Raw genomic sequence first — 72089 nt, 5'->3', positions numbered from 1 at the left:
GAACCATGACTCATAAACTAGTTTTGAATGAAAAGTTAGGTCATCTTCAATAACGTCCCATACGTCTAGATCAGTTGATTGTAAAAACCAAGTCATTTTAGTTTTCTAAAAAAAATGGAGGTCTATTGGTTGCAAAACTTTCAATGTGAGATGAGCTTGATGGATTAGTCATTTCCTTTTAGACAATTAAGTCTTAAACAAGAGGCCTAACTTTTATACCAATTGAGAAAATAAAGGTTAATCTTAAAAGAGAAAACACCTAAGAGGAGGGGGGGGGGGGGGGGGGGGGGGGGGGTGAATTGGGATTTAAAAAATCTTTTTAAAGACAAAAAATTTAAGCACAAGATGATCAAATATAAAGAGATAAGGTTAGAGAAATCAAACTCAGATTTTATAGTGGTTCGACACTTCCTTGCTTATGTCCACTCTCCTTAAGCTCCTAACCGAGTAAGAGTTCCACTAACTTGAAGCTTCAACCAAGCTTTTAATCACCTTTACACTTGGATTCTGGCTCCAATGGGCTCTTACATAATCTCTTCAAGTCTCAATTGACTTGAAGGTCTTGTCACTCAAATAATAAGTTTTAAGTCTCTCAACCTAACTCAACAATGGCTTAAATACAATTCAAGGCTAGAATGAATCACAAAGGTGCACTAAAGAATATGCAAATGGAGATTTAATGCACCAAGAAAAGAATGAGAGTTTTTAAGGTAAGAACAAGTAGGTACACAAATAAATGCAGGTGTTCTCTTACTCATAAATGAAGTGAAGCCCTCTATTAATAGGTTTCTAACCTTGTGAGCTAAAAAACCAAAAAGCAACCTCGACCAGTCAAGTTGGGGGTCGACTGATTCACTAGTCGTTGGAGCATTTAATGCTAGGCAGGTAACCATTACCCTCAACCAAACCTCGACCGAGAAAGAAAGGCTACTGGAAAAGAGAGAGTGTTTTTTGCATCTCTCGATCAGACCTTGACCGGGAAGGGGTAACTGGTCGACCAGTACCCTAGCCTGTTGAGCCAGTTTGGACAATGCCTCAACCGGTTGAGCCGGTTTGGCCAATTCCTCGACCGATTCACCATTATTTTACCCAAAAACCTATCTTTTTTTTTTTTTTTGTCTTTTTGCTTCTAGCACTTAGGCAAGGTCTTTTGGTAAAATTATATGCCAATTTTGAAACGTTTTGCCTAAGGTTCATTTGATAGATCTTGGATTTTAATGGAAATGTAACTTTAAAGCATAAACCGAGTTTTTCATAGATGCATGAAATGATATGTAAATCCTAAGTGCACCCATGCATTCATCTTACATATGTTTCCTATTATTAAAGGTCTTTCAAAAGTCTTGATCTTACATCCATTAGGTCCTTTGATGAATTTCCAAACTAACACTTGAAAATCTTTATAATTTAAACAAATTAGTAACTTAACATGGTTTGTTATCATCAAAACATGATTAGGAGAACCCTTGGGCTAACAAATAGTAAATAATCTAAAAGTACATATGTTTTTTTACTAATTTTAATTATATTTGATTTTTTCATTGTTTTCCACCGTAAAATTGAATATGAAAAAAATCATATTTCTTAACTTTTTTTTTTCCTTTCTTAATACTTTTTTGAAAACAAGCTTCTATTCTTTACATATTTTCCTAAATTTCCAAAACACTTTCCAATATTTTCATACTTTTCTTAGGAAAAATGATATCTTTTGGTGAAGAGAAAAATTTAATCTTTTATTAGCTATCACATACTCAAATTAAATTAATTATGAATCAATCGAAAACTCAAATATTCATAATAAATTTAAATTACAAACTAATTAAAAGCGATCCTATGAAATAAATTTTCTATCAATAAAATAATGTCCTATATAACATAGTTTCCACAAAAAAATAAAATAAAGATGAATAAGAAGCTATCTAGGTATGATGCTTTCAATTCTTATAAATAGAGTTAATTCCAACGCTTTCAAGATAAACCAGTAGACAAAAGTTAGAGGGGATCTCCTTAAGGAAGATGTAAATGTTCTTCAAATCTTAAAAATTGATTTTGAATTTCTTTAAAATGTCTTTGAATTATCAAAATCTCTAACACCTTGAGTTTTAATGTTAAGTATCGAAATCTGTAAATACCGCTTCAATATGAAATGAAATTGCTCAACATTGTTCAAGTCAAATGATCAAGGCCTAAATCCAACTAAGGCAAGATCCAAGTTAAGCCATAGTCTAAGGGGGTGTTTGGTAAAACTTAATATTTATTACTTAATAACTTAAGTTGACTTTAAATTAAATTATAGTTAAACTATTGATTTAAAACTTATCACTTGATTCTTACTTCAAGTTTAAGATTGTTTGATAAAAATAACTTAAAATTTATTCTAAATAATTAAATTGACATATTTATCCTCATAAATTATAATGAGAGTAAAGAATGAATAATAATAGAGGTCATAAAATAGCAAAAGAGATTGTGGAGATAATTAAGACAATAATGGTAAAAAAGTAAAATGAACATGTAGATTTAAAAATAAATTAATTGTTTTTACTTGTTACTTAAGGTTATTTTTTACTTTAAGTCGTACCATTAAGTTATTTTACTAAACACACTCAATTTACTTAATGACTTAAATTAAGTTGTTAAGTCACTTTAAGCTATTAAGTTTGTTTACCAAACACCCACTAAATCACACCAAGGCTCAAGTTAAAATAAGAACCAAGTCAAGTCAGGACTTAAAACTAAATAAAATTAACAATCAAATTTATCTCAAATTGTTCAAGATCAAGTTTCTTCAATCCTTTGATTAATAACTAGGGAATAAAGAATTGGAGGATAAAATAAATATTATGTACATATTATTTTTAAAATCAATAAAAATCTAATTCATTATACATAATTTTTTAAGAGAAATTTATGTACAAATTTCTAACACACATGTTGGGACATCTTTGCCTATCATGTCTCTTCATCAAACAAAAAATCTCTACACAAAGTCTAAGAAAAGTTTTGACCCTATGACTCAAAGCATGGTACTTCCCTTAATTAAGTTACAAATCATGAAGTGACTTGTAAATCCAATCATCTCATTAGCTTTGCCTAGGGCAAAGAAAAAGGCATGGTTGAGTAAATGGATCATTAGATTACGATTTCACATATATCTTCACAATGAACTTTTCCAACATTGAACAATACTGTCATATTAGTCATAATAGTTTAAGCACATTCTATTTAAGAGCATAGTTGAAGCACATTCCATTGACGAGCATGTTATGAGATTGATTACAACCATTTAAGAACTTGCAAAAAAAAAAAACATTTAAGAATAGGATGTTAACATTACTGCATTTTTCACATGCTTGGACTCACAATAAGACAGGCAAATGACACCACACGTTGATGTCAAGATACATCTCAAGACAACTTTAGAAATTACTTTAAATAGAAAGATGTTACAAAAAAATTCAAGTTCTTTCAAATAAGTTTGTCCTTATAAATCAACTAAAAAACCTCACCTTAGAGACATCAAATGGTGGATGTCATGATTTTCTCAATCATATGATAAACAAAGATTTGAGTTAATGCACATTTTAATAGGTTACAGACTACCAAAATTTTAATATTTTGATGGAAAAAAGAAATCCAAAATAACATATAACTTACTTTGTGGAAATATGAAATATTGCTAAGGTAAAGGGAAACCTTTTAGTTAAGCAATTGTTCACCTTATTAAAAGAATGTGCATTGGATTGATATACAAATATTGAAGAATTAACTATTCAAGCAAATGGTATAAAACTTGGTGTAAAAATAAATTCAAGTGACAATGTATCCATGGAAGAACTAGAAAACGTGAGTCAAGGCAAAAGAATCACTAATGAGGATAAAGGGAATATATATAACAAAATTGGCTACAATTGTTTTTGAACTCTACACTACACCATATTATAAAATAAGGGGAAAAAAGAGTTTCTTCCAAATAAGTCAAGGCCATCAATTGACGTTGTTCAAGTTAAGTTAAGGTTTGAAATCATTTGGCGAAAACATGACACCTTGCATGAAGACGTGCAAGAGATAGAGTGGGTATCAAGTCAAAACTCGAGTCATGCATACCAAGATTCAAGTCATTTCAAGACCTATGTCATTCCAAGATCTTGATCAAAGCAACATCCAAGTAAAAACTAACTTAAAACTAAATCAAGCGAATATTCAAGTTAAACATAAACTATTCAAGATCAAATTGCTTCAAATCCTTGATTATCAACTAAGAAAGTAAGATTTAAATGACAAAATAAAATATTATACCCATATCATTCTTTAAATCAATAAAAATCTAATTTGACTACAAATAATTCTTCTTAAAGAGAAATCTAAGTAAGCATTAGGATAAAACTTAAAAATAATACCACAAAGACTATGTAAATGTAAATGTAAAAAGCTTGATGAAAATCCAACATGATATTAAAAGTGTTAAAAATTTGAGGTTAATCCAAACTATGGTAATCACCCTAGAGAGGGGGGGGAGGGGGGTAAATAGGGTGATGGTCTCTTTTTCACAAATTTAAACTATGCAAAAATAAGAGACAATTATATGCAAATATATAATAAACAAAATAAACACAATTGCATATAATTTAAAAGAGTTGGAGAAGAGAGAGTGCAAACACGAGAGTTTATAGTGGTTCGACACTTCCTTGCCTATGTCCACTCTTCTCAACCTCCTAACCGAGTGAGGGTTCCACTATCTTGAAGCTTCAACCAAGCTTCCAATCTCTTTACAATTGGATTATGGTTCCAATTCACCCTCTTGGACTTTTGGCTCCAAGCACCCTTTACACTTCTTCAAGAGATATCCCTCTATTGAACAACCTCTCAAGTGATACCCCTTACTTGAGAAAATTCCTCACAAAGATATACAAATAATGATCTCATAAAAATCCTAGAACAAGAACTTTAAGCTCAAATGATATAAGAGAAACTAGGATTGGATGATGCACTAAAGATATGTAAGTTTTGGAATAATGGTGCACTCAAAAATAATCTTCCAAGGCTCAAATATAATCAGGAATGATTTGGGAAGGTTTTTCTTATGAAACAATGAAGTTTGGAGCCTTTTTATAGAAGAAAAAAAAGTCATACTAGCCGTTGGGGGTTCAACCGGTCGAGCTAGGGGTCGACCGGTTGACTAGCCGTTAGGAAAAGTGACCGTTGGGCCTCAACCGGACCTCAACCGGCCGTCGACCAGTCCTTGACCGGTTGAGGTTCAACCTTGACTAGGAAGAGAAGGCCACTAGGAGAGAGAGAAACTTTTTGGCCTCCTTCAACCGGTCCTCGACCGGACGAGCACAACCGGTCAACCGGTTGAGCCATTCTTTTGGCTCAACACTCAACCTTTTTCAACTTAAAACCTTTTAACCAAGTTTGAAAATCATTTAACACAAGGTTTTAGTTGAAAACATGAAATCATCCAATTTTTAAGATATTTAAAACAATATTACTCTTGGATGATTTTGGTGCATAAATGAAGAATAAAATGCATGAAAGTCCTAGTGCACCAACAACCTTACAAAGAGATCTTAAGAAGCTTTGGTCTTGAAAAACTCTTCTCTTTGAGGTGGTCTTCTTCTTCATGATTTCTCCTTGGCTTGATTTGTCTTTGGATTGCCACTTTGGAAGTCGTCTTGCCTAATCACACTTGAAATATGATCATTAGTTCTAAACCTTGTTTTGTTATCATCAAAATCAAGATTAACCAAACCTTGGTTTCACAAAAACGTCTAAACTAATCTCCCAATTCATGCTTTATAGTCAAAATTATGAAGCTTGTAGAAGCCTCTATTTTGCTTGGACATCAATTGGACACATTTCACTTACTTTCAACATCATGTATGAATTTTGGCCCACTTGCCAACCTGAGATAGTCCTGCAACTCTTTATTTTTAGTGACCATGTTCCATGATAAAATCTGGGCCTTGAGCATGGAGTGAAAGAGTCTTGTATATTGATTGCATATATGTGAGGGTATCATTGGCATTTTCAATTTGATCCCACATTTTCTTATTTTCTTAAAAACTACACATAATATAATTATTTCAGAGTAAGATTTTAATACTAATACAATTTATAAATTTATACTAAAATTATTTTTCCAAAAATGATGTTAAAAAATCATATACTTTTAGCAATACATTCATAACTATCTCCTCCCACCATGTAAAAAATGTTTGTCTAGGAGAAGACATTCAATAATTGATGTAATATACCCACATAGCTACCATGGTATATACATGAAAATTTATATTAGAAAAATTTTTGAAATATGACTAATGTAAAATTTGGATTAATTTCATTCACCTTTTCTTAAGATTTGATTGAATATACTTCACTCTTGATGGTTTAAAATATTATCAAATATCTTTCTTATTTTGAGTACGAAAGGAAGTAAGTGAAAATAACCCTTATTCTTGGATGAATGCTTTTTTGCTATTCCCCTTATTATACAACTGAGTTGATCCATCACTCTGCTTTGAATGTCTTGAAATAGGCGCTTTCTTCGCTGCCATAGGGCATAAGACAAAGGCACGAGAAGAGATGACTAAACTCTAACTCCAAAGGAAGCAAATCAAATTGAGAGGGAGGAAGATTGCAAGCAATGTATACAATACGTCTTAGTGTAGTGCAAAAAGACGATACACGCATAAAAAAACTATATATAAGAAAATGAAATGAAAGTAGTCTACATTAGGCTTCAAAGGGGTCATGACACATTTATTTACCCTTTAACAAATGAAAATGGGAGGGGGGGTATTTGATGAGGTTTCAAATCATCATAGATAATGTGTATTGAGGCAAAATGTTAGAGAAGACACCCAAATTAAACTTCTAATTTTTTTTTTATAATAATAATAAAAATTATTTTATAATTGATGCAGAGGATTGCCCAATTTAATTATTTACAAGTTTAATAAATCAGATAAAAATCCTTAAGAAAGAGGGAATCATTTTTATAGTGGAAACTTGAGAGGGAGATCCATCATCCATATGAGTGTGGAGTGTGAAGGATAATGGACATTTCCCACTTGCCAGTAATAAATATTTGTGAAAACAGTGTGTGATGCGATCTCAAAAGCTTTCCACTCGGATCAAAAACCCCCAACACATCTCACATAATTTTACAGTCCCCGAATTCTCATTTTCCAAGAAAATCAATTCCCATCGCTGCTCGGGGATTCCACTTTCCCTACAAATCCTCACATCCAATCCCCCATTTTCCTAGCCCCGCCATCGAATCCCCCAGATCTCCTCTTTTTCCCAGAGTTTCCCATCTCTATCTAAACCCTAACTTTTTCAGGGAGATCACTTTCCAATTTTCCCTCCAATGTCCAAGGAGTTCAATGTTCCGCCGGTGGTCTTCCCCGCAGGCGGCAATCCCGGACCCGCTGCTGTGGCGCAACGCCGCCTTCCCACCGCCCCGTTCCAGCCGCCGCGCCCTGCAAATCCTAGCATCCCGTTCATGTCCTTCGACGTGGGCTCCGCGGCCGCTGCGACGTCGTTTCCAGCCCCCCAGTTCGGCGGCAACACCATCGGCATCGGCTCCAACTTCGACGACGAGCCGCCGCTTCTCGAAGAGCTTGGTATCAATACCAAGCAAATCTGGAACAAGACGGTATCGATCCTCAATCCTTTTCGTGTGAACCCGAATCTTCACGAGGACGCCGATTTATCGGGACCATTTCTGTTCTTGATGAGTTTCGGATTGTTTCAATTGCTCGCCGGGAAGATACATTTCGGTATAATCTTGGGTTGGGTTATCGTAGCTGCTTTGTTCTTGTATGTTGTCTTCAACATGTTGGCTGGGAGGAATGGGAATTTGGATCTTTACAGGTGTTTGAGTTTGATTGGGTATTGTATGCTGCCACTGGTGATTTTATCGGCGTTTTCCTTGTTTGTTCCCCAAGGTGGGCTGGTGATTTTCGGGATGGCGGCGGTTTTTGTGCTATGGTCCACGAGGGTTTGCACCAGGCTCCTGGTGGAGCTGGCATCCTGTGGAGATGAGCATCGGGGGTTGATAACGTATGCCTGTTTCTTGATTTACATGTTGTTCTCTCTGTTAGTTATATTTTGAGTCGAAATTGTGGATTGTTGGTGGGATTAGTTTTACTTGTTGGAAATGCAAATGGTTGGCATGGAAATGCAACTCTTTTGTGTTTAGGATTTTTTGGGTGGTTTACAAATTGCTTACTGAATCATCCTTTGTCGAATTTACGTATTCTCTTATCAATTGAAATACCATTTAGTTTCAGACAGTTAAATGAACTGAAATCTAGGGTTTTTATGTTTATGTTGTTTGAGCTATTGCATTTTATTTTTTAGATCGGAAAATTATGTGGTGGAATATGAGAGTACCAGAGGAAAGGTATATATGGCTGGATTCTGCTGTTTCTGGCTTGGGTTTTCTGTATTTGTTGATTGTGTTGAGCAAATGAAATGCTACAAAAATTTGAGCATTTAGCAAAGATTATAATTTTTCATTCAGTGCATGCAATCTTTTAGTTGGATTGCATTGTTCCTGTCATTTATACTATTTTCAAACTGAAGGCATGAGGGATAAACGGATCTTGTAGCAAATTTCGAGTTGATTAAATTGGAGATGTTGAACCAAATGTGCAATCATTCAAATTTTAAGGCTTTATTCATGTTGTCCCACATCTTATCTGGTTGACTCAATTATGTTATTAATACTTTCGATTTGATATCTTGTTAGTAGTTGGTTGTGGTAAGAATGTTCCAAAAGGGGTTTAGAACAGAGAGTGGTTATTATGAATACTTTAGGAAGATTATAGAGTAGAAAGGGATTATTATGAATAACTTTAGGCAGCTGCCTAAGGCACACACCCAAAAAATGGGAACCTTGATGTGGGTGTTCCCGGAATCAGTGAGAAATCTGTTTCTTGGATGGAAAATTAAGGGCCTAGGGAAGAAAAGGAGCGTAGTTTGGAGAATGGCACCTATTTGTCTGTTTTGGTGTATTTGGGGAGAGTGAAATCGAAGATTGTTCAAAGGGGAAGAGATGTCAGATATGAGCCTGAGGAACCTCTTTCTTCGGTCTCTTCTTGAGTGGTCTCAACAGCTTATGGACTTGGACTATCTCTCTTTTCTGAACTTGTTGGGTGACTAGGGTGTTGGTTAACTTTGTCCTTTCTAGGTTTTTTCTCTCCTTTGTTGTCTAGGGTTTGGCTTTCTTTGTATACTGCCTGTGTACATAGGGAGCGCCCTCTGTTTTGGCGTTTTTTATTTTAATTTTGTCTCTTTGTCTATCAAAAAAAATGTAAAAGAGAAGAATCAAAATATGATAAGAGTGAGTTTGGTTTCAAAAAAAAGAAAATTTTCATTGTAGGACTTAGGATAATATGGTTTCTGATTGAACTCCTAACTTTCAGGGAACTGGTTAGATGTGGTAAGAAGTCTTTTCCAGTGTGTGAGATGCAGTCTGCTGCATCAATGCACAAATATTTTTGCTTGTAAGCATCTCTATAATGATATAGATCTATGGTTGACAAGTTTTGCAAAAATATAGATTAATAGTTGACAAAGTTTGCCTAGTTCTTTCAATTGAAGCCAAAGTCTTGTCTAGTATGTGAGATGCAGTTTGCTTCATCAGTGTACAAATATTTTATTATAAGCCTCACTGGAACAATATGGATTCAGTTGTAGATGGAGTTGCCTAGTTCTGTAAATTGAATCCACAATAATTCACATGTAATATGCACCATAACCATGATTAGATCCTTGCATTTTGTTGTGCAACTGTTGCTTGTTTCTTATGATTTTGATGCCACTAGATTTCCACCAGTTGGAGTATGGTGGTTCTAAACAAAATTCATTATTGAATTGCATGAATCCGTACTTTTACTCCCATATAAGGGTTTTGAGAAGTTGTAATAGTGAAGGAATGCAAAGGCAACCTACAAGAACCAATGTAGAGTTAAAGGGTGAGTATTGGGATGTGTGGTAGAGGAACACTGTCTTGGGTTCACTCCTGCCATTGGAAATCCTTGGATTACCCAGTGTTGGTGGTGACAGGTGCAGTCAAGCTCCCAGGGAAGCGATGGGTGGGTACAAAGGGCCCTGCCATGGTGGGGTTTCCCAGTTATCAAGGAAAAAAAAGGCCAATTTAGTATGCTTAATATTTAAGGAGATCGGTAGAGAACTCTGTAGATCTAAACTCCCTCTTTTTCTGATGGAGTTATTGGTCAACTATAGCCTCTGTTTGTTGAGCAGGTATATATCTGAAATGGTTAAATTGAAATGGTTAATTTAACTGTTGATGTTCTGAAATCATGGCCTTAAAGAAGTGAAGGAAAAGCATAGAGAGGAATGAAGGCCCCCAATGAAAGAAATTAAAAAAAAACATAGAAAGGAGTGAAGGGACTGCCTCTAAAAGAAGCAAAATATGAATCTGCACAATGTCCTGCTGTCCAAAACAATAGGCAAAACGAAGCATCTCTCATCTACCTTGGTCCTCAAGTGGCATGTCATCTTTTCTGGCTAAAACATTGGCCTCAAAAGATTTGATGGTATAGGGGCCATAGCCATCATTGGGAGAGCAAAATCTGCATGTTTTTACTGCAGATCTGTTCTTATACAACCCTTTTTTTTACTACTGGGGTTGGCACTTGCATGGGATTCTGTAGAAGTGAAGTTGTCTCTGGTCCTAAGTTATCATGTCACTTGGATTAATGTTTTAGTGGCTTTGAGGAGGATGTAGCTTACTTTCTGTTTCTGGGACTCGCCCTTTTAGGAGTACTTCCATTTGCATGGTTTTACATATTTAGCTTGGTATGTGGTTTTTGTTTCATGGCTTTTCATGATAGAGATATTAAGTTGGTTTTGCCTTTTGATTTGGGATTGTCTTCATCCTTTGCTTGACTGTCACATGCCTGGTGCATGACAACTTATTGTTTTTGATAGGCGATTCAACTACTTGCTGGGAATCTTGACACCTGTCTTATCAAAACTGTTTCTCACACCTATGCTAAAAAATGGGGTTGCTCACAAGCCAATGAGAAGAGAAATGATGATTATAACCAATAAGAGTGTTTTCTTGTTTTTTCTTTGGAGCGTGCATGTGTACTTCCTGTGCATTTGATGTACTTTTTTTTTTTTGGCTCTTTAATCTATATTGCTCTTTTGCCTATCACAAAAAAAAAAAAATAAAAAATAAAAATTGATGGATATAAGATGTAGTGACAACTTGAATAGAATACAGTTTGTGTTGCTCCATGGATATAGACAGGTTAAGGCTATGGTTGTTCCTCTGCTTTGGAAATCAGAAGGCTCAACCCTAGTTACATAGGCTTCTGATATCACTGTAGAAGATTATGGCTGGCCACCCATCTCCCTCTATCTTATTATCTACTGTTTCTCAATTCTTCCCCTCTTCTTCTTCTTCTTCTTCTTTCCTTTTTTTCCTTATCCTTGCTCTTCTCCGCTGTCTTCACATATCATAAAATGTGGAATCAATAATCAAAATCTTGTAGAGTGTACTTAGGGGTCAGGGAGACTTTGATTCTCTGCTTACTGAATGCCAGCCCCAACTTATCAGGAATTGTTGTGGTTCCAATCAAGTCTTTGCCTCCTTTTCTATGACTTGGTACTCAGTAGAAACAGATACTGTCGTTCTCTATCAAGGAAATTCTCCTTTTCGTAGAAGTGACAGGTGCAGAACAAACTACAGCCAACGTAACACCCTCTCACATGAGAAGATTTTCTTTTGCACATTGTTGCTGTCATATGGCTGAGGCCAATTATGAAATATAATCTTTTAGTTTCAAAATAGAATGTAGTTTGGATTAAAGGACAGTTTTCACATCCATCTATTACTAGATTTCTCAGAAGAAGATAATGCTCAAGATCGTTGTCATTTGTAGCATGGAGATGTACTTGGCACATTAAGGTAAAAAAAATTACTTCCTAAAAAACACACATCAAGATTGACCTGCAGTTCCTCAGACCCCATGTCCAATTTGTTTGAACTGGTTGGAGAGAAAGCTGAAGAAATATTGGGAGAATGGGATCATGATGCACAATTCATTTGAAATACTAAATCCAGCGAGGTTGGGTGGTTGTGGGATTTTTGTTTTTGTTGAACCAGTAACAGTGAGAGTTCTGAAGGCATAGGCAAAAGGTATTTACCATGAAGTTACTCCTTTGGAACTAAGGTAGGAATCAGTTTATGATTTTGGCTGTTACATGGTCTGTGTGTTGGTGATGCCCTTTTTTTTTTTTTTTTCTAGTGAAGGACTAGAGCTTTCTGTAAACGTCCTTCACCAGCAACCTAAGGTTCAGTTCACCGTATATGCACTTCTCAATAAGTAGCTTTCTGGATATGACAAATGCAGAGTGTATTCATTTACAAGTATTTTAGTAAGTCTTTTTAAGTAGGTGATGTACAAGATATTTGAAGTGAGAAGGTTGGTACAGTGAACAATTTTTCTCTCCTTTTCTCTCTAGTGTAACTGGAGTATCCAACAAATTTGGACCAATAGCAATAGGTCACATAGGAAGGTTAGGTGAATAAAAAAATTAAAAAAACTTATGCTATTGGTTATTAATGGATCAACAGCCCATGCTAACGTGTGGACCCACATTTTTCATGCGTGTTCACTAAAACGGAGCGACATTGAATTCGTTAAAAAAGAAAACTCTGTGTGACTCATTTTTTAAGAAAAAACATGTTTGTGAAAACCAAGTCCAGATCTAGGAATTAGGTTACCACCGAGAAGGTATAGTGTGATAAGTTGTAATACCCCTCTAAATCCATATATCTGTAGTTTTTAACACTCCTCTAAATTCACATATCTATAGTTTTTACTAAACAAATTGAGGGAATTATGACAATTAATTAATTAATCATAGATACTAAGAATATAATGATATAAATAAATATATACAAGTAAAGGTAAAAAAAAAAAAAAAAAAATCATGTTACAAGAATGTATAAGATAATAACAAAAGAAATATGCAAATTAATTTATTAAGTAAATTGGAAAAAAGGTTTAATGATTTAAGAGATCAAACATATTTTCAAGAAATTTCAATAGAGTTTATCCACATTAAAAAGAATTTTGAATGAATTATTTAAACTTGTTTATTTGCAAAAAAAAATTCTAATTTATTTTTAATAAGTGATTTGATTCAATCTTATTTGGTATTCAATTTTCAAGAAATTATTTACACTTATTTTATTAAAAAAAATTATTTACAAGAAAATGATTTTTATTAATCTTTGTTAGGAAAATAATGAATTTTTATAACTTTATTTGTAAAAGTATTTTAATTTAAGTTTTATATGAGAAAAAAATATTTTTACCAATTATTTTTAAAAAATAATTTCTTTTTTTACAAATTTATCTACAAAAGATGTTTTAATTCAATTTTATTTATAAAAAATGATTTATTACTTGCTTTTATTAAGAAAAAGATATATTGAAAAAAAAATTAGATTTGTTTGATATAAGGAAAAGTTTTACAATTTTAGTAGAACTTAAAAATTATCTCTGATTTTATAAGAAGGGAATTCAAATTTATTACTTTTTCCAAAAGTCTCGAAAATTTTTATTTTTAAATTATCCTAATTGAAAGATTTTCATAATTTCACTCACAACTTTATGTAAGAAAATGAGAATTTTGCTTTACTTTGGTTGAAAAAAAAGGCCTTTATTTACAAGTTTATTTCAAAATGAATTTTACCTTTTGGGATTTTTACAAGTTTATCTAAGAAATTTGACTTGCTTTTATTTAGAAAGATTTTTTTTTTTACAAGTTTATATAAAAGGAAATATGTTTAAATTTTATTAAAAAAAGATTTTTTTAAAAAGGATATTTCAATCAAGAATTTATTATTTAAAAGACTTTGCAATTTTTGTGAAAGAAAGATTTTTTTTATTTTTATATTTCAATCCAAACTTTATTTTTAAAAAGGAAATTTGAAAATTCTTACAGATTTATCTAGAAAACAAATATTCCAATCCAATTTTTTTTTCACAACTTTTATTCAAATTTTTTTTACCTATTTTAAAGGAAAATCTCAACAATTTTATCGAAAAACACGAATTTTGATCTTTACAAATTTATTTAGAAAAAGGATGTTTACAAAATTATTTTTAAAAAAGAAAGTTCTTGTTATTAAAAAAAAAAAGATTTTTAAATATGATTTAAAACAAGATTCCATTTATCAAAAAAATCTTGTTAATTTTATAGAAAAAAAATTATATTTATTAGAGAAAGAGAAAAAAAAGTGATTTATTATTAAAAAGATAATGTCATATTTTCTAAAAATAACTTTAGTTTTTAAGAAAAAAGTGTAAGAAATGATCTTAGTTTATTTAATAAAAAAAAATTGGATTCAATTTATTTATTTATTAAAAAAAGTTTCAAGTTTCTTATTGTAAATCAAACAAGGTTAATATGTTAGAAAATAAAATAAAATAAAGAAGAAAAATAAAATAATAATAATAAATAAATGAACAGAGAAGGGAAGAAGGGACAAAACTGAGTTTTGTGAAGTCGCAATTTCCATAAAACAGATTGAGGTCTCCGCTAGTGCTTTGAGAATTGCAAGGCGCCCGTTTTTCTAGATATAATGACGTTCAAGTGGCAGCAATAGCACCTTGCATCCATTCCCTGCAAATTGAACTATGTCTGACTCTATCACCACGGAATGAGGGAATGAAGGTTTTTCAAGAACCTCAACGGCATAATTTAGAAACTTAACTTTTTAAAGAGAGTTAAGAGTCTTTCTTTATATAGACTTCAAAGAAAGGGAGGGGGGAACCGTTAAACTTCAAGAAGCTATAGCGTTTTGGCTTCTTGAGGCTTTTTTTTTTTTTCCTTCTAAAGGCTTTTAGGTTCTTGGAATGGGTTAAATCCATTCACTCATTCAGTGTATTTACTCAATTTCCCAACAATTCTCCACATGAATGAAATTAATGACTAAAGACATGACAAACTTTGTGATAGAGTTCAACAGTTAAAACTTGTATAGGAGAGGTAGGTGTTACCCTTTGAACATTCCCTTGTAGAAATATGTTTACTCTACTAACTAAACAACAGACACAATGTCCTTCAATTGTTCTATCATTTGTGTAGACAATGACATATCTTACACAAGATTCTTCCTAACACATTCAGTTCTTATTGTTATGTTCATTTTGGCCACGAACATACACCTGGTTCTATAAGAGTTTAATAAGAATTGTGTCTTATTCAATTCCCTTAGAAGCAACCCCACTTCACTCTTACATAGGTGATCTCTTAATTAAGAGTAACCCACATTACCTTTCTCGTATTTCTGACACATAAGGATCATTAAAAACATAGCTTACTCTTTCTTCTTACGGGTATTACTATTTCATCATAGGAATGGACAAGAGAATATCCCCACAATGATCTAACATAGTCTTTATAGTTTAGTTGTCTCTTTTGAACCTAGATCTTGGGATCTCTAGCCAATTAGGTTGGTTATCCATTGTATCGAATTATTATTTTATGGGCTTTAGTCTCATTCCCCTCAATGACTTTTCAACTAACTCTCCATTTAACCTTTTGGTTAACGAATCTATAATGTTATCCTTAGATTTTACATAGTCCATAGAGATAACCCCAGTTGAGAGTAGTTGTCTAATGGTATTGTGTCTACGACAAATATGTCTAGACTTACCATTATACATATTGTTTTGTGCTCTACCAATTGTTGATTGACTATCACAATGTATGCAAATTGGAGGCACAGGCTTTGGCCACCTTGGAATATCCTCTAGGAAGTGGCGTAACCATTCAACCTCTTTTCCACATTTATCTAGTGCTATAAATTCATATTCCATTGTTGATCTGACAATAACAGTTTGTTTTGAGGATTTGCATGAGACTGCTACACCTCTTAATGTAAGCACATAACCACTAGTGGATTTTGAGTCTTTAACATTAGATATCCAATTTGCATCATTGTATCCTTTAAGTACAACTGGATATCTCGTATAGTGCAACCCATAAACATGAGTTAATTGTAAGTACTTAAGTATTCTTATAATTCCTTGTCAATGCTTGGTTCCAGGATTACTCGTGTCTCTACTCAGATTACTAACTACATAGGCTATGTCTAGTCTTGTACAACTCATTAAGTACATCAGACTGCCTATTACTCTAGAGTAATCTATTTGAGAAACACTCTCACCTTTATTCCTGGACAAATGTAAGTTACATCTATTGGTGTTCTGGCTACTAAAAAATTATCTTTATCAAACTTTCCAAGAATATTGTCTACATAATGTGACTGACTTAAGATAAGTTCATATGATGTTCCTTTGATTTTTATTCCTAATATAACATTAGCAAGTCCTATGTCTTTCATGTTAATCTTGAATTTAACATGATCTTTGTAGATGTGATCATCTTATCATCACTACCAACAATAAGCATGTCATCTACATACAAACATACAATGACATAACCATGTTTAGTATCTTTGACATAGACACACTTGTCACATTCGTTGATTATGAAGCCATGTGACATCATAACATTGTCAAATTTCTCATCCCATTGTTTCGGTGCTTCTTTTAAGCCATACAAAGATTTCACCAATTTATAAACTTTATTTTCTTGTCTTTGAGCTGGAAAACCCTTCAGTTGCTCCATATAGATTTCTTCATCTAAATCTCCATTTAGAAAGGTTGTTTTTACATCCATTTGATGTACTTCAAGATTTCTTAAGACAACAATTGCAAGTACCATCCGAATGGAATTTATTCTCATCATAGGAGAATACATGTCAAAATAATCTAAGCCTTTAGTTTGTTTGTAGCCTTTGATTACAAGTCTTGCTTTGTACTTGTCAATTGACCCATCTACTTTCATCTTTCTTTTGAAAATCCACTTAGAACTTAAAAGCTTATAACTTGGTGGAAGATCCACTAGTTCCCAAGTCTGGTTTTGCAATATGGAATCAATATCACTCTCAATGGCCTTTTTCCACTGAAGACCTTCTGTAGAGTTCATTGCCTCTTTAAAAGTTCAAGGTTCACCTTCAAGCATATAAGTAAGAAAATTTATCTGTCCTTGCCCTTTTGCTATGGCTAGGTTCTACCTCGACTTCTTTATTTTGGCCTTGACTATTTTCATTAATAGTCTCAAGCATTCGTTTTGATGAACTTGACTCCTCTTTAGATTTATATGGAAATACATCTTCAAAGAACGATGCATTCCTTGATTCCATTATCGTGTTCTTGTGAATATTTGGGATATTCGATTCATAAAACAAGAAATGAATAAGCATTGATGTTATGTGCATAACCAATGAAAATACAATCAATAGTCTTAGGTTTTATTTTCACATTTTTAGATGGAGGAATTGCCACTTTAGCAAGATATCCCCACATTCATAAGTATATGTAGGATGGCTTTCTTCATTTCCACAACTCATATAGAGTCTTTTCTACTTGCTTTTTGGGTACCTTATTTAAAAGGTAATTAGTAGTCAAAATGGCTTATCCCCACATGTTCTGAGGCAATCCAAAACTTATTAACATTGCATTCATCATTTTCTTTAAGGTGTAATTCTTTCATTCAACCACTCCATTGGACTGAGGTGAATAAGGTGTTGTGGTTTCATGTATAATCCAATGTTGAGCATAGATGTTAACAAATGGCGATTCATACTCATCACCTCAATCACTTCTTAGCACCTTAATTTTCTTGTTGAGTTGATTCTCAACTTTGTTTTTATAGAGAACAATTTCTCTATAGCTTCGTCCTTGCTTCTTATCAAATACACGTAATAGTATTTGGTGTTATCATCAACAAAAGTAATAAAATATTTATTACCATCTCTTGTTTGTACAAATTTCAAATCACATATATCACTATGAATTAAATCAAAGGGTTTAGTGTTTCTTTCAACACTTTGAAAGGATGACCCTGTTAGTTTTGCCTCAACACAAGTTTCACACTTATGTTTGGAATTAATTTGGAATGTTGGTATATGATTTAAGTTAATTAATCTACGTAATGTATCATAATTAACATATCCTAATCTACCATGCTAGAGATTGGAAGACTCAATCATGTAAGTAGAAGTACTAGCTTTATTCATATTTGACTTAATGATAGTCATTACATTGAGTTTCCACATTCCATCACTCATATACCCCTTTCCAACATACATTCTACTCTTGGACAAAACAATTTGTTTGACTTAAACACTAATCGAAATCCATGATTACTTAGCAATGAACCGAATACCAAGTTCTTGTGAATTTCGGGTACATATAAAACATTAGTTAGAGTCAACTCCTTCTCGAAAGTCATCTTCAAGATTACTTTGCCTTGACCTTTGATCTCAGAGGTGGCAGAGTTCCTCACGAACACCTTTTCCCCATTCTCAATTGGTTAAAAATGGAGAACATTTTCTTATCAGAGCATACATGGCGAGTAGCACCAGTATCAATCCATCATTCATTTGGGTTAGATCCCACCAAGTTCATCTTAGAGACTACAACTATGAGGTCAATGTTAAAAACGTCTTTAGTGATGTCATAGATCACATTAGCTTCCTTGGGTTTGTTCTTTTTGGACAGTCTACAATCAACATATTTGTGACCTTGTTTTCCACAATTGAAGCACTTTCCTTGAAACTTTGCCTTCGTGGAGATCCCTCCTTTAGGTCCCAACTTTAATCCTATCCATTTGTTGTTCTTCTTCTTTGCCTTGGAACTTTGACCATGTTCCACAAAATTAGCCTTGGCCTCATTTAGAGTGTTTGCCTCTTTTTTCAAATCCTCTATTATCTTTTTCAATGCGAAGTCTAACAATTAGATCCTCGATGTTCATTTCCTTTATTATTATTATTATTATTTTTGTGTTTGAGGTAATTCTTAAAATCTTTCCAAGCAGGGGGCAGTTTCTCAATTATAAATGCCACTTGGAAAGTTTCACTCAAAACCATTCCCTCAACATGTATCTCATGCAAGATTACTTGAAGTCAATACTTGACTTACCACTGTCTTGGAATCTACCATCTTATAGTCAAGGAAACGGCCTACAATGAATTTCTTAGCCCTGACATCCTCAGTTTATATTTCCGGTCTAGAGATTATCATAGCTTCTTAGCTATTTTCTTGTTAGAGTAAACATTGTACAAAGAATTAACTAACCAATTCATGACATAATTTCTACATAGGAAGTTAGAATGTTTCCAAGCATCCATAGCACTTGTGACTTAGATATCGAGCTCGTCTTCACTGAGATTAAGAGCATTCTCAATCAAGAATCTTGCAAGATTTATAGTAAGATAGAATAACATTCTTTGCTGCCACCTTTTAAAATTAAGTTCACTAACCTTCTCAAGTTTTTCTCCAGGTGAGATAAAGATAGGTACAACGATAGGTAGTGCTGGCACTCGTGCCATAGAAGGGGTTGCCTCTTGGGCAAATTCAATCACAACAATGTTGTCGGATTCAATTTCCATTTTCTTGAAACACCCAAGAAAATGTGTTAAAATTGTTTTTTTTTTTCTTTAAAAAAAAAAATTTGATATAGCCTTTTTCCAAAATAATTGAAAACTACTCTACAGAGTATTCCCAAGAAAGACTGGTGGGGTGTCATAGCCAATACTAGGACCAATCTTCTTAGACAGAATATTTAATTCCCAGGAAATATAAAAAGGTCACAAATGGTCCCGCTTAAAATCCAAATTCCTTATACAAAACTTCTCTATATCGTAATTTCCAATTTTTCAAAAAAAAAAAAATGGTGTAAACCTCATGGGAAAAATAGAGTAAGTAGACTTATTTTCCTAGTAGGTTTTCTTATATGACTTAGCATAATCATGAGTTATAGCCCAATAGTTAGAAGGGAGGGCACCCAAGGTCATGGGTTTGAGACTTGTTCTTGTAATAAAGATTATTTTTTTTCCCTTTTTGAAAAAGTTTAGTGACGAAATTTAACTTTTTTTTTTTCTCTAAGAAACAACCAATTGTTGTAAAACAAGGACAAATACAATGCAAATCAAAGTAGTAGAAATGAAATATATCTTACTTTGATATATAATAGGGAAAAAAAATCAGAAAAGAGAGTTGAGAGAATGAAAGAAAGAAAGAGAGAATGAGAGGAAGAAATTTTCTTTCTTTTTCTCGGGATACTCTTACATGGGGTGTAAGAAACCTTTTATAGGCTTCATAATATGAACTCCCATTACTCATCTTAAAGATGAGTAAATGGAGTTCATAATGACCATCAATGTGGTCATTCACTACTCTTCATTTACAACACTCCCCCTTAGATGACCACCATATTAAAAGAATATGCCTCATTAAAACCTTGCTAATAAAAAACCCTATAGGAAAAACCTAGCGAAGGAAAAAGAGTACAATATTCTTTTCTTGGTATATTAGGACTGCATCGTTAAAAACCTTGCAACTAAAACCCAGTAAGACAAAACCTGGACGAAGGAAAAAAGAGTACAGTACACTAACACCCTTTTACAAGCATACTCCCCCTCATATCGATATCCTTGAGTTGACGCATTCCAATCCTATGTATTAACTTCTTGAATGTTGAGGTTGGCAATGATTTTGTGAATAAATCTGCTAGATTATCACTTGAGCGTATTTGTTGCACATCAATTCCACCACTCTTCTAGAGTTCATGTGTATAAAAGAATTTTGGTGAAATGTGTTTAGTTCTATCTCCTTTAATATAATCCCCTGTTATTTGTGCAATGCATGCAACATTATGTTCAAATAATATTGTCGGGTCACCTTTGATAGAGGAGAGTCCACATGATTCCCGAATATGCTGGATCATAGATCTTAGCCCTATACATTCACGACTTGCTTCATGAATTGCCAGTATTTCTGAATGATTTGATGATGTGGCCACCATTGTTTGTTTGACATATCTCCATGAAATAGCAGTACCATTGCAATTAAACACATACCCTGTTTGTAACCTGCCTTTATGTGGATCTGAAATATATCTTGCATCTGCACATCCAAGCAATTGTTGCTTTGATTCCCTTGAGTAAAATAAACCTATATTAGTAGTTCCGCGAAGATAACGCAATATATGTTTGATATCATTCCAATGTCTTCGAGTTGGAGCAGAACTGTATCTTGTTAATAAATTGACAGAAAAAGCAATGTTTGGATGTGTACAATTGGCAAGATACATAAGTGCACCAATAGCACTAAGATATGGTACTTTAGGACCAAGTAACTCTTCATCCTTTTCGCAATGACGAAATGGGTCATTTTTCACATCAAGTGATCGAACAACCATTGGAGAACTTAAAGGATGCACTTTATCCATATAAAAACACTTCAAAACTTTCTTAATGTATGTTTATTGATGTACTAAAACTTCATTTGGAAAATGCTCGATCTGTAGGCCGAGACAAAATTTTGTTTTTCCAAGATCTTTCATCTCAAATTCATTTTTCAAGTAATTTGTTGTTCTTGTGAGCTCTTTAGGAGTTCCAACAAGATTTAAGTCATCAACATACACTGCAATAATTGCAAATCTGGTTTCTGATTTCTTAATGAAGATGCATGGGCATATAGGGTTATTCACATACCCTTCTTTTAGCAAGTATTCGCTAAGGCGATTGTACCACATGCGTCCAGATTGCTTTAATCCATATAAGGATTGTTGTAACTTAATTGAGTACATGCTACGAGGCTTTCTATTATTTGCTTCAGGCAATTTAAATCCTTCGGGGATTTTCATGTATATATCATTATCTATGGATCCGTATAAATATGTTGTAATAACATCCATGAGACGCATATCTAGTCCTTCTGAGACTGCCAACTAATTAAGAAACGAAATGTGATTGCATCCATGACGGGAGAATATGTTTCCTCATAGTCAATACTAGGTCTTTGCGAGAAACCTTGTGCTACTAATCGCGCTTTATATCTTATGATCTCATTATTCTAATTGCGCTTTCATACAAATACTCATTTGTACCTAACAGGCTTCACATCTTTAGGTGTTTGGACTACAAGTCCATAAACTTCTCGTTTTGTTAATGAGTTTAATTCTGCCTGTATAGCTTCTTTCCATTTTAGCCAATCATTTCTATGTCGACATTCTTCCATATTTCGTGGTTCGGCATTTTCATTATTTCTTATGATATCAGAGGCCACTTGGAAAGCAAAAATATTGTTAATAACAATATTATTTTGATCCCATTTTTCTCCCTTTTGTACATAACTTACTGAGATCTCACATTTTTCAGGTACCTGTGCCTCTTCAGGGACTTCTTGTTCAATATGTGCCTCTTCAAGGGTTTTCTGCATTATTTATGCCTCTTCTAGGGCTATAGATTTATCAATTTTAAACTGATTAGTCATTTTGATGGTCTCTTCTAGAGAGTTAAGTTTTTCTTGGGTTCTCCTCTTCCGAGGAGTTACATCCTTTGAGCCGACAGGTCTACCACGCTTCAAGTGTATCTTATATTCATTTGTTAACTGTCCTATAGGGACATCCATCCGTGCTGGAGCATTTGCAGCAGGGATATGTGACTTTGTCACTTTCTTTGTATCAATGAATGCATCTGGTAATTAATTTGCAAGATTTTACAAATGAATGATCCTTTGAACTTCTAGTTCACATTGATTTGTAGGAGGATCAAGATGGGTCATAGTAGATGCCTTCCAACTAATTTCTCATCGTTCTTCAAGAATCGACTTTTCTCCCCCTAATGATGGGAAAACACTCTCATTAAAATGACAATCCGCAAAGTAGGCTGTAAAAACATCGCCTATCAAAGGTTCAAGATATCTTATGATAGATGAAGAATCAAAACCTACATAAACCCCAAGTCTTCGTTGGGGACCCATTTTAGTGCGTTGTGTAGGTGCAATTGGTACATATAATGCACAACCAAAGATTCGTAAGTGAGAGATATTTGGTTGTTTTCTAAGCACAAGTTGTGAAGGGGAGTATTCATGGTAAGTTGTAGGTCGAATACAAACTAAAGCTGCAGCATGCATAATAGCATGTCCCCAGGCGGAAGTAGGTAATTTGGTTTTCATTAGTAATGGTCGAGCTATTAATTGGAGACGTTTGATGAAGGATTCTGCTAAACCATTTTGGGTATGAGTATGAGCAACAAGATGCTCAATATTTATCCCTACTGACATGCAATAGTCAATGAATGTTTGAGAAGTAAATTCGCCGGCATTATCAAGACGTATTGTCTTAATTGGATAATCTGGAAATTGTGCTCGTAATCTGATTATTTGTGCAAGGAGTCTAGCAAAGGTTGCGTTACGTGTAGAAAGGAGACAAACATGTGACCACCTAGTAGAAGCATCTATTAAGATCATAAAATAACGGAATCGTCCACATGGTGGATGGATAGGCCCACATATGTCCCCATGTATTCTTTCTAAAAAGATTGATGGCTCAGATATGACTTTAGTAAAAGATGGTCTGATTATCAATTTACCTTGTGAGCAGGCAGCACATGAGTATTCATTGGGCGAAAGAATCTTCTGGTTCTTTAGTGGATGCCCATGTGAGTTCGATTATTCGACGCATCATTGAAGACCCTGGGTGACCTAGCCTGTCATGCCAAAGGACAAAAACTTTTGGGTCGTTGAACTTCTAGTTCACGACAACATATGATTCAATAGGCTTTATAGTTGTATGATACAACCCAGAGAAGAAAGCCGGGAGTTTTTCCATTATAAGCTTCTGGCCAGATATAATGGAAGTAATGTAAATATATTCTACATTATCTTTATTCATAGTTTCAATATGATATCCATTTTTGTGGATATCTTTAAAACCGAGCAAATTTCTTCTGGATTTTCTAGAATATAACGCGTCATTTATATGGAATCTAGTTCCATTTAGCAACGTTATGTTTGCTATTCCAGAGCCTTCAACTAAGTTTGTAGTACCAGATATGGTACTTACATTAGCTTTTATTAATGTCAATTCAAGAAAATATCTTTTATCTCGAAGAATTGTGTGCGTGGTCGCATAGTCTGCGAGACATACATCATCCTCATTCATCTTGAGACCAAATAACACATAGATTTAAGATTTAACAAAAAAAAAAAAAACAAAGCATAATGTAAATAACAAAGTAAATCAGATGTAAATATAAGACATAATAATATATTATTTCATATATAAAGTAATATCAATCAATGTTAATTTTCTCATCATTTATCAAATGGTCTATTTTTTCATTGGGACCTCCAAAGAAATCAATGTCATAGTAGGTTAGGTCCAATCCATCACCATCGATAAAGTTCATCTTTATCTCTTTTCCTTTAGCTTTTATTGATGCTAGGTAAAGGTCGATCAAATGTTTGGGCATACGACAGGTACGTGACCAATGCCCCTTCATACCACATCTATAACAATTATTCTCATGGTTGTTAGGAGGTTTATCTTGTAAACGTTTCCCATTTTCTTGTATTGTCTCAGTATTGTTCCACTTCTGGTGGTACAATGAGGCTTTCATTTTCTGAGAATTATTACTATAAGAACCATGGTATCGGGGATTTCTTCCATGACCATGACCACATCCTCGTCCTCGTCCACGTCCACGAGTTTGGGACGATATTGCATTCACTACAGGGAATGGTTCAAATCCAGTTGGATGAGACTGGTGATTTCTCATCAAAAGCTCATTATTTTGTTCAGCAACAAGAAGACACGATATTAATTCAAAATATTTTATAAATCTACGCTCTCGATATTGCTGCTGCAGGAGCACATTCGAGGCATGAAACGTAGTAAAAGTTTTCTCTAACATGTCTTCCTCTATGATTTTTTTCTCCACACAAGTTTAATTGAGAGCTAATTTTGAAAAGTGCAGAGTTGTATTCACTAACAATTTTAAAATCTAGCAACCTTAGGTGCATCCAATCATATCAAGCTTTTGGGAGAATCACAATTTTCTGGTGGTCATATCTTTCCTTCAAATTACTCCATAGAGTAAAAGGGTCCTTTATCGTAAGATAGTCATTTTTTAAACCTTCATGGAGGTGATGGCGAAGGAAAATCAATGTTTTTGTGCGATTCTACAAGGATGCTTGATTTCCTTGTTTGATTATAGCTCCAAGGTTCATTGCATCAAGATGTAATTCAGCATCAAGGATCCAAGATAGATAGTTCTTTCCCAAAATGTCAAGTGCCACAAATTCGAGTTTTGTGATATTCGACATTGTCAAATAACTTCATATGACAAAACAATATTATTAGAATCAATTATAATAACTTGATAGCATTGATATAACTTTGATTATAAACAAAATCAAATAATTTGTTTATAACTTTTAACAATATGCAACAAAACAAATCAACAATAATATAAATATGTAAAATTTTATTCTATATAAATAACTTCAAGTTTAAGATACGAGAATTACCTTCAGAGCAATTCGTGCTGATAACGTGTTGTAAAACAATGACAAATACAATGCAAATCAAAGTAGTAGAAATGAAATATATCTTACTTTGATATATAATAGGGAAAAAGAAATCAGAAAAGAGAGTTGAGATAATGAAAGAAAGAAAGAGAGAATGAGAGGAGGAACTTTTCTTTCTTTTTCTCGGGATACTCTTACATGGGGTGTAAGAAGCCTTTTATAGGCTTCATAATATGAACTCCCATTACTCATCTTAAAGATTAGTAAATGGAGTTCATAATGACCATCAATGTGGTCATTCACTACTCTTCATTAACAACACCAATCACTTTATTTATTTGTTTTCCAAATAACTTTCCTACCTCTCCTATGCAAGTTTCAACCATTGAACTCTATCACAAAGTTTGTCATGTCTTTAGTCGTTAATTTCATTCATGTGGGGAATTGTTGGAAAATTGAGTAAATACATTGAATGAGTGAATGAATTTAACCCATTCCAAGAACCTTAAAGCCTCTAAAAGGAAAAAAGCCTCAAGAAGCCAAAACATTTTGGCTTCTTGAAGTTTAACAATCTCTTCCCTCCTTTTCCTTCCCTGTTCCTCGCTTCCCCATCCTTTAAAGTCTATATAAAGAGAGACTTTGACTTTCTTTAAAATGTTAAGTTATTAAATTCTGGCGTTGAAGTTCTTGAAAAACCTTCATTCCTTTCTTCCATGGCGATAAAGTCAAACACGGTTCAATTTGCAAGGAGTGGCTACAAGGTGTTATTGCGACTACTTGAACATCGTTTTATCTTAAGAAACAAACATCTTGCAATTCTCAAAACACTAGTGGATAATTTGAATTTTTTTTAAGGAAATTGTGACTTCACAAGACTTGGTTTTGTCCCTTCTTCCCTTCTCTATTCATTTATTTATTTATTATTTTATTTTTGTTCTTTATTTTATTTTATTTTTTGACAGATTAACCAAGTTTGGTTTACAGTCTTAAAATAGATTCTCCTTCTCCGTTGGTGTTTTGTGAATTGCAAGTCATTTGTCTCCTAAGATAAAACAGTGTTCGAGTAACAGCAATAACACCTTGCAACCACGCTTTGCGAACTGAACTGTGTCCGACTCTATCACCATGGTAGGAGGGAATGAAGGTTTTTCAAGAACTTTAATGCCAAAATTAAGAAACTTAACTTTTTAAAGAGAGTCAAAGTCTTTCTTTATACAAACTTCAAAGGAGGATGAAGGGGATGAGAGACTGTTAAACTCAAGAAGCCAAAATGTTTTGGCTTCTTGAGGTTTTTTTTTCCTTCTAGAGGCTTTTAGGTTCCTAGAACAGGTTAAATTCATTCACCCATTCAATGTATTTACTCAATTTTCCAACAGTTATTTCATTTTTACTTTAAAAAAGAATGATTTCACATCTTAAACAAATGGTATCTAATTTGCTTTAAGTAAAAATAATTCCAATTCATAAAAAATAGATTTTCAATACATAAAATAAACTTTAAAAAAAAATGAGATTTATAGTTTTATTAAAAAAATAAAATTGGAAGACTTCCATTTTTACACCAAAAATAAAATAAAATAAAAAATTAAGGTTGTTAAACAAGATAATTTCGATTTAAAAAAGTTTTCCATTTATTATTTATTTATTTATTTATTTATTTATTATTAAAAAGACAATTTATTAAAAAAAAATTAATCTTTATTAAGTTAAGGCTTTAGTTTATTAAAAGAAATCAATTTGTTAGAATATTTTTCAAGCATAAATAAAAATTAATGATTCATTGTCTAGGCAGAAAAATATGCCACTAAATAAATAAATAAATAAATAATATATACTACACTGCTCATGCATTTTCTTCGATAAATAAGGCAGGAAACAACAAGATAACGATGATATATATTCACATGGATGACAAATTAAATAAAATAAAATATTTACACAAGGTAACAAATAAACAAATACATACAAAATGAGGACAAAGATAAAATAAAATTGACCTTTATAAAGCTCTCCAATATTAAGTAGCTCTCAATATATTTCCAAATGAAGCTCAAACAATACTAAAAAGACCTTTCAGCCTTCCAAAACATTCACTATTAATACAACAACGAGACATAACTCATTCTCTAGAGTCGTCCACCTTTTTTTTTTTTTTTTTTACCAAAAAATATAAAAATATATATTTAGGAAGTCCCTAATCAATCAGGGAGTCATCCTTTCCAATCTGTCATTGCCCATCCATTGCTTCAAGCACCCCCACTACTCTTATATTGCTCTTCTACTCTCAGCAACAACCAAAACATGAAAGAGTAAAAGATATGTCACAATCCATGTATCAACAAAATGACTACGCCCAATGCAATATATAATAAATATACATGCCCAAAATAATCATCAACCAATCCAACAAATTTTACTAACAACAAATGATCCAAAAATCCATATAAATAAATAAGACCCAAATCTCACAATGCTAGGCCCAAAAACAAGGAGAATCACAAAAAAAAAAGTTCAATAAATAAAAATTTATAAAATAAAATAAATTTCCCAAATCAAAGAAATATCAATGTTGGATCAAAGAAAGATGTTACCTTCACTTCAGGCATCCATGGATGAGGGAATGCAACATCCAGTGGTGGCATGGGTATGGTTGTGCATGGAGAAAAAAAATGGGTATGAGAATAGGTATGAGAAAGAAGGATGGAAGAGAAAGAGAGAGAGAGAGAAGAAGATGTGGCTAGAGAGAGGTTGATGGTTATAGGGTTGTCAGTGGCTGGTTGTTATTGGAGATGATGTGTGGGTTGATATTGTCAATGTTGGAGGTGTTGTGAATGGAAAAAAAAAAGGAAAAAAAAAAGATAAAAAAAGAATAAATGAAAGAGAAAAAGAGAATGAAAGAGGAAAATTAGAGGGAAAAAAATTGTAAAAAGGGGTTGTGAGTGTAGAAAAGAGAATAGGAGAAAAAAATGAAAAAAAAAAAAAATAAAGATTGAAGAGTGGGTTGGCAAAAATGGGGAAAAAAAAAAAAAAAGAAAAGTTAGGGATTTAGGGTTTTTTAAAAAATTAATGGTGGGAAAGAGGTCTTGAGATGAATGGGGAAGATTTAATCCCACACATGGGTATGAAAAGTTATGCCGAAAATTAAAATGGAATAAGCCCTAAAAATAAATAAATAATAGTAAATAAAAAGGAATGACAAAGGGTATGAAACAAATTTGGGAGTCTACCCAAATTTGTGGGTACCACTTTAGTATAGATCAAATTCAGATTCTTGATTGGTGCACATTGTAAAAAAAATGGATCAATTTAATACCACCGATTGATTGTTATTTTGCAGCCACTTCATTTTTAATGTTGATTGGTACTCATTGTATTATCATGCATGGGCATGTCCATTGGTCGACCGACAATATGCAACCACTCCACACAAAAGTCCACCATTACTCACTTTGGCAATTATTATTTTTAACCTATTTTAAAAATTTTAGGTGCTACTATTGGACATAGACGAAGAAAAAAGCAAGAAATTTAAAATGAAGCTTAAATATGAAATTCATGAGGACTCGTATACTAGTAGGAGTTATTACCATGTTGCACAGACTTTGATTAAGGTGTTAAATGGTATTTCATGTGAAGAAGTGTGCAATTGGAATTTAATTGTATAGATGAAACAAAAACCTTTTACATGTTCGCTTAAGTGACTAGTTTTAGTATTCAAAAAGCTAATTTGAAATGGGACAAGAATGAAGATATAATATCTTGAAAGTAGGTATGTTCTAGAGACAAACATCAATTGGCAAAGTGTTTTCAAAATGAAAATCGACAACATGACCCACGATCATTAACTAGAGTCGAATATCAAGCTGCTTTTTGTATTGGTTTTAATAGAAAATTGGAAATGTGGATTGTTAAATAGCTTAGAAGAGACCATAATAATCATTTGGTTGATACAATTGACACACAATTTTTTCGGTCTCATAGGGCAATATATAATCCAGATAAGGCTCAAGTTAATGCTATGCGTAAAGTTGGTCTTAAAATTGGCCAAATTATAGATTTTATGGTGCAACAATTAGGAGGACATGAACATATTGATTTCACACCAAATGATATGTACAATCATGTTGATGTAATGCATAGAATTGAAATTAAGGATGGTGATGGAGAAGTGGCTTTGGCTTACTTGTGTGAGAAGGTAGAAGCGGATCCTTCATTTTATTATAAATTCAATATTGATGAAGAAAGTTAATTAGCAAACTTATTTTGAGCTGATTCTACATCTTGATTGGATTATGTGTGTTTTAGAGATGTGTTGGCATTTGATACAACATATTAAACCAATGCCTATAAGAAGCCACTAGTTGTATTGGTTGGTGTTAACCATCACCACATAATTATGGTTTTTAGTTGTGTTATTGATGGATGAAAGTATCAATACATATAAATGGGTGTTGAAGATGTTTCTTATAGCAATGATGAACAAGAAGACCATTTATATTGAAACTAATGGGGATAAAGCAATGCGTAAAGCAATAAAAAAAAAAGTCTTTCTTGATACATGTCATTGCTTCTTTGCATGACATCTCCAACCAAATGCATTCACGAATATGCATATTAAGGACTTCACATCAACCTTTACAAGGTGTAAGTTCATGATAGAGAATCTTGAATATTTCGAACACGCTTAGCATGGTATGGTTGAAAAGTTGGGTCTTCATGGGAATCGTTAAGTTACAAAGATTAATGAAAAACAAAAAAGGTGGGAAAATGCATATTTGCGAGGAAATTTCTTTAGATGGATGAGAACACACAAAAGTGTAATAGTATGAATGTTTGTCTAAATCAATTCTTGAAATTTATTTGCAGTTGTATGAGTTTGTACAACAATTTGATAGGATGATAACAAGAATTCAGCATAACAAGGCAAAAGCAAAGTTGGAGTCTAAGAATCTTTCACCCGTTATTTCAACCAAACTAATCATCCCTGAAAATCATGTTGTCAATGTTTACACTAAGGAAGCTTTCCCCAAATTTTGCGAGGAGATGAAAAATGCAGAGTTATTCTTTGTGGTTGGGCTTATAAACAAGGATACATTTTAGTCATACACATTATCTAAGTTTAGACATGCAAACTCTAAATGGGAAGTCCAATATTAACCAGATATAATAACATTAAAATGCTCATGCATGATTTTTAAGTTAATTGACATCCCTTGTTGTCATGGTTGTTATGAAGGTTGAACATTTGGAAGAGTTCCTAGTTCATGTATTTTAAAAAGATGGACAAAGTTAGTAGTCGCATGCAAAATCACCACCTGTGAATGGGATAAAAAATGACTTGGTTCGCATTGTATGAGACGGTTCATTGAGTTCTATGTGCAACAAACTCTTTTACTATTTTTCATAATGTTTAACTTCATTTCTACAAACAAAGAACGAAATTAAAAGCTTAACGATGAAAATAGAGAAGCTTTGCAATATTAATTTGAAGGGAAAAAATTTAGCAATAGATGGAACCACATGTTCCCACCAAGTTCGTGATCTAAATATAGTGAAGACTAAAAGAAATTCGAGCAAAATTACATCACATATTAAAAAAAGAAGGCCATGTAATCGATGTAAAAGAATAGGTCACACTATTTGAAAGTGTCCACAATCTAGAATCCCTTATACTATCAACGATAATGATATGGTATATAAGATCCTTTATGTGTTGCTCGTAAATGTCAAAATTTAGTTGTGATTACATTTATAACTAACATAAAGGTTTTGAATGCATTATGCTATGGAATAGGAAACTAATTTGTCTTCCTAATGTCACATTCAAATGGAACATATGGCTTCATTGAATTGTTCACGTGACATCTTTTCTACTTTAAGTCATGTACCATTGTCTTCTAATATAATTTAATAAACTTTGAGAATATTTATAAACGCATTAATTTACATGACTTAAACTCTATAGATACAGGGAATGAGAGCGAATTGTACATGTAATCACCCACCTAACATGCATATGGATTTTGGTGCAATGAAAAATGTACCATCCTCACATTAACATATTTTTATTATGTATTTTTTAATGATAATGTTGAACTATTGACAATGAAATTGGTGGTGTAGATTATAAACATGGACTGACAATGTGCAGGAAACGTAATTTCAACATTATAAAGAAATTGTTAGAACATAAAGTCATGTTGCAGATCCAAACAATACACCATATGAAAATTATGTGCATGGTTTTTCTTATTCCTTAATGAAATAAGTTAAGGTAAATAAAAATCAGTATTTGTGTTTTTTAACGTTTTGACTTAGGGTAATGTTTAATTTTAAACATATTATTGGATTGAAGGAAAAGAAACTTATGGATTAAGGAAACCTCCATTTCTTATTAACTACCGATCAATTACTTCATCTCTACTAGTTGAAGAAAGCTTAAGTGGTATATATTAGTAATTATGATGAACCCTATATGGTATTTAAATGTTACAACTTCTTCCAATGAAAATGACCATATATGGAGATGCAAATGACAAAATGACAAAGATTGGAAAACAAGAAATTTCATAATAATAATCTTCTCATTGCTCTTTGTGGATGTATTTGTACAAACAATAGCCAAAATCATTTCTTTATCTTTTGCTATTTGTCGACATATTTGAGTGGAACTTAATATGCTAGAGGCCTTGATGGGATCACTATTCTTAAATGTCTACATATGTTAAATCACATGTGTGAAACCAAGGTTTGGTTAATCTTGATTTTGATGATAACAAAACAAGGTTTAGAACTAATGATTATATTTCAAGTGTAATTAGGCAAGACAATTTCCAAAGTGGCAATCACAATGACAAATCAAGCCAATGAGTAATCATGAAGAAGAAGACCACCTCAAAGAAAAGAGTTTTTCAAGACCCAAGCTTCATAAGATCTCTTTGTAAGGTTGTTGGTGCACTAGGATTTTCATGCATTACATTCTTTACTTATGCACCAAAATCATCCAATAGTTATTTTGTTTTAAATATCTTAAGAATTGGATGATTTTATGTTTTCAACTAAAACCTTGTGTTAAATATTTCTCAAACTTGTTTTTAAAGGTTTTAAGTTGGAAAATGTTGGGTGTTGAGCCAAAAAATGGTCAACCGGTTGAGGAACCGGTCGACCGGTTATGCTCGTCCGATCGAGTACCGGTCGAGGGAGGCCAAAAAGTTTCTCTCTCTCCCAGTGGCCTTCTCTTCCTAGTCGAGGACCGGTCGAGGTCCGGTTGAGGCCCAACGGTCACCTGCCAAGTATTTAATGCTAACGGCTAGTCAACCGGTCGACCTCTAGCTTGAACGGTCGAACCCCCAAACGGCTAGTTTGGTTTTTCTCTTCTATAAAAAGGCTCTAATCTTCATTGTTTAAAAAACTTAACCTTTTCAAATCTTTCTTGAATATATTTGAGCCTTGGAAGAGTGTTTTTGAGTGCACCATTATTCTAAAACTTGCATATCCTTAGTGCACCATTCAATCCTAGTTTTCTTATATCATTTGAGCTTAAAGTTCTTGTGCTAGGATTTTTGAGAGATCATTTTATTTGTAAATCCTTGAGAAGAAGTTGTTCAAGAGTGGGATATCTCTTGAGAAGTGTAAAGGGTGCTTGGAGCCAAAAGTCCAAGAAGGTGAATTGGAACCATAATCCAATTGTATTGCTTGAAGACTTGGTTTGGAAGCCTTGAATTAGTGGAACCTCAAGCTCGGGATTGAAGCTAGAGGAAAGTGGATGTAGGCCGAGTTGCGTTGAACCACTATAAACTCTTGTGTTTGCATTCTCTCTTCCCTACTCTTTAATTTATATGCAATTGTCTATATATTGCTTATTATATACTTGCATATAATTGTCTCTTGCATTCACTTATTTAAATTTGCAAAAAGAGACCATCACCCTATTCACCCTCCCTCTAGGGTGATTACCATAGGTTGGATTATTGGTTAAACTATATTAATGGTTAAAACCATAACTGCTCTAACTTTGATATATACAATAAAACACTAGAAATTATTACTAACTTTCTCACAAAATGTCGAATTCAGTACTGTACTTACGATGGATTTTTTTGATCAAATATAAGTGTTTGATTCCCGGACAAAATCATATGCTAGTCATACAACATAAGACAAACATTAGTATATATTAATATACTTGAACAATAAGAAAAAAAAATGAGTTTATTGAAAATGTCATTGGGAAATAGCATCTTATACTCCGTATTCCTATGAATTGCCTCAAAAAAAAATTAATCTTTGATGCTTTGAGATTGATCACTTGTGGTGCATAATAATTTTAATAATGTTTATTTCATTCAAAAAAACAATAAATTAATATGAATGAAATATATACTTACAACATCCAACAAATTTTGTCTAGGAAGTAAACACTTAAAATCTCTATGTACTCCATGTTCGTGATCAAAATCAACAAAAAGCTCAATACAACAATAATATAATACAAAATTTTTAAGACACATGAAAAAACATTACTTAAAAGTATTACAATACATCTATGAATGTTGAAGACACTACAAACCTTCTTGACAATGATTGGTCAAAAACATAATCACTAACAAGAAATTCAAGTATATTGAATGATTGTGAATCCACCACGTCTTCCCGAGTGGACATGGGGATTGATTATAAGGAAAACAAATAATGGTTATTAGCTATAAATGTGGTGTTTAAGAAAAAAGAAAAAGTTATTGGAGTATTTGTATTATATCACGCATGCTTTATGCTTTTCCATATTTTCTAAATTTTGTACAAATGAAGATATCTTGAATCTACTTAGCTTTCTCTCCCTAGATGTGTGTGTCTTCTTTATTTGACTAGTGTCTTCCATAAAATGTAAGAAGAAACGTTTTGACACATAGTTTCATTATTAGGTATAACAATGTACCCAACACATAATACAAAATGAACTTTAAAATCATTCTCTTTTTCTCTATCTTCTCTAATTTGATTTTCTAACGTAACTAATGGTAATCACCCCCTTTTTATCCTAATATTTTTTTTATATAAATCATTTTTATTGATGACATCTTTATATCAATTTTCAACCCTCTTGTCTTCAATCCCATAATAAATTCAACATCAATCAACGATAATTTAATACAAGTATTATACACTTCTAATGTGTAAAAGTTTCGATTGAAATTATTTACCAACCAAAGAAACAAACCATGATTGATTTTGGTACATCAAAGTTACAAAAGACTATCAAATCCAATCTCTTCTATGACTGCTTTTTGTTTTGGTTCTAAATTTTCAACAATTCTAAGCACTTGCTCAGGTGAGCATCGTGTTTGAAGATATAACTGAAAAGATACATAAACATATTTAAATTAATATTATTTTCAACAAATATACAAGCAATGAAACTTTTTCTTAATTAAAAACACTTTAACCTTTGGAGCCGCACATTTTTTTCAAGCGAATATTGTTTTGAACTTTCCTTGACTTTAACATGAAGACTTTCAAAATCAAATAATGTACCTTCCAAGCTTTATAATTGCATGCAATGTGCATTTCTGAGTCACGACATTAATTTTTTTTATAGAATGACATGTGTTTTATTAGCATGATTGAGGGTAAAATGGTCATTTTTTTAGTAAGTGAGGACAAAAGAGTCTTTTCATTTTAAAACCCCAAAACCCTAACCCAACCCTTCTTTTTTCTTTCATTTTCTAGAAACCACATTTTCTCGGTAACCAAACAAGCTTGACCAAATGCATTTGCAATATCTTAGAAAATAGATAAATTCACAAAAAAAAAAAAAAAAAAAAAAAACATAACCAAACAAGTTGTTTTACCTAGCAGTTAAAACACCAAATAGAAACACCATCACAATTTAAAACAACCAAATTCAAATCGTCAAACAAAAAATGATCGAAAAACAATATAAAAATCCAAAAAGAAAGTGAATTCAAAATTCAAATGACAACCTTTCCAAATGCAACAAAATGCTTGAGAAACAAAAATCTGAAAATGAAAAAATTTCTTAAGAATTTCTAATCCTTTCTCATTTAAATTTCCGCAATGAAAAAAAATAGGATTTAAAGAAACTGGAAAATATAAAATTTGAAAAGTTTGAAGCAATTGATAGCTTTATCGTGGCGAGGTATGTTTCATAATTGTAGGCAAAATTGAGATGGAATTTGTCGATGTGGTTGAATATTTGGAGGGTGAGGTCGAGGTTTTGTTGGTGGCTGAACATTAAAATGATGCATTTAGGGGAGGAGTTGGGACTAGAGTTTGTTTGGGAGAGTGATGGTGTAGGATTGGAGGATGGTGGAGTCACGATAGCAAGGTGGTGGTGCGATGGGTGGTCAATGAAGGGATCGATGACAACACCAATGGCGGTGGAGGCAGGACATACAATAGAGATTAAGGGGAGGAATGAATGAAAGATGAAGGGTGGGTTTTAGAGTTTTTAATGAAATGACCATTTTACCCTCATTTGATAGGTCACGTGGAGAGCGCATGCACCTTTTGTCTAATTAAGGTAACTCAGTCACTCCAGAAATGCATATTACATGCAATTATAAAGTATGGAGGGTACATTGCTTGATTTTAAACTCGATGGGGCAATGTGCAAAACACGCTATAAGTTAAAGGAGTAAAGTGTCATAAACCAAAAAAAGTATTAGTCTTTACATCATCATTTATTTTCACTCCTCTATCATCTTCTTTGATTATGCCCAATTGATCATTACTACACAACAATTTCAAACAAATATAACTATAAAAACAATACAAAAAATAAATGATTACTTTACATGTTTCTATTTTGCCTTACTATTAATGTATCTAAGTTTCGATAGGTCTCTTTGGATTTTTAGAAAGTTCAACACCATTGCACTTGCTCCTAAAAAATAAATCAAATCATTAAGTTAATTTTATAATATGATTTCAAATACTAAAAAATAACTTCCATTTTTATTTTCATTCTTCTATACTATATATGTTAGAGGCTTCAACTTTTTAAAAATAGACATAATAACTTATTATCATTGTTTCTTTTATATTAGTTCATTGTATAAATGACAAGAACCAAGCTAATACATAATAAATGAATAATACTTCCACCACCACACCATCTTAACAAAAATTTATCTCACATTTCAATAAATTTTCTACTACTATCTTACAAAGAAATGCCAAATGAAATATAAATATAATTACCACTCCAAAATCCCCCTAAAATCTCTCTACATTTTTAATGGTAGCAAAATTATGAACACCTTCATTATATCATTTTCAATTGTTCAATTATGAATACAAACACATGTTTTTTTTTTCATTAATGTGATTAATCCATAAATACAATATTAATCTTTTCTTCTATCAATGTCTAATATAAAACATGAAATATATATGTTACGGTGGAGACATTTAAAAAAAAAAAAAAAACATCAACAATACTCACATTCTTTTTAGCTTATACAACTACTCTAATAACTATGACACAAACGTCTTTGGATTCATAATAAATTATACATTTTTAGCATTCTTCTTCTTCTTGCTTCGTTAGAAACTTAACTTCGACTATTTTTCTTGTTTTTTTTCTCATTTATTATTACTTCGAGGGGTTTTTTTTTTTTTTTTTTCCAGGTTCATCTTCAATCCAGGTCTTGAACACCTCATTCCTCGAAAAACTTAAATGTTGTCAAAAGCCAGCAATGCCACTAGAAACAGGTCTTCAACATCTCCTTCTAGGTTCAACACGTCATTCCTCACAAAACTTAAGTGTTGCTGGAAGGAAAGATGAATTTCTCATGAGAACATAATATAGAAGAGAACCAATATACAAATAGAGGGATTTCTCACAAGAAAGATGAATGAAGTTCTCATTGGAAATGGGATGAGGGATTTCTCACCGAAAATGGAGCTCATAAACTAAAGGATTTCTCATTGAAAAATGGAGCTCATAAACCATAAGATTTCTCAGAGGAAATGGAGCTCATAAAATAAATGATTTCTCATCCGAAATACAACTCCTAAACTAGAGATGAACTATGGAGAAGTTGGTAGGATGGTGGGAAGATGGTCTTCTCACAGGTGTAGGTAACAATTGGCCACCTATTTCAATTGTCAATTTTTTTTTTTTAACTTACTATTTGGACAATTGTGATTCAAAATCTTCCATGCAACAGATGATACTCATTGGAGGCATGGTACCACCCGTAGTATTGTAGAATTTTCCAATTAGTTATTATATACCTTTTTATTTTTTAGACAAATAAAGAATATATTGTCTAGCCCCAATAAGAACAATTGGGCACACTAGGAGGAGTACACAAAGAGGAAACATTAACATCCAAACAACCTTTAAACCAGACATATTGAACCAATTACTCCAAATGGTCCAAAGCAAACAAAGAATAATTGTTTTCTATAATTTATTTCTTTTCTTCCATACAAAACTAGTGTCATCTTCATAAAATGTCTTTATCTTGTTAAAACTCAACCAAGGTGAATACCCTAATTTCATATATACTGGAATATTTCTTGTTATAACTCAACCAGGGTGAATACCCTAATTTCATATATACTGGAATATTTCTTGTTATAACTCAACCAGGGTGAATACCCTAATTTCATATATACTGGAATATCCTGATTAAAAATGAGTAGAAAAATAATAGCGGAAACATACCTGAATCCATTGAAGGAGAAACCTTATAGGAAGAAAACCCTTGAGATGGTCTTCCAATTCTGGCCACTAGATTCTGTGTCAATTTCTCTCTGAGAGGATTTTCGGAAATTGGAATGCGTAGTGGTAGAATGGGGACCATAACCCTATTTATAAACTGCTAGGGCAGTTTTAATTTTATCACAATTATATTTCTGCCCCTCATAGAAATAATAATTATCTAATGGTATCTACACAATAATCTCATGACAATTATACCCTTAAGCCAATTAATCAATTATTAATTAGATCACTATATTTAGGCTTAATTAAATGATAGCACACACATTTTAATTATTTACATGTGTGACCCAAATTATAGATTAATTACAAAAATTAATCTAACAATCTCCTACTGGGCCACATGCATATGTAATCAAATAAATGTGCTTAACCTTATGAGCTCAAAATTTGCTACCATGTCCTTAGGGTATATCCGAACAATCTCGTCCATTAACTATACTGACATAGGATCAAGGTGGCCTTTGTTACATCAATCGTTACTAGACCAATCAATGGTCACATATATCTACACAGCTAAATGACATAGATCAATCATGAGTGCATAGCATGGAAATTACATGCAATGTGATCTATTCATGCCTATTTCCAACTGGTCCTACTTAACTTTATTGAGATCAAATCTTTAGCATAATTTAACAGAGTGCAATAAAATGAATACTTTTTTTGTGCAGAACACAATCCAAATTTATAGATAAAGTCTAAACATAACATAGAGCAATATACAATGAATAATATAAACTCCCACTAAATTTGGATATCCTCAAATGAGACAACACCCATATGAGCAGTGTGCTCATGAAAGACCTTGGGTGGTAATCCCTTTGTAAGTGGATCCGCTATCATGGAGTTTGTTCCACTATGCTCTATGGATATCTGTCCACTCTGTACTTTTTCTTTTACAACTAGGAACTTGATATCAATATATTTTGATTTTGTAGAACTCCTGTTGTTATTGGAATATAAAACTGTTGATTTATTGTCACAAAATATCTTCAGTGGTCTTTCAATACCATCCAGAACACGCAGCCCAGTGACAAAATTTCATAGCCATATTCCTTGATTGGATGCCTCATAACATGCTACAAACTCTGCTTCCATGGTGGATGAAGTTATGAGTGTCTGTTTGGCAGACCTCCATGAAATTGCTCCACCAGCCAACAGATAAATATAGCCTGATGTGGATCTTCTGCTGTCTTGGCATCCAGCAAAGTCGGAGTCGGAATACCCAATGAACTCTAACTGATCCAATCTCCTATATGTAAGCATGTACTCTTTTGTTCTCTGTAAATATCTCATAACCCTCTTGGCTGCTCTCCAATGATCCATTCCAGGGTTACTTAGATATCTGCCTAACATGCCAACAATGTACGCAATATCCGGACGTGTACATACCTGAGCATACATTAGACTCCCCACAACTGAAGCGTAAGGAATCTTTTGCATTTCTTGACTTTCTAAACTATTTTTAGGGCATTGATTAAGACTGAATTTGTCTCCTTTAGCGACAGGGGTATCACCTGGTTTGCTATTTTGCATGCCATACCTTTGGAGGACTTTATCAATATAGGTCCTTTGTGACAATCCTAAAATACCCCTAGAACGATCTCGGTGTATCTGGATTCCTAAGACAAAGGAGGCATCACCAAGATCTTTCATCTCAAAATGTTTTGATAAAAATCTCTTGGTGTCGTGCAATATGCTAATATCATTTGTGGCTAGCAATATGTCATCGACATATAAAACCAGGAAAATATACTTACTCCCACTGAATTTGTGATACACACATTCATCCATAAGATTTGCCTCAAAACCATATGAGACAATAATTTGATGAAACTTGAAGTACCACTAACGAGAAGCTTGCTTGAGCCCATAAATGGATTTAGTTAATTTACAAACCATATTCTTTGAGTCTTCGGACACAAAATTTTCTGGTTGTACCATATAAATTGTTTCATCAATGTCACCATTGAGAAACGCTGTTTTAACATCCATTTGATGTAACTCAAGATCATAATGTGCAACTAGTGCCATGATTACCCTGAAAGAGTCCTTCGTAGAAACTGGAGAGAAGGTCTCTTTGAAGTCAATTCCTTCTTTTTGAGTAAAGCCTTTAGCTACAAGACATGCTTTATACCTTTCTACATTACCATTTGAATCCCGCTTGGTTTTAAATATCCATTTACAACCAATGGGCTTCGTACCAACTGGTAATGGGACAAGTTCCCAAACTTTATTGTCTTGCATAGATTTGTACTCTTCATTCATGGCTTTAATCCATTTATGAGAGTTGGAACTTTTCATGGCTTGCTGGAAGTTGATTGGATCATCTTCCATCATTCCACTTTCTACCTCACGTTCTTGGAGATATACGATATAATCGTCCGAAATTGCATTTCTCCTCTCTCTAGTGGATCTCCTTAATGGCATATTTCTTGAGGTTGTTGAGTTTGTTCTTCAGGAACAATGTCCTCATTTGCAATTAAGGGTTGAACAATATTGTCTGTTGGTTGAGGATCCAAATTTACTTCTTGATCAATGATAGGTAGTGAAACCTGTACATTATCGAAAGCAATAGTAGATCCCTCTTCCTCCTCAAAGACAATATTCCTAGCATGATTTCTCCCCCCAAACTCAACATCCTCAAAAAATGTTGCAGTTCCCGTCTAAAAAATTGACCTAATAGCAGGATCATAAAATTTAAAACCCCTTGATCGCTCTGCATAGCCAATAAAGTAGCTGCTAACTGTTTTAGAGTCCAATTTCTTTTCATGAGGCTTATAAGGTCTCGCTTCAGCTGGACATCCCCAAATATGAAAATGCTTTAAACTGGGCTTTCGACCCGTCCAAAGTTCATAAGGCGTTTTAGCAGCCGCTTTAGTTGGCACCCGATTTAGGATATAAGCTGCCGTTTTGAGTGCTTCACCCCAGAGTTTTTCGGGTAAAGTAGAATGACTAATCATACTCCTTACCATGTCCTTAAGGGTTCGGTTTCGTCTTTCTGCTACACCATTCATGCTAGGTGATCCTGGCATGATGTATTGAGGGACGATCCCACATTCCTTTAGGTATTTAGCAAATGGTCCTGGACATTGTTCACCTGATCCGTCATATCTACCATAGTATTCACCACCACGGTCAGATCTAACGCTCTTTATTCTTTTGTTGAGTTGTAACTCAACTTCTGCTTTAAATGTTTTGAACACGTCCAATGATTGTGATTTCTCATGTATAAGAAATAGGTAGCCATATCTTGAATAGTCATCTATGAATGTTATAAAGTACTGTTGACCATTCCAAGATGTCGTAGGGTATGGTCCACAGATATCTGTATGAATTAATTCTAAGACGTCTGTAGCTCTATTTGCACCTAATTTATTTGTTTTGGTCTGTTTTCCTTTAATACACTCAACACAAATATCAAAATCTGAAAAGTCAAGTGAATCTAAAATCCCATCGGACACAAGTCGCTCAACTCTAGATTTAGAGATATGACCTAGGCGTTTGTGCCACAATGAGGCCGAATTATCTTTATTCAATTTACTTTTTGTACCTCGTGATTCCACATGCAAGGTTTCATTATAGGACGGAACAGTTTCCAACAAATATAGATTATCATAAACATTAAGTAAACCGGTTCCTACAACATTTGAATTAATAGATAATGCAAATCTATTGTTTCCAAATGAACAAGAATAACCTGATTTGTCCAAAACAGAAACTGAAATTAAATTCCGTCTGAAAGACGGTACAACAAAAGTATCTATTAAATCCAAAAAATAACCAGATTTCAATAATAATCTAAAGTGCCCTATTGCCTCTACTTCTACTGACTGACCGTCTCCGACATAGATGCATCTTTCAGCATCACTTGGTTTTCGGTAACTCAGGCAACCCTGCATAGAAACACAAATGTGAGTAGTAGCACCAGAATCTAACCGCCATGTGTTTCTAGATACTGAAGCTAAATTAACTTCAGAACAGACCAAAGTAAGAAATATACCTTTCTTAACACGCCAAGCAGCATACTTGGTACATTCCTTCTTAGTATGTCCAGGCTTATTACAGAAGAAACATGTTACCTCAACTTTCTGTTTCTTTTGTTCTAGGCCATTAGAAGCAGCAACCTTATTATCCTTATTCTTTCGTTTGCCCTTATCCTTGGAAGTGCTAGCCAGATGAGCACTTTCGGTTTTGTCTTGCTTCAATCTCTTTTCCTCTTGCACATAGAATGAAATGAGCTCATTAAGAGTCCATTTATCCTTTTGACAGTTATAACTGACCTTGAATTGATTAAATTGTGCAGGAAGAGAGATGAGAACCAAATGCACGAGTAAATCATCAGATAACTCAAGTTTCAAAGCCTTAAGTTTTGAAGCAAGATGAGACATCTCCATGATGTACTCCCGAACATTACCCTTGCCTTTATACTTCATTGAAATCAAGCTTGCTAAAAGCGTGCTCGTTTCAGCCTTATCGTTTTTGGCAAAACGTTTCTGAATTTCCGCAAGGAAGTCACTGGCATTAGTAACCTCATCGGTTACCGCACCCCTAAAAGCTTCTGGAATTCCGCGCTTCATGATCATAAGACTTAGCCTATTTGAACGTTCCCACTTACCCCAATAAACCTCATCCTCTTGAGTACTTTGCTCATTGAGTTCATCGGATTTGGGCATTCTCAAGGCTAAGTCTATATCCATGCAGCCTAAGAGAATCATCATATTCTCTTTCCAGTCCTTAAAATTAGTCCCATTTAACATAGGGACATTATTGATGTTGGCAGATATAGAAGTAGTTGATATAAAAGCTGAATCCAGAACAAAATAAAATGAATCAAATAAACCATCATGCTCACATAAAATAAGCAATTAAACACATAATCTTTAAATTTAAAAGCAAATTATGACATTTCAAGATACCTAGCACAACATTAATATCAAGTCTTTGGACAGTAATATTAACTGTAAGTGGTACTCTTGTTGTAGTGATCAAACATTGATGATAAGTTATGTCAAATAATAAATCTATCTTTGGATTGATTTATTATTCACATTAAGTTACCTTTATAATCATCACATATTTATCACCACAGGTATGTATGCAATTTGACCAAATATTAACTTTCCTTTGGGCCAGTCAATACCCGCATGAATCACATACACACAAATATCTAACACCCCGAACAGACTAATCTACACGAAAGATGTCACTTTGGTGATTTTCCGCTTTAATTAGCCTATTTAAAAATGCTAGATCAATAACTTAAATATTAATATCATAAAATGCTATTAAATAATAATAATAATAATAATAGTAATAAAAAAAAATTTATCAACTCAATATTTCATAAATCTTAATCCATTGACATATATATATATATATATATATATATATATATATATATATATATATATATATATATATATATATATATATATATATTAAAATAATAACTCAAAAATTAATCAAGGAGTTGGCTCTGATACCACTTGTTAAAACTCAACCAAGGTGAATACCCTAATTTCATATATACTGGAATATTTCTTGTTATAACTCAACCAGGGTGAATACCCTAATTTCATATATACTGGAATATTTCTTGTTATAACTCAACCAGGGTGAATACCCTAATTTCATATATACTGGAATATCCTGATTAAAAATGAGTAGAAAAATAATAGCGGAAACATACCTGAATCCATTGAAGGAGAAACCTTATAGGAAGAAAACCCTTGAGATGGTCTTCCAATTCTGGCCACTAGATTCTGTGTCAATTTCTCTCTGAGAGGATTTTCGGAAATTGGAATGCGTAGTGGTAGAATGGGGACCATAACCCTATTTATAAACTGCTAGGGCAGTTTTAATTTTATCACAATTATATTTCTGCCCCTCATAGAAATAATAATTATCTAATGGTATCTACACAATAATCTCATGACAATTATACCCTTAAGCCAATTAATCAATTATTAATTAGATCACTATATTTAGGCTTAATTAAATGATAGCACACACATTTTAATTATTTACATGTGTGACCCAAATTATAGATTAATTACAAAAATTAATCTAACATATCTGACATTAGCGGTACTGGGAGACGAAAAAAAAAAAAAAAACGCAAATCAACTATCATAAACTTGTTCTTATATCATAATGGAGAAAGGTATGACTAATTGATTTTATACAAGCAACAAAAGTTAGATGCCTTCTCTTCTTCTTAATTGATATAATGATAAGGTCTTCTCCCAATCAACCTTTCACATGCTTCTGTGGGGTTCCTTTTGAATGCCTAACTTCTTTTGTTGGGAAAAACAAAATGTGTAAGTAGCTTTCAATGAAATAAAAGAAAATGATCTAACAAAGAAAACCTCATCCTCAAAGCCTTTACAAACCAACCTATCATCAAAGCCTTCTTGAATTTGTTGAAGAAAAGACTTGTTATATCCAACCCTTACTCATGGAAGTTCCTTAAAAATGTGCAATACCCACTACTACCTTGAGTATCTTTTGACTTGGAAATATAAAAAATTTCTCTAACAAGAACTGAATCACTCTACAAATCGTGCCAAATTTTCATTCTCTTACTATCTCTTACCTTAAAAGCACTTCAAATACCTCTCAACTTAGAGTGTGTTTGATAGTGATTATAGGAAATGTTTTTAACATTTCTAATACTTAAAAAATTTTATCTTTCAAAAATTAGAAATGTTAGAAACACTTTCTAGAATAACTGTCAAATATACTCTCAATTTAATTGCTTTGCAAGGTTATTTGTGTCATAATCCTGGTTTACCATGGTGTTTAATAAGTGTGTTTTCGACATAAAATAGATGGTAAATTTTTATTTTTAGTTTAAATTTGTGTTAGTATCCACATATGAGTGGTTTTTCCTTAGCTATTTGCTAATAAGAAGGCTAATACCATTGACATACTTCAAAATTATGTGCTATTGTAACATATCATAACATTAGTGTATTTATGTTTTATGTATATGGTATTTATGCCATACCTATTTCTTTTTTCTTTTTTTTTTTGTAAGAAAAAAATAGTCTTAGAGATGTCTTGGCCTTAATCTTTAACATATTAATCCAATAAATTAGTAAAGACCCATTTAATGAATTTGTCAACTTTTAAAAAATTTAAAAATTTACAAAAGGGTGTTAAGCTAATTAAATAGAGTAATAGTCTTAGAGATACATTTTTATCCCTTAATGACATCCAACACCCGTGTATTAGAATTAACTTAGAGATGCATTTAAATTACTAATTGATTTTTATGAAAAGCCTACAAATAATGTGAATTTATAATAATATTTCATTTGGTTCATGAGGTTGGTTTATGATATTGAGCATATAAGAGATATAACATATGACATTAAGCATACTAAGGATATAACATGGTAACCTACAACTACCGGTTCTCCAAAAAAAATTCAAAATTTTCTAAATTATGTATCATAATATTAGTTTATTTATGTTATAAATATAGTGCATTTTATAGCACTTGATTTTATAACAAAAGTAATAGTTTTAGAGATGGCTTTTTTATTACCAATTTAGCATCTAAAACATCATAGCGGGGTGTTAGCATCAACCACTTGATACATTAAAAGAGAAAAAAAAAAAGGAAAAAATATTTTTAAAAAACACATGAAAGGAAAGCTCGTGCAAAGGGGAAAAAAAACCATAAATGAAAATAAAAATTTGTACAATTTTATAATTATTTCATTAAGTGATTATTGTTATTATTTTTTGACAATTCTTTTTCATGTTTTAAAAATTGAGATTTTAATATAAAATTTAGTAGTTCTTTTAGTCTGATTTCTAGTTCACCCCATATTTGTATTTCTGTTATTTATTTATTTGGATTATTGAAGGTTATTTTTTATATTACCTACGTAGCCCTTAAATTTTTTTTTTAATATTTAAAATAATTTTAATATACATGTACTTTTTTTTAGAAGTTGGATAATTATTTCCTTAAATGATCAATTTATTTGTAAGATTAATAATATCAATTAATAATTTTTTACCATGAGAACTAATTTGAGATTAATAAAATAAGAAAATTTTAAAATTAAAAATACAATTAAAATTGAAAAAACCTTTAAAATAAAAAATAAAATATTAATTTTCAGTTTGCTAAAACACATTAATAGAAAATATAAATATCAAGAAAAATGTCAAAATACAATGAGGGGGAATATTTTATTTTTATAAGTTATAAGTTTTTTTTTTTGTTTTAATTATATTTAACTTTTAACTTAGTTTTATTTTAATTGTATTTAATTTTTAAGTATTTTAGTTTTAATTGTATTTTTAATTTTTTAATTTTTTAATTTTTTAATTTTTTTATTTTATTGTTGATGTCAATAAACAAATTTTTTATTCAATTTTATTAAAAAAAAAAAAGAGTAGATAGAGTGAATTTATATAATCCATGATATAAACATTATTAGTAACCAATAAATTTGATGCTTCAGATCGTGAATTGTGACTTGTGAGTAGATATATTGAATAAAATAAGAATGCATTAAGCTAATGCTTGGATGAGTGTAGGTGTCTGAATTAACGCTCATCCTCAATTCCTCATTCCCTCTCCCATGGCTGCAATCATCCAGACCCTAATTCTCAGACCTCCGCACCCTATAACGCTGCCCCATCCAACGCCCATTACATCAAATGCCATCAGATTCTGCATTTCCACTCACAAATGCTCATTACTTCTTTGGAAACCACGCTCTGTCTCCAAGTCATTCCCCATCACAGCTGCTCAACATTCCGCTCAGGTTCCTCTCCCTCTTCCTCTGCTTGTTTCCCGGAAAAAATGCATGTTGATGTTTTTCTTTCTTTAGCCCAACTTCTCAAAATTTTGTATCATGCCTCTTGGCTTCGTTTAGCTTATTGACTCTGTTTGATGCTATGGAATTTTTTGTCCAAGAAAAAGTAAATTTCGGTCATAAAACTGTCCTAGTCTTTTCATGTTTGAACATCCATAGGGATAAGATAAGCCCTAAAAGATATGGTTCACGGGAAAATGGAAGCTTCCTCCTAGGCCATTAAACTGAAATAAATGGATTAAATTTGTAGTTCCTCGAATTTGAACATGGTCCACTGATATTGGCTAAAGAAGTACAGAAGTAACATCAGAGTTGTGGCCCAAAAGGATCTGACTGGAGTGGAACACCTGGTTTATATGGGTCAATTGCGGGATATTCTTAAAGGATTTAATGAGGTGTAAAATTCATAGGATCTATATATTGATCGACAAATGCCAACATTGTTGTAAGTTAGAGAATTTTCAATCATTTTGGGAAAATGATTTTTTGGGACATATTGTCTTGAAATAAACAAAGGGAAAATCATTGGTAATTAAATGGCTGCATTATGCCATATATTGCGGGTATATTTTCGTGAATGACATGGTTTTTGTTTTGTTTCAGGGAGATGATGCAAGTCAAGCAACTAGCTCGGGAAAGGCATTGACTTGGGCAAAACCTTTGTTGAGTTTTGTGGCAGATAATTTTCTTCCATTAGGTAGCAATGTTACTTTGATGGTGCAAACTTTAATCCTGTATATTCTTGAGCTTTCTTGCTATTATATATGTTTCATGTTCTGATAATAATTTACTTCGTGCTTGCGTTATTTCTTTGCTGCATTGTTTGTAGAGCCTTGACCTTTGTAGGGTTGCTTTGAATTCATATTCATATGTAGCATTGGCCCAAGTATATAGCATTGGCGTAAGAATACTTTGGCACCTGCATATGGAACAATAAGGTGCAAGCAACATCCAGTGAATGGTGATGCTTTTGCTCAACGACACCATTTTGTTGATAGGTGTGAGTGCAAATAGTTTGGTGAATTACCATGATTAGCATAAAATGAATTCATGATTGATTTTATGTATCCCAATGCATTGGATTGAAGAACTTCTAATGACTTCACAAAACTAAACAAAAATTTCATTTTAGACTTTAAAAATTATATTAGACAGTTTAGATCTACTTTAGAAAAAAGGAGTGCTGTTATATGAGAGTAATCATCAATACATATGACAAAAAAAAGAAGGGAATAAACTAAAACTTCTAGTATGAAAAGGACCCTAATTGTCCATGTGGGCTACATTAAAAGACTTAGATTGATGACTATGACTATGATTTGAAAAAGACTATGGTGAGGCTTGCCAAAGTGACCAACTTCTAAAGCTAGACACATGGTTTGACATAGATGACTAAAAACAACTTTTCCAAAGATGGATGACTCAAATGAAATGCCCATGAAGAGACAAGAATGGGCCATTCAATACCGACGAAGGAGGTTGACTAATATCTAGATAATTCAGCTTATTTTTCTTGTGCCCTCTTGTTCTTGAGACCTTGAAAGAAGCATGAAATGGGAGAAATGTTAAAAACAATTTAAGGTTGTAGTCTATTTACTTGTAGAAAGCAAATTGGTTGAAAAATTAGGAATATAACAACTTAGTATGGTGTAGAACACCTTTCATTGACTGTGTTTCAAGTTAGCATGTTAACCTTGATATTCTAGCTTGAGAGTTTTTTTAGAGTTTATTTTAATTTCATGTGTTATATTAAGAGTAATTTCATTTATTAGTTGATAGTGGTATTATTGTATTCTTACTTAAGAATATAAATAAAAATAAGAAGGTACATGGAAGTCTAGTCAGACAAACTTCAATATTTCTGCATTTTCCTTTTTCTCCTTTCTAATCTCACAAGTTTTTACCTCTTAACTATATAACTGTTTAGGGAAAAGTGTGTTTCCATATACCTATATAAAAAAAACTACAAAATAGGAACCCAACTTTATAAAATACAAAATTCAAGTAGCTATTTAAAATAATTAGCATTTTATACACTTTATGGTCAAAGGTAGTACCTTTGATTATTTAGGTATTACCTTTTAATGATATAGATACTACCTTTGACTATCCTAAGTACTATCTTTGATCGGTGAGTGCATGAAACTTGAATTATTTTTAGATGGTTCCTATTTCGTGATTATTTTTACATCGGTGTATGGAAACACAATTTTTCCAACTGTTTAAGTGTTTTGTACATGTGACATTTTGTGCAAACTAGTATTGGTTAGGGTTGCGTCATGCTTGGATGGTTTGAGCTTAACCAAAACAAAAGATATTGGTTTCATTAAATTTTTTTACCCCACCTAGGCATGGTTAGGATTTGGTTGAAGCCTTGGAAACTTGAATTTAACTATTGCTTGGCTTAATATGTATCACTGTATATATTTTTATGACATATGACCATATTTTTAATATAAGATGTTTAGATTTGTTGTTTTTTTTTATTTTTTATTTTTTGGAGGTTAAAAACTTGAAAATTTTTTCAATTGTTACAAATTACCTATAACACTATGAAGTTAGGTGATGATTGAAAGTTTGGTGTCATGGAAGGTGTTGGGTTAGGTTAAGGTTTGCTCCAAGGTGGGTGGAGGTCCTAAGGACAAAAGGCTCTAGCAATCATAAAGAATGAAAAATATCTTCCCCGGCTCAACTACTAATTGATGAATATTTAGTGGACGACTAGTTTGTGGTTGGATGTTTGGTACCGGGTTGGGTGGAGGTCCCAAGGACAAAAGGCTCTAGCAATCATAAAGAATGAAAATATCTTCCCCGACTCAACTACTAATTGGTGAATATTTAGTGGATGACTACTTTGTGGTTGAATGTTTGGTACGGGGAGTATGTGCTCAAGGACTAATTTCTTGGTCTTTCTCCTTGCTAATTTATGGGAATGCTTTGGGTAATGGTCCGCTCTCTCTCGTGTAGATAGTGTCCACTCTATACTAATGGATTCTCAAGACTTTAAAATGAATTTACATGGTTAAAAGAATTTCCTACATATATAGTACCAGAAACTTTTTCTCTTATATGTGGGATATCACAATTAGCCCCTAATGCAGACACGATGTCCACATGATTGGGGGACTAAACAAATAGACACTCTTTGTTGGGCCAAACAAAGACATTAGGCATAGGGATTGACTCTGATATAATTTATAATGACTTGCTGCCTCTTGTCTAGATATTATCCCCTTTGGCCCTTACGACTTTAAAATGCATCTCCTATATCTGATATGAAATATCACTCTTTGATTATAGATTACTAGTGCTTAAAAGGAGGTTAAGGGAATTGGAACATGAGATTCTTTAGTCATTTCAAAGGTCAAGAGTTAAAGTGAAAAGTAATCTTCATGGCCATCACCCATAAATATAAGATCAAGGAGGGTAGGGGGGACTTTTTTTTTTCTTGGAATTACTTCAATAAAGGATGTTTTTTAGTGAAACCTTTCTTTAAGTTGGTCTTCTCTAGCACAAACTCTCTTTTTCCATCTTCTTTAGTGTGAGGGTTTGTGCTCATTCTACGATGGGCTTCTTTCCTTGGGAAGTAGTTTGAGGCAAGATCCTCACCATTGATTGGATGATATATCAAGGTATCCTTATTCATTGTGAGGTGGCTTATTCCTTGTAGATAAAGCCATTTTTGTGAGATCTCTCTAGCATGGTTCAAAGAATCGACTAAGATTGGTACATCTTGCTTGACTCATATTTGTCTCGTCCATTGCCATGATGAATTTGAGACATAAGTAGAGTATCATGCAATTCAAGCTTAACTTGGTCACGACTTGGATCTGAATCATGATTAGCCAAATCATGAGACAACTTGGAGTTGTGGCACCATGACCTAGATCCAATGTAAATGGAAGAAAGAAAATTAGATAATCTTAACATTTCTCATAGATTTCCTACATCAATCAAGAAAAAATGCCTCCATCTATGAGTAGGAATAATAAATTGAAAATGATTTATTTTTGAGCAATCTTTGACTTGTTATAATTCACATTTCTTTTTATTATTTTCATTTTTATTTTCATGATATATCAATTATCAAAATTTGATATTGGGTGTAAAAATGAGTGGTAATGTTTCATGAGTTTTCAATTCCTAATACTATCATCAACAATTCAAATGAATGCTTTTATAACTATTTAGATAATGTGAAATGTGATGTGTGTTTTTGTTATTAATTTGTTGAGTCCATCTAATTGTAATTATTTTTCTATTTCTTTTTTTAGAAATTTAGAGTTTTTTAATTAGCATATTGTGTGTATTACCCAATAACAATCTTTATAAAGTAGAGGAGGAATTGGTTGATCATGTCTTGCTTCATTGTGCTAAAATGAGAATATAAATGGCACTTATTATTCTCATTGTTTAAAGTAGAGTGGGTGATGCCCGCTATGGTTGGTGAAACGTTACCAAGTTGGTATGGGACTTTTAAAGGGAAGAAGTGCATGAAGGTGTGAAGGGCAACTCTTTTATGCTTATTTTGGATCATCTGGAAGGAGACGAATCATTGAGGCAGAGTCATTGTCTACGAAGAATAATCAATTCATTCTCTCAAAAATGCCTCTTCATGCTTTCTCTAGCTTTGGGCAAGAAAGTCGTTTAGAGGCGCCTTTATGTCTATTCTAGATTTTATTGATTGGTTGTGCTCTTATTGATGTAAGAGGGGTATCTTTTATCAATCTCTCCATCTAAATGTCCCTTTTTGACATCTCTGTATGCTCCCTGTGTATTTTGGTGTGCCCACTATTGATTAGGCACTATTAATAATACTTTTGCTTGTCAAAAAAAAAACACAATTTAATATGTTGAGACCAATTTACTTCTTTGTGGGCCTCTTGTACTAACAAATTTAAAGGATGTCCTTTAAATGTCATTTAGCTCAGTTGGCTTGCGGTACGTACACCACTAGGGTTGGGCCACCATTAAGAGTAGCCAAGTTGTCTTTTCAATTGTATAGCGGAGTTTTTTAGTGGTTTAGATCAGGTTTGTATATTTGTGGAAGGATTCCTAATCCCTCTCATGAAATCTCTATATTAATATAATTCTTGTTTCTAGTAAAAAAAAAAAATGTTAAGACCAATTTGCCTTGTAACTTGTTGAGTCGACAATTGATATTGCAACTTTTAACCATGCTTTTTGGTGAATTGACATGACACCTTTGTTTCCTAAAGGAAGAGGAAGGAATGGAAGAATGCAAAACCCTACGCATATCTAGCATACTTAGATGAAGTGAAATTGAGACATTTTTTGAACCAATGGAGAGTTTTAAGTTAAGATTAAATGACTTTGGCATGAAGTCTGTTCCTATGGTCAGGGAATTCCTTAGGAAAAAGAAGCCTGTCCTTTGTGGGTTGCATTAATAGGTTATTGTTAGCTTAGGATCTTGTTTGAGGTTTTTTTTTCCATTTTTAATTTGTTTTTTACATGTGTTTCTTGTATGGTTAACTTGTATCAGAGCTCCTTTTTGACACTTAATAATATATTTTTTGCACTTGTTAAAAAATATAACTAAAAAGCTACCTGATTCATACCTAATCTGAGCAATCCGATAAGTTGGTTCATCAGGAGTTCATCTTATCCAACATAGGGCTTGGAAAAACTTTCAACCTAAGGTGAGGTTGGGTTGTGATTTGGTTGATCTCCAACCTGATAGCCCTGCGTTGTGGCCTTACTATTATTGAGATAATATTGCCGAAAAAATATTCAAAGAATCTAATGTTATTTATATTAAACAATTTTTGGAGTTCAATTTCTTTTAGTTGTTAAATAGTTTAATTGAATTTACTACTTAGTCTTGAAGTGATGCCAAGGCTTTTCAGTTTAAAATACTTTAAACCTTCAACGGTTATGTTTCAACACTAAAGTTTAAGTACTTAATCTTTAATTCTACCAAACATCATTGAGAAAAGAATGATGGAAAGTGAATCAAGAGTCATCGTCCCTGGATTTTAAATTCTTCCTATATATTTATATAGACAAGAGTTACTGTTTTATGGAGACTATAATTAAATGGTGTATTTGTGAGATTTATGGATAAATACCAATTGAGGGCTAGATGGGGAAATTAAGGAGAGATGGTTCCATCATATACTGCATGGACCTACCTGCACCAAAAGAAATGATATGGTTCTGGTTGAAGGTGCTAAAAAGAGAAAAGGGAGGGTAAACATAATATGGTTGAGTCTGTGCATGTGATTCAACATTTGATATCGATCTTGATGTAGTTTAATGTGCAGTTGGATTTGTATAGCTCACTTCATTTATCGGGGATAAGGTTTTGTTGAATTGATTTTAAAATACATTTTTTTTCCTTGTTTAAAAACAAAATGAAGTTCATGTTGTTTAACCTTTGTGTGCAATTTTTCCCCTGGAACCTTTGTCTTTATTGTTAATTAGAATTTATTTTATTATTTATTTATTTTGTTGTTGTTGTGCAAAACTGCATGCATCAGCTCTAGTCAGTGGAGTGGCATTGGGCCTTGCAAATCCTACTCTTGGTTGTCTTGCTGACAGGTATTCTTTGTCAAAAGTAAGCACTTTTGGGATATTTATCATCTCTGGTAAGATTCTGATATTACTCATTCTTTATCGATTATATTAACTTATAATGTCAACCTTGCCCTATTATTATTTTAAAATTTTATTTTCTCATGCTACAGGTTTGATGCTGCGTAGTGGAGAAATTGGTGCAGCTGCTGAAGCATGGCCAGTTGGAATTTTTGGGCTAGTATGAACTTGAATTTCTTATTTGTGATTATGCATTTTGTAGGTTCATTCTTCATCTTTTGTTCTTCTTTCGTACTCTTCAATATTTTCAAAATGGGTTGGTGTGTGGTGGGGCACCCCCGTCTTCGGATCTACTTCTCTCACTGATACTAACTATACTTGGTCCTGTTATCATTAGTATCTGAAGTCATAGACAGGATTTTGACTCTTCTTGCACTTTCATGCATTTAATTGTTTTTTAAATATTGGGACGCAATCTAATATGTCATTTAATACTTTCCTTTGTCTTAAGTAAAAGTTTCCTTCCCTTAAAATCTTAGCAAAGAATCAAGAAAGATTTGTTTTGATGGGTGGAGGTTTGCCTCACTCCTGTCCTATCCAATTGAAGTTACTGATATTGAACAATGGCATTATAATGGGTTTCAATTGTACCCTGCTAATAAATATAATGTGAGAGAGGCTTAACTTTCTTCATTGAGGTATTGGTTTTTAGGGATATTTCTTTATGCATTCATGCTTTACCTTGTTGAACTTTCAAGAAAATGCAATATATTATAGATTGGATGATTTCTCTTCTACTCAAAGTGGGAAGATTATTCTGGAAACTATCATCTTCTTAGGCCTTGTTGTCCTATTTCTCATGTTGTTTCTGTTGATCTTGATTCCCTCCCTTTAGGTTTTACTTTGTCTTTAAAATTAACCTTCCAGCCTTCCAGTGTTGGTGCTCCAAGTTTAGGGATGCAAACACTCTAAATCTAGAGTTACTATTCATCAAAATTGACCTCAAAACATGAAAGAAGGAAACTTTTGATTTTGCTGGGCTCTAAGGAAGCTACTATTAAGTAAGATCTCTCTGTTAGACTATACTGATAAAAAAAAGGATCTCTCTGTTAGACTATATCTAGATGGTTGAATATTTTTTGGTTTATTAAAGTTACATTTTTATTTTTATTTTTCTTTCTTTCTTTCTTTCTTTGGGAGGGGAGAAGGGAGGTGTTTGGGATGGGTGAACAATTTATCTATACTATGTGTTGCTCTTCAATTTTTCTTATCATCAGTCTAGAAAAATGTAGAATGTGTTTGTTTTGCAAGAATCTGTTGATTGTTTCTCTTGGGTATGATGACCATTTCCTCTGAGGGCTATGGAAAGAGGGAGGGATGGTGTGGTTTTTTAGCCACTGAGTGATTTGGTTGGAAGAATCAGTAGGATCTTTGGGAAAAGCGGGGAACAGTGGAAGAAATATGACAGATTTCTATTCTTGACCTCTCTCTCAGTGTATGTGGCTATGAATTTTTTGTATTCTGCAGAGTCTCATTGCTAGGATATTGTAGGCTGCTTATATGGAATGCAACACAACGAGGAATTCATTAACCTGGAGATTGGTCCTCCATATGGAAGTTTCCATCTGAATGTTCAACAGATGCTCTGTAGGAAACCTCTAGGCTTGATGGGGTTTTGGGAACTCATAAAGATAATGGTGGGGAAATGCTATGTGTTTTTTCTCAAACTGATCGGGAATAGAAGTAGTGATGGACTTGAAAGATAGGAATCTCATGATCAAACTAGATTCCTTGGTTGTTATCACTTAAAGATTGCCTATGTTTTCTTTCATGTTGGGGGAAACACAATTAGATGAAGTTAATTCAAACCCGTTTGGGAATCCAAGAACAATCCTTACATTTAGAGTCCTTTTACAATTAAGAACTTATTTCAGTTGTGTATCATAAGAAATTCAAACAACTACTTCAAATATAGTATTGGAAAGCACATCTTGTGGAACCTCAAATTTGAACTAAGAGAGTCCTTGAGGCTGGACCATTGGATGAGGAGAATTCATGATCCAGGGACCTGGGCTCTTCCCTTTTATGCAGGTCCAGGTCTTACTAGGAAGCCAATCTGTTGGCTAAGAGGGGAGCTAGGACCTTGGAGGGGTTTGTATGGGATGATGTCCCCACTTGATGTGTTGTAGGACCAATATTTCCTATTGATGGAGTGGCCTTTGGGGTAGTATTTTTACCTTGGCTATTTCCTGCTTTCTTTTTGAGAAGGATAGCTCATCCTTGTACTTCTTATCTTTCTTCTAATAACAAATTTGATTTTTTCAGTAAAAATGCATTTATGCTGTTAACCAATTATTCCTGTCAGTGCAGGGTTCTATTCTATTATTTACCCCCCTCTTTTCAAGGCTTATTTTGCAATTTCAGCTCCAACCTCAAGAATTTATAACTGGTATGGCACTGAACTTCATTTTTTTCTCAAAGAGTCAGCTGAAAGGATCATAATTTTGCATAAGTTTATTGTCCCAAAATAATTTCAAAACAGTAATAGACTAACTTTTAAGAAGTTGTATGCTTCCTATAAAAAACTGAAACGTTTGGATCCTATTTTGCATCAAAGTTCATCTTCAAGCTCAGTTTAAAGAAAAGAGTGGTAGGTTTTTGAAGTGAAAAGTGTTGAATGCTCTTAGTCTTGTGATTTCTCTGATAGTTGTAGAGCTTTCTCCTCCCCTTTTACTACCAACATTTGCATTATAGTGATGGTTCATTTGAAACTAATATCATTTGGATACCACCTTTTAGTTCCAAATTGGTTTTTTTTCCATTCATAGAATATGCCATCTTTTGCTTTTCATGGACGCTAAGCACATAGGGCAAACACTACTCAGTTGCAGATAATGGTGTGTGTTCTTTTGTTTTTCATTGACACTGAGGACATTGGGCAAATGCTAACTTTTGCCTTTGAAGTGAGCACAGGATCCACAATCTTGTGCTGGTGCAGTCATCTATTATTTCTCTCTTACCAATTTGCAAACTGTTTAAAACCTTTTCCGACTTCTACAGGTCTGGCTATATTTAGCTGTATGCCAACAACATTATCAAGTGGTGTGGCACTGACTCAGGCATGTCAGTCTTTCTCTCAAAATCATGGTTCTGCATGGAGTAGGTTTTAAATTTAACTGAGGATTTGTATTGCTAAAACACAGCTTGCTGGGGGGAATTCTGCACTTGCTCTTGCAATGACAGTGATATCTAATCTCTTGGGAATTTTGATTGTAAGTACATGAGGAACATCATTAGTATCATGAAAAATATTAGCTTTGAGTTCAGATCTTATTCTGAAACACAATTTGACATCTTCTCCATGCAGAGTTTATTGCAGAGCTATAATTTTGGTGCTTATTAGTTATTTTATATTTGATGTATTCTATTTGCATCTTGACTTGGACACCAGATTTAGTTAAACTTCTATATATGAAATATCTGTTAATGAGCTTCAATTGTGCTACAGAATTATGTCCACTTAAAACTTGTTCTACACTCCAAAATGTCTTACTTTGCAAATATCAATTTCATGAGAACCATGGGTACAAAGCTTATGATCACATTTTCCTTTTCAATTAGCTTTCTGTATTCTCATATTCTAAAAGAAAATTCAAATCAAGGCTACACTTAAAAGAAGTTGCCTGTAATTTCTGGTGTCTTTCATTTATTTATCTTGCCTGTCTTTATTCTTGCTATTTATTTGTTCTTCTTGGTTATCTATGTGCTAGGTGTTGGTTCAAATTTTAGGTGCCCCTTTTCTCCTCAAGTTTCAATCCTGAGTTGTTTCTACATCCATCCCACTCTGTAGAACAAATGGTTCTCTGCTGGGTGGTTGGATGCTTGGTATTATGCTTTCTCATGCAAAATATTTACTAAATTATAATTCCTGGGTTTTTGAATGACACTCTTTTTCATGCACAAGAAAGATTTTTCTTTCAGAAAGTATATGTAAAACTTCAATAAAATGGAGCTTATATGTGTTAGACCAAAGGAAATGATATCCATTATGTCATGGAAGTACAGTTTTGTAGTCAATACTTTATGTATGCTTTTACCAAGCACAGGCCTTCTTTATGTTTTCTGTTTCTAAGTTCATAATAAAGTCTTATTGGATTAAGAACAGCAAATTGCAAATTTTTAATGAAGCTGAATTACCCAGCAATTCTCTCTCTCTCTCTCTCTCTCTATATATATATATATATATATGCATGCTTGTGTGTGTGTCTCTCTCTCTATCTGTGGTTGTTGCTTTGCCTCTATCTCTCTCAATATGTGTGTGTATGTGGGTATAAGTATGAGTTTACATGAATAATTAATTTGTATTTGTGATGGCATCAATTTATAATGCATTACATCAAAGTTAATGATTTGGTTTAGTCACTGGGAGTGTGTGCTAAATGTTTATTACACATATTTAGGTCCCATTTTCTATTTCCAAGTTCATAGCTGATGGAGTTGGTGTTTCTGTTCCAACTAAGCAACTACTTCGAAGTCTTGTTGTCACACTTTTGATCCCTCTAATCTTGGGGAAGGTAATACCTTCATTACCACTATAGGTAGAATTTGCATACCTTTGATTTTTCAAGAAGAAAAATTCTTGTGATATCATGTGTGATTATATGTTACTATGTATATATGTGAAGCTTTTCAAGTTGGGAGTGAACTTCTCAAACAAAAAAAAAAATGGTTCCTCTCACCTTGGCAATAATGTGATACACAAGGACAAAAAGCGAACAAAGGATTAACTTGGTGTTCATTACAAAGGAAAACTCTGGTTTAGCCCCTTGATTAACTTCTCTCTAGTAAAATGAAAGGTTAAATTTTTCTAGGATGTAAAAAATTGGAATGGATGATCATAGGTAGAAATTTTAATCTTTTGTAGATATGGCTATAAGTCTTTTCAATCTGATTGAAGGAGGGTAAAAAAATTGTTATTTTGTGGGTATCTAAGAAGGGGAGAGATTTATGGAGGAATGATATGTGCCTTTTACTAAATTGCAAGTGTGCTAGAGGTTTGGATTGCTCTCTTTTGGACTCCTTGCTTAGCGAATGGTATTATAGATCACTTAGCCAAGTGAGGAGTTAGTCAAATGATGTCCTTTTTAGGGGATTTTCCCCCTTGAGTTGTGGAGAGTCTTTTGTGGAAGAATGACATTAGGAAAGCCATGGCTGTATAATTTTGTAATTGAGGAGAGAATTAGGCAATCCCATCACTAAAGGGATCTGATGTAATTAAGTTAGGAAAGTTTCTATTTTTAGTGCTAGGAATTTTTGTATACATATGGATCTCTGTGCAGACTAAATATTAAGGAAGAATTCTATACCTTTTATTCCTTCCCATTCCTCTTCTGCATCTTTATATATTTTTGTCACATTCATAAGCTGCATAGCTTGTTTTTCTTTTGCATTGAAGCTTGTTTTACTCCTTTTTTTAATTTGTTGAGATCTTGTCTAGTTAATTTATGTCAATGAATTTGTTGTGTTGTTTAGACCAGGACAACCTTATTCAGTTTAGGATCAAAGCGGCAAAAGCCCCTCATACTCATAGAAACAACAGATCTACCATTTGGCAAAAGTTCTATATAACTTGTAAGGCCATGTTAGGGAACTGTTGTCAGGAACAGTTTTTTATTTTTGAGAATAGAAAAATATGAAAGTACGTTTGACTGTCAATTGTTTCTAAACAGGTTTCTGAAAATTGTTTTGAAAATAGGGTGTTTTTTGATAATATATTTTAATTGTTTTCTAGGGGTTGTTTTAAAAAATAATTGTACAAATATGGAGAATGATTGAAAATAAAACATTTCACATAAAATTTATTTTAAAAAAATATTTGAAAATATAAAAAATTGGTTGAGAACATTCCAAGTTCTCAAATAGACTTTTGTTTTGAAAAACATTATAGAACTGTTTTTGAAAATTGTTTTTTAAGAACTGTTTTCGAAAATGTTTCCAATCAGGTTGTAGATGTCTAAAAACTTTAACTAGAGCATCAGGAATTTATTATAGAAAATATCACAAATCTCAAAATGTTAAGACAAACTAGGAAACACTTTTTGTTTGTTTAAGAAATGATGCTAATTTGTAGTTTACACACTTCCTATGGTGTTCTTTCTTTAGGTTTTTTATCATAATTTTGGGCACTAATTTGTGCCTTCTAATCTGCAGGTTTTACGTGAATCTTTCAAAGGTGAGTGTCTAGTAGTCTTGATTTTGCATTTGATGTGTAGCCCCTAGAAAGTACATAATGTGAGACTGACTGGTCCTTGGGAATTGATTTGTAGTACACAATATAATAGTGAGTTCCTTTTCAAATAAGGTTCTATTTTCTAAAACTAGGAATAACCTGTTTAAACCTTTGGTTATGTACCCTTTGAATCAGGTGAACCCATATTATGGGTCATGCTGGATACTGAAAACTTGAATAGTACTCTCTAATCTCTTTATTGCTGGGCTGGGCTGGGCTAAGATCTAGCAAAGGTAATACTTTCAAGGTTTTTAATAATGGAAGCCAATTGTTAGGGCTGAAAGCAAGGTTTTGAAAGTCACTAAAAAATAGATGCTGGAATCCAGAAATTAAGTTGTTTGGATCCCTGTGCAACTAAGTTTTTGGGTGACCTGACATAGAACAGAAATTAGGATTTTTTTTATGTTAGAATGATAAAGAAAACAGTGATTGCTTGAGTGAAAATTATATCAATTCCAAAATCCACAAGAAATTTTAAGAACAAATAATAGAAGAAAGAAGAGAAACCTAGGCAATCATGGTTACAGTTCTCAAGAAGAATTAAAAGTCTCAGATTCTCATTAGTCAAACTATAATTTCGGTTGGGTGCATTGGACCTCAATTGGACTCATCAAAACTCTTTAGGCAAGAAAAAGCTTTCTAAAAGCAAAAAGTAACTGACGCAGAAACCGAATAAGATTTAAACTTCTTGAAGTAGGAATTTTCTAAACATCTTATAATTTGCAACCCAGTAAAAAGATATGCAATTAGACAAGCTACAAGATAAAAGTCTAACAAATGGGAACTTCTAGAAGTAAGAAATAAGTAAGAAGTTTCCGAGAAATACAATTTTCTAAGTCTAAATAAGATTTGACTAGATTCTAATGGGAATACATACATGCATATGTATGCCTCAATCCCAAGAGGAACATAATTAATCCATTATGCTAGGGGCCAAACAGTTCAAATATGTAAATCACTAATTTATGACATACCAACATAAAGAAAATAAAAGTTAACCCAGAACTTCCCTTTCTTGTCAATATGCGCTGCATGAGCAGGTCTTTGAGATAACTTCTTAACAAGAGAAATATGTTTCAAAATGGTTATAATCCATTTCAGTAGTGATTACAAGATGCTAACTGTTCAAAGTGCCTAAAAATACTGTATCTGTCTCTAGGCCTAATTATACTTGTGCTACAGGTGTGGCTGACTTTGTTGATAAAAACCGTAAACTTCTCTCAATGATTAGTGCAATCTTCCTTAGTTTGGTAAGACCTAAACCTCAAATATTTTTTCCTTTTTCCAAATGCCTGTATGTGTGTGTGTGTGTTTTCTTTATTATTATTATTATTATTTATTTATTTATTTTATTTTATTTTTTAATTTACGTATGCACCTCTGTATGATACATTAGTTATTGTTACATCTAACAAGATGGGATAGATAGTACCAATACCGTGAGTTTCTTTTGCATGTTCAATGTCATAAAGAAGTGTTGGCATTTATTTGCTTTGCCATAATCAGTAATACTGTTCTTTTAAAATGTGTGGTTGTACATTTATATTTATTTGCCTCGCCATGTTCTTCACTATACCATATAACTGATTACTGGTTACGATTATGTGATTCAATGGAAGGATTCAATAACAAGGATCATGTACTTTTAGAATCTTTTAAGTACATAAAAAGGAAGTTTGGGTTGAAAATGGCCTTTCAGCCAAACAAAAGATTTGTTTGCGGCATGTTTTGAAACTTTTGTTCAAAATGGCTGCTCTCTCTCATTTTTTATTTTTTATTTTTTATTTTTATCTTTTTAAAAATTTGTTTGAAACTGCAGTTTCATTCAGTACAAACTTAGAAACTGCATTTTGAAAATGTGGTTTCTAAATAATTTAAAAAATAAAAAAGGGGAGGGCGAGTTTGAACAATAGTTTGAAAACAAGCCTAAAACGTATATTTTGTTTGGTTAAAGGCGATTTTGAGCCAAAATTCTAAACAAAGTTTAATCATCTCCTTTTTTCAATTACTGAATAACCAATTCAGACTTGCAGTTTTAACTTTGTAGTGTATGGTTGCTCTTCTTGCGTGTCTAATTATTTTACTTCTTCATCTCCCCCCTTGGATTCAATTTTTGTTCAGATTATTCTGTTATTAGAATCTGATCTTCTTTCTGTAGCATATAACTTCAAACCATTGAAACAGCATTGCAGTTGCTAAGTTTGTTCGTGCAACTTCCCTGTAACCAACTCTTGATCATCCCCAATTCATTCTCCTATCAAACCTCAATCCTGATCTGTTACTGTAATGATGATTTAAGGGTGAAAAAAATAAAAAAACCTTCTTGCATCAGATTATTCGGCTCTTTATGTTCCATAAAATGCCAATAGAAAATCTATCAATTTTTTTTTCTTCATAATTTTACTAATATGATTTTAGTAATACTTTACTTGGTGCATGTTTAGATACATTTCCTATTTTTGCTTTTAAAAATAGAAAGTCTTGTACAAAATATAGGAATTCTTTTATAAAAAGTAGGTATATACCTTGTATGCTTGAAAACATATTTTAAATTTTTTAAAATTTAAGTAAAAAATTTTCATTTCCACAATTTTAAAATTTTGAAAAAAGTTTTGAAGAACACAAGATAAATTTCTAGTTTTTTGTATAAAAGTTCTTGTATTTTGTATTGAAGTTTCTATTTTAAAAATAAAAGTAGTATCCAAATGCCACCCAAATGCCACCTTAGTTAAGGCCTTTTTATTTGTTTATTTATTTATTTTTGGAGAAATTGCATGTTTGGTTTGAAAATTTCTGTCACAAGGGTGAATGGTCCTGCAAAACCTAAGTTCCAATATTTGCCTATGGTATAACTCTGATCTTCGGAAACTTCTTTGAGGAAGCAAATCAAGTTGTTCCTCATCTTTTATCATGAATTTTTTTGCCCCTTTTTTTTGGGGCTCCAAAAGTTAATCCATGTTTGAACCCTTAATGTTTATTCAGGTTCCATGGATACAAGTGAGTAGATCAAGGTCACTGCTATTAATGGTGAAGCCTGCAGTCTTTCTTGTGGCCATTGGGATGGGAACGTACATTCTATTCTCTTAATGTGTTCATACATTTGTGGTGTCATTTTACTCATAATTTGTTATGATAACAAGGATTTCTTGAGTTCTCTTCATCTAGCATGCCAATGGTTTAATGATGATATATCAGACAGCTGTTAACATATAAATTTTCTCCCTAGTATTTCACTTCAGGACTGAATTCTATGGCTACTGTAATGCTATTTAACCTCCACAATTTTGTTCTTATTAGGATTAAATAGATCCTGTCACAATCCTTTTCTTTTTAGGATCACAAGAGAACCTGTCAACATGGACATTGAGATGCAATTAAGCTGATATTCTGGCTGTTTCTTTTACCACATGCTTCTACATTGGCAGGCTTATTAGCTATATATGCATCTGTGATTCTGTATAGATTGTTTTATTATATGAGCATTTTTTTCATCAGGTTTTTAATTTCAATGAGATTCAGCATTCATTTTCACTTCAAATCTTTATAATTTTTCACTTCAAAAATTTCAGCTGATTTTGACTTTTAAATACCAAAGTATCCATTTGTTCAAAAAGAAATTTATTCAGTTTTGCTTCAATCTTGACCAATTTTACCATTTGTGTGGAAACAGAAATTTAAAGTGCATGCTCATTTTATTACACTGCTAACTCTCAAGTACTTGTATCTGTTTTTTATTAACTCTGAGATCATTTAATATCTATGAAGCACAATTGCCTTAAGTTCAGAGAGTGAAGTAAATAGGGGTCACATGCACAGTTAGTCAAAAGCATAAAAAATCTGTATGGTGCTCAGATAATTTGCTTGTGGCTCAAACTCTCTTGAGCTTTAATGAAGTGGCATCAACTGAGGAAAGGGTCATTTCTTGTGTTGCAGAGTTCTGCATCTCGTCCTATTAGCTTTTAATGCTCTCTCAATACAGAGCCTCTCAGCCGTCTCCGGTGGTAGCAAATCCCCTTTTGCTAAGAGACAGAACACCGTTGCTTTTTTGCTTGTTGCTAGCCAGGTAATTTATAATAGTGCTTTTGAACTTTAAATATCTAATGCAGCAATTTTAATGTGCAGAGACTTTTAGAAGATTTATATCTGAAAGCATCCATCCATCAATGGACTACATTTCATCTGGAAAATTCTTTGGCAAATATTTTTATTACAAGTAACTAGTTGAGGTCTTTCCTAGGATGCTTTTGTATTGTGATGATTATAGAGGTTTGATTTAGTTTCATGCCTTTGTAGAAAACATTGCCTGTGATGGTAGCAGTCGTGGAGCAGCTTCATGGTACGCTTGGTGAATCTGGTTTATTGGTTCTTCCTTGTGTTGCAGCACACTTGAATCAGGTCACATATTTCTTCCCATCTTTTCATTTTGCTTTTTTTTAACAACCTGATTTTAGCTAATATATATATATAAATAAAAATAAAAAATTCTAAAATGTAGATAATTATGGACTCTTTCCTTATCAATATCTGGCTTGGAAAGGACCGCACATCTGATAATGCCAAGGTAGCCTGAAATATGAGAATAAGGTCGTGAATGTTGATAGACAGCAATGTTGAAGTACATGGATGTTGTTCACAGCGACCTGCTAATCTTTGCGGAGACCAAAGTGTTTAAGAAGACCTGAGCAACCAATGGTATTCACCTCATCCTTGTTAGTATTGTTGAATTAGAGTTTTGTGGCGGCTCTTAGTCCCATTATTGTTTTTAATCTATATCTAGAGATCCATCTTGTATAGTCAAATTCTATCATTGTATCATATTTACCTCAAATGGAAAATACACCATAGATATATACATCATAAAGACTAGACTTGGGTTCATCCTTCCATATTACTTTTTAAGCCTAGTTGAGTTGAGAGGCATATTAATTCTCAAACAGGGGAAGCCTGTCCCAAAAGGCATGATAGATAATGGTGAGGAAAGGGTGAATGTTCCCCGTTGAAGCTATTGGGTGCACTTAGCACAGTTAGTTTTGTTGACAGGTGAGAAGTCAGGAATGTTTTGAGTCAAAATCTCGTGTTGGGTTGTGAATTGTGATTGAATGATCAAATTCCACAACCACCCTCTCTAAATATATGCGTGAATGTCAAAATCAGTCCATGAATGATGGACCAGAATGGATTGATTTGAAGGAAAATGAGCTTCACTGCTCAGTAGCATAGCTCAAGTGGTGGTTGCGTTGGGTGAGGTGATTTGGTGGGGGAAAAGCAACATTACTATTACTAAATATGTAAAATTAGAAAGGGCATGGATTCATATATGTAATGGTCTGGGGGGAAAAGGGTTGCCGGCGATTAAAAAATAATGAATAATGAAGAAAGCAAGGTGTTTATGGATCACCTAACTCTTAAGACTTTGTTGGCCTCTCTTCAAGTCTTAAACAAAATTTCAAATGAAATTAGTTTGCCAGACTTGTTGGTAGCCACATGCTTTGGATTATTCACCTGTCTCCTCCACTTTTTCCGACGTCGAAAGGTACCCGCTTATTTTTTCGCTTCACCATAACTATTATATTAATTAAATTAAAATAATTACCTGTTATATAATATGATAATAATTGTAATAACCATAATCAAAATTGTAATAAAGGTATTGGTCTGGGAAACTATATTATTGGTTGTATGATTTTGTGGAAAAAAAAATGATGGTCAAAGATGTTAGCATTGAAAATTCAAAGAGATTGAGTTAGATAATGTTGGATCATTGATTTAAACTAAATATGCATACATTTATTACTTGCTTCATGAATTGTTAGTACTTTAGGGTGGTTTAAAGACTTGACCATCATTGTTATCATTGTTTACTTTACCATAATATTATAGTATTACACCTCTAAACACTTACTTTGTTTAAGATTGAGCTTTACGAGATCTAAAAATAACCAACATTTACATAATTATTTAAGTGTGATATTCTAATCTTGAATGCAAACAATCTCATATTAGTTGTACCATGGAAGTAGAATTGTGTGTTTTTCACACTATTCCTAAGTCTTCCAACTAGCGCACAATTGGACCTTGCAAGTATGTTCACAAAAATGTTATATCCATAAGTAATTTGCAAGATAGATGAATGTTCCATAGGGATTTAGTACTTGAAGAGCAAGTATTGATTTGTCATTTTTGAGAACTTTAAATGCTTGGACAATCATTAGTGAGCTTAATACATGGCTTTTTGTTTATGTTAAAGTGCTTCAAGAGTTCTTCTATGTGTATGTTTGACCGGTGGACTAAAACTTTATTTAGGATACCCTTGAGCACCAAGTCAACCTAAATTTTGTTCTATTCCAAACATGCTTTATTTTAAATTCTTTTTTTAGATAAGTAATTGTTCTTGTGGACTTTTTCAAATTATCAACATATACTACAATAATCATAAATTTTATTTTTGATTTTTTTTAGTGAAATCATGTGGACAAATTGAATTATTTATATATTTTTTTTTCTATGAATTTTAATTAGATGATTGTATTGCATGCATCCAATTGCTTCAGCTGCAGAAGAATCATTGAATTTGATCTAGCACATGCTACAGGATTTGAGAAATTCTTTCAAGCATTTTGAATCTTTCAAGAATTTTCTTTTATGACGCTATGAATGGATCCATAGAAGTTGTGACCATCCATTTGATGCTTATCTAGCTATTCTAAAACTACAAAATTTGGAACAAAATTAACAGTGTGTTTAAAGTGATTTTTAGAAGTGTTTTTAGTATTTGTAATACTTGAAAAATAAAAATTTTCAAGTGTTAGAAAAACCTAAAACACTTTCCAGAATCACTGCCAAACGCACTTTAAAAGTCTGTTTGGTAGTGATTTTAGAAAACAGTTTTAATATTTTTAATTTTTGAAATTTTTTATTATTCAAATGTTAGAAATGTTAGAAATATTTTTTATAATCACTCTTAAATGCACTTTATGAGTCCGTTTAGTAGTGATTTTAAAAAGTATTTTAACATTTCAAACACTTAAAAACTTTTATCTTTTAAGTATTAGAAGATGTAGAGACGTTTTCTAAAATTACTGCTAAATATGTTCTTAAAGTGCATTTGATAGTGATTTTAATAAGTGTTTCTAGCCTTTTTAACACATAAGTTTTTTTATCTTTCAAGTATTAGAAATGTTAAAAATACTTTTTAATATCACAATCAAATACACTTTGAATATGTTTGTTGTAGTCAATACTAGGTTTATGCTATAAGCCTAAAATTGCCTTGAACCACATTGATGGTAACGATAGAGAAACTTTTATGCGATAAATTTTTTTAAGAATGAATTGGTTCAATCCATAAATCACAAAATGCTGCTTAATGTTTGATCTAATCAACAATATGGACCAATAGAAGACAAAGTAGAAAACCTTGCATCAAGGTGAAAGAATTTTTGTAAGGCTTTAAACATAGGGGTTGTATAATAGTTCATATGCAATTAATTGGGTAATCTTGTAGATATTGAGCTTAGAACTGTAATCATCCTGATTTTATTAAAGCATATGAATTAAAGCTACAACATGGAGAATAGGACGTCCTCAAGCAAAAGAAACAATAGTGTTCTTAAGAGTAACAATTTGACGATCAATTACAAATGGTTGATAAGAGATTTAGCTACCCATTCTAGGTATGGGCATGAGCAACAAGCCGCTCAACATCTATACCAATTGACATATAAATGTTTAAGAGAAAACAAACTACCTTAATAGATTAATGAGGAAATTATGCTCTAAGTTGAATTATATAAGAAACTAACATAGAAAAGGCAACATTACAAGTTGAAAGAAGACAGACATGACACCTCCTAGTTGAAGCATCAATTAGAACTATGAGTAACGAAATGGTTAAACGTTAGGGACTTGGACAAAACCTTTGTTAAAGATGGTTTAATAATTAAATTATCTTAGGAGTAGGTAACACAATTGTCATTATTGGGCACTAGAATCTTCCTGATCTTGAAAGATGGTTCACTAGATGAGAATTGTTTATGATACAATGCATCATAGAGAACCCCATATGACCAAATCGTTCATATAAAAGCATAAATGTTTTTTGGGCCATAGAAGTTATGGTTTAGTGCAACATATGATTTAATAAGTCTTATAGTTGTATGATATATAACCCATATGACAAAGAATAAAGTTTTTTCCGAGGTGTGGTTTTCACTAAAAATAATAGAAGTAATGAGAAGATATTCTTCATCACCATTATTCATAGATTATGATAGCCATTTTGACACAAATCTTTGAAACATAAGCTTTTTTTATTTATTTAGCATAATATATATATATAGAAAGAGAGAGAGAGAGAGAATGTCATTGTTATGAAATTTAGTTCCATTAGGTAACATAATGATTGCTCTTCTATAGCCTTAGATAAGGTTTGACAAAACCTAATATGGTATTAACATTAATTTTAAGGGAGAATTACCCAAAAGGGTGGATTGGGCAGAACAATTACTAGAAAGGGTGGTATCATTTAATAATTTTGGGGAGGACTTTAATTGGCTTAATATACCAAAACTATCATTTAACTAAAACTTTTAAAATTCAAAGCATTTAAAGCACTTCATTTGATTTGTTAATACATTTATGGTACATGGGTCCCACATTTATTGTAATTATTGATTTTTAAAATTTAAATCAAAATTTTGGGTTTAACCTTTAGAATTATATATAATTTGTTATTTAAATTTACTATTTAAAACAAAAATACTTCTAAAAAATATTTTCAAAATATCATTTATTGTTTTTTTACCTTTTTTATTTTTATTATAATTTTTAATTTTATGAAGAAAAAAATAAGTTTTATAATTATATAATAGAAATGATGATTTTTTCATATATATATATATATATTACAATTTTAAATTGATAAATTATGTTTTTGTATTAAATTCAAGGAAGATAAAATGTTTAATTTTTCATTCATATTCTCTAAAAAGAACAAGAAAATGATAGAAAAGGTTTAATCATTTTTTATTTTTATAATAAAATAATTTTAAAAAATTTATATGATTTTTTTTTCCTTTGCATAGTGTTTTTTTTTAAAAAAAAACAAAATTCATATAAATTTTTTTTCTCAATGCATTGAGTGGATGATGTTAATATATTTGATATATTGAATATTAATAAGGTATAAAAGGTGATCCTCAAAATTATTACTTTTATTATAAAATACAGGTACAACAAAAATATGTTATAATTACAATATAAATATACTTATATTACAATACATTACAATAAAACCTAATTAGGTTATTTATGAAATTTTTTACAAAAATGATAATTTTGTATGATCATACCATATTTCACAACATATCTATATCATAAATAATTTCTGAAACCAAATGAAATACTAATTTGAATTCACGTAGTTTATACAAAAATTATTAAATAATTTCAAAACACTAAATAAATGTTGTTAATATATTGATACGATGTGTTAATACTAATAGGGTATGAATAAACATTTTTAGAATTATTACTTTTGTAATGAAATATAGGTACGACATAAATGCATTATACTTACAATATAAATACATATCATTACAATATATTACAGCATAATTTAATTTATTTTTATTTAATTTTTTCACGTGCTATATTACCCAATGAATAATAGTGAGTTATTCCATTTAATAGGTGTGTGTTAGTCAATTGAATATTTATATATTATTCAATTGATGAATGCTCGTAAAAAATAATTATTCATTATATTATGATAACAAAGTTTTTAATTGTATGTTTTATATATAAAACGATATAATAATTTTAGGATATGGTTTTTGTTTATGAGATATTAAAAAAATTTTTTTTACAAGGTTCTTTAAAAAATCTCAATTTTTTTGAAAAAAAAAATAGCAAACTTTTAAACAGTCATTTGATTGTTCAAAAGTGACAACAATTTTTTCAAGCTGAGAAATGTACCGTTTATTGCCTATCAACCTGTACTTATCATCATGGTATGGGCCCTACATCATTGACAATCTCAATTTATTTATAAATAATATAGAAAACATATTCAAGAGTAAAATTGTCCTATAAAAGAGTGAGCCTTCATAATCATTATTTTTTCTAACCCACCATTTTGGGTAATTCTCCCTAATTTTAACCAATTTTAAGTTCAAGAAGTATTTTTTGTTAGGAAGGATTGTGTATGTTGTGGCACAAAATGCGAGACATACATCTACATTGTGTGTTTTACAATTTATCAAAACTTAAGGACGATCCATGAATCTTTAAATAAGAATATGTAAAAGAATTTAGATATGAAATACATACATGTACTAGTAAAATGTGGAATATTAAGAATAATGTGTTTATAGGAAATAACATAGAATAAAATAGAAACATAAAATGTAATCATAACCAATATTCTCATCATCCATTGAATGGAAAATTTTCCCCTTAGGATCCTTAAAAAAGTTTGAAACATCGAAATATGTTGAGTTTATAGTGCCATCACTATTGATGGGTTCATCTCTATTTCTTTACCTTTTGTTTTCATTGAGGGTTAGTATATGTTGGCCAAATGTTTGAGCATGCAATAGGTATGCGACCAATTCCCTTTCATGCTATATCCATAGTATTCATTCTGACAACCATGTTTTCTATGTGAATTTCTTTCCTTTACAATATCTCAAGATTATTTCACTTTTGGTGGTTTAGATTATTTTTCCTACTCTAAGAATAACTATAACCACCATGGTGTTAAGAATTGTATAATCATGACCATGACCGCATCCTCAGCCTTGTCCATGTCCATGTCCATGTCCATGTCCATAATCATGTCTATGAACATGTAAGGATGTGACTTTTGCTTCAAACAATAACATGAACATAGTAAGATGAAATTTATGTTTTTATGTTTTTATTTTTTTAAGTAGAAGTTTATTATTTTGTTCAACTACAAGAAGACGTGAGATTAATTTAGAATGCTTGTCAAAACCTATCAAAAAAATAAAAAATAAAAAATTAGACTGCTTGTCACATCAACTCTCTCAATGTTGTTGCTACAGAGCATATTTAGGGCATAAAGGCAATAAATATCTTTTCAAGTATATCTTCTTCAATGAATTTTTTTTCTCCACAAGACTTCAAATGGGAGCTACTTTTGAATATGATACAATCCACACTAACAAATTGAGAAACTTGTGGATCAAGAATGACTCAAAGATCATCTAAAAATAGATTTATATGAAAACCGCGACTCGTTGCTTATATGGAAGCAAGAACCTTGGTATAATGAAAGCCGCCACAATCAATTATGGAAGGATTGATTGATAAGTCGAAGGAGAATGCCACATAAATTTTTCCGATAAGTTCAAAGAGTTCTAAAAGAACCAAAAATCACGAAGAAAAAAGTTCAAGAGAACAAGAAATTATTAAAGAGATGACTTTTGTTTCAGAAAGAAAAATTTTGTTTTTTATAATTTTTTTCTAAGAGGTTTTTTTTAGTGACAATTTTTGAATAGTTTTAAACTCCTAGAACTGTTCCCTTCATTTTGTTTTTTATTTATTTATTGGGTCAGGTCGAGTTAGTCCATTTGGGCATCCTAACCTAACTCTGAAATCTCCTACTTGCACAAGATGTGTTGAAATATTCTAATTAAGAAATATGACCAATAAATGATTTTGTTTTTTGTATTTACATATGATAGATCCCATAAAAATACCAATAAAATAATAATCATATAATTTTGGCCCCAAAAAAGAATTATAATCCCATAAATCACCCTTATTTTTTTTTATTATTTCAGATTTTGGCCCCAAGTAAGACTCATAATTCCCAAAAGGGCTTAATTTCAATTTCTTTTATTTGATTTTTGTATTTAATTTCTAGGATTTTGGTTACATAACGCGGTTACATAACGCAACAAATCTACCACTCTCTAATAAAATCAAAAGATTGTTTTAATTTTTCTATAATTTATTCTAAATTATAATTTATTTATTTATTTAAATAATATGTAGTTAATAATAATTCTAAAAAAATCATTCCTTAAACCAAAATATTTATTTACATAGAGAATAAATGTTTGTTTGGTTGTGTAATTTAAAAATAGTTATCTGTTTTTAAAAATTCCTAACATTGTTTGGCAGTTGTTCTCTAAAAATAGTTTTTAAAAACAAAGTGAAATAAAAAACAATTTTTA

At 32.3% G+C, this 72089-nt stretch overlaps 4 protein-coding genes across 7 annotated transcripts; 2 read left to right on the top strand and 2 right to left on the bottom strand.

Annotated features, from left to right (window-relative positions):
• Positions 1-7053: 7053 nt before the first annotated feature.
• On the top strand, positions 7054-8335 carry LOC117927658 (protein YIPF5 homolog). Its single transcript, XM_034847289.1, has one exon. The coding sequence runs from the start codon at positions 7373-7375 to the stop codon at positions 8117-8119; it is 747 nt and encodes a 248-aa protein (XP_034703180.1). The 5' UTR covers positions 7054-7372; the 3' UTR covers positions 8120-8335.
• A 30905-nt stretch (positions 8336-39240) lies between these two features.
• LOC117928375 (secreted RxLR effector protein 161-like) lies at positions 39241-39642 on the bottom strand. The gene has a single exon (XM_034848269.1). It carries the CDS (start codon positions 39640-39642, stop codon positions 39241-39243), a length of 402 nt encoding a protein of 133 aa, XP_034704160.1.
• Positions 39643-42403: 2761 nt separating this feature from the next.
• On the bottom strand, positions 42404-42899 carry LOC117928374. The gene is made up of 2 exons (XM_034848268.1): positions 42483-42899; positions 42404-42418 (listed from the first exon to the last, which is right to left on the bottom strand). Exons 1-2 carry the CDS (start codon positions 42897-42899, stop codon positions 42404-42406), a joined length of 432 nt encoding a protein of 143 aa, XP_034704159.1.
• Positions 42900-46744: 3845 nt separating this feature from the next.
• LOC117927641 (probable sodium/metabolite cotransporter BASS4, chloroplastic) lies at positions 46745-64764 on the top strand. Of its 4 annotated transcripts, XM_034847267.1 has the most exons (14): positions 46750-46991; positions 47646-47739; positions 53543-53650; positions 53750-53817; positions 55968-56046; positions 56658-56716; positions 56801-56869; positions 58058-58171; positions 59808-59829; positions 61069-61136; positions 62869-62954; positions 63820-63949; positions 64180-64281; positions 64382-64764. In XM_034847267.1, the coding sequence occupies exons 1-14, from the start codon at positions 46806-46808 to the stop codon at positions 64454-64456; spliced, it is 1260 nt and encodes a 419-aa protein (XP_034703158.1). In that variant the 5' UTR covers positions 46750-46805; the 3' UTR covers positions 64457-64764. The 4 variants fall into 4 exon arrangements, with proteins under 4 accessions (XP_034703161.1, XP_034703160.1, XP_034703158.1 ...); XM_034847268.1 differs by lacking the exon at positions 58058-58171 and having other exon boundaries at positions 46751-46991; XM_034847270.1 differs by lacking the exons at positions 64180-64281; positions 64382-64764 and having other exon boundaries at positions 46745-46991; positions 62869-62913; positions 63820-63943.
• Positions 64765-72089: the final 7325 nt, after the last annotated feature.

This window comes from Vitis riparia, chromosome 13 (genome assembly GCF_004353265.1).
Source record: "Vitis riparia cultivar Riparia Gloire de Montpellier isolate 1030 chromosome 13, EGFV_Vit.rip_1.0, whole genome shotgun sequence".
Lineage (NCBI taxonomy): Eukaryota > Viridiplantae > Streptophyta > Magnoliopsida > Vitales > Vitaceae > Vitis > Vitis riparia.
The sequence above is the reverse complement of the archived record's forward strand: the minus strand, read 5'-3'. Positions and strand labels throughout refer to the sequence as shown.

Coding starts and splice junctions, on each gene's coding strand:
- LOC117927641 (XM_034847267.1), top strand. CDS start 46,806: ATGGCTGCAATCATCCAGACCCTAATTCTCAGACCTCCGCACCCTATA. Junction 47,740..53,542: donor AGATAATTTTCTTCCATTAG/GTAGCAATGTTA, acceptor TGCATGCATCAG/CTCTAGTCAGTGGAGTGGCA. Junction 58,172..59,807: donor TCCCTCTAATCTTGGGGAAG/GTAATACCTTCA, acceptor TCTAATCTGCAG/GTTTTACGTGAATCTTTCAA.
- LOC117928375 (XM_034848269.1), bottom strand. CDS start 39,642: ATGCAAAAGATTCCTTACGCTTCAGTTGTGGGGAGTCTAATGTATGCT.
- LOC117927658 (XM_034847289.1), top strand. CDS start 7,373: ATGTCCAAGGAGTTCAATGTTCCGCCGGTGGTCTTCCCCGCAGGCGGC.
- LOC117928374 (XM_034848268.1), bottom strand. CDS start 42,899: ATGGATATAGACTTAGCCTTGAGAATGCCCAAATCCGATGAACTCAAT.